Source organism: Heptranchias perlo, chromosome 22 (genome assembly GCF_035084215.1).
Source record: "Heptranchias perlo isolate sHepPer1 chromosome 22, sHepPer1.hap1, whole genome shotgun sequence".
Lineage (NCBI taxonomy): Eukaryota > Metazoa > Chordata > Chondrichthyes > Hexanchiformes > Hexanchidae > Heptranchias > Heptranchias perlo.
In genome coordinates this window covers 28,889,326-28,961,414 of record NC_090346.1, presented here as the reverse complement: position 1 = coordinate 28,961,414, position 72,089 = coordinate 28,889,326, and the positions used below count along the sequence as shown (strand labels likewise).

Genomic DNA, 72,089 nt, shown 5'->3' with positions numbered 1-72,089 from the left:
AAGCTTTTACGGCATCGGTTTGTGCTTCAATGGAAGCTGCAACATTGGCCATCAGGCGCTGCATCATGGTGGGTTCCACAGGTGTGCTGATGGAGGTCACCACCCGTTCCATGTTGGAAAGGTTGGACTCCAAGCTCTGCGCAAAGCCCTGTGCCAAGTTGGAGCTGGATTCCTCCATGCCCCTTGTCATTGTGCACAGGCTTTCTTCTGTAGCCTGGCCCATCGAAGTCCTCATCTGACTCCTCTGCAGCAGAATTAGAATTACTCCAGCAAGCTGGCACCTGTGATATCTGTTCCCCCCACCCCGGCTCCTGCGCACTGGTGTCCGGTTTCTCACCATGTGCAGCTCTAAACTAGCCTCTAAACGACTCACAGTTTCAGTCTCTGAGCTGGTGGAATTGAGTGTCAGATTGAGTGACTGTGTGGCTTCAGTGTCCCCCTCCTCCTCCTCCTCCTCCTCTTCCTTCTCAGATGGTGCCGCCGTGTGTTCGTGGGTATCTGCAATGTCAAAGGGAAACAGGTTGAGTCATGGAGCGGTGAGAGGACAAGTAAGACGTGCATGCCGACAGCATCTGCAGCACGTGAGTCAGAAAAGATTATTGGAGGAGGGAGATATGGGAAAGGAGAAGGAGCATTAGATATGCAGAGACCCCCTTCATCGAGACCTCCAGCGCGGCATGTGGTCACGGCTGCAGTGACGGCCCGCCCAATGATCCGAAGCAGTGTCTCTTCTAGCGTGGTGAGGGTATGTAAGTGTCCCCGACAACACTTAGGTCTCTCCTGCTGTCAGCTTTTATGTGCCACCTGCTCCTGCAAGACAGAGGACAGTGTGTCAGTGAGTATCCCGCAAGGTGTGTGGGTGATGTGTCTATTGTGGTCGAATAGCTGTCAGTGTGTGTGCCCAGCAAAGTGGAGAATGGAGAGGACTAAACAGAAGACCCTGGGATTATATAAAATGCAAATTGTTCAAAAACATTTGACGTGAGATTCGGACCATCCAAGATATCGTCCATTCACAACAGTGACCATCCATAGTCTTTACCATTTACAGTATTGATCCCCTACTACTGCTCCCCATTAATAAAAAGCAATCCTGATGAAAGCTTGGTTGTTTCATCCTCACATTCTGTCAGTCAATGGCAATGAATGCACCATTATCTTCAATACTGAGCCTAAGAGATAAGCTGACAATGAGGATGGAATAAGAAGGAAGATAAGACTTTTTGTGTGGTTATTTCACTTACTTCCTGGACCCACAAAAATAAGTTGTTTTATTTACCTTGGAGGACCTCCTCTTCGGGTCTGACAGTTTGTACTGAGTGGGGCATCTATGCCCAGTAGACAGTAGAAATGGCTTTGGGGTCTGACTTATATATAACCCTGATTAGTATAAAGTCATGAGGCTCCCACCTGAGTCAGGCAGGTGCCTCAGATGCCCAAATTTTAGATAGTTGTGGGGCAGTAAAGGAATGATAAGTAGACCCTCGTATGACTCCCATACCATCCCGTTTCCACCGGGATGAAGGGAATTAAAATCTCCACTTATCTATTTTTTGCTCCACTTTCCATGATGAATTTGCCGGATGGGTTTAAGATGCAAATACCTGTCTGTTTATTCTTTTCTCCTCTCTCTCTTCCTTCTTTTACCTATTAATGATGAAAGATATTTTCTCCACCATCGCCTCACCATAGAATCATATGGCACAGAAAGAGGCCATTCGGCCCATCGTGCCTGTGCTGGCTCTTTGAAAGAGATTGAAATGGATATGGGGAAAAAGCGGGAACAGGGTACTAAGTTAGACGATCAGCCATGATCATTTTGAATGGCGGAGCAGGCCCAAAGGGCTGAATGGCCTACTCTTGCTCCTATTTTCTGCATTTCTATGTTAGTCCCACCCCCCCGCTCTTTTCCCATAGCCCTGCAAAATGTTTCCTTTTCAAGGATTTATCTAATTTCCTTTTGAAAGTTGCTTTTGAATCTGCTTCCACCATCCTTTCGGGCAGTGCATTTCAGATCAAAACAACTTGTTTCGTAAAAAAAATTCTCATCTCGCCTCTTTTTTTTGTCAATTATCTTAAATCTATGTTCTTTGGTTACCAACCCTTCTGCCAGTAGAAACAGCTTCTCCTAGCAAAACCCCTCATAATTTTGAACACCTCTATTAAATCTCTTCTTATCCTTCTCCGCTCTAACTGAAGTCCCTCATCCCTGATATCATTCTGGTAAACCTTCTCTGCACCCCCTCTATGGCCTTGACATCCTTCCTAAAGTGTGGCGCTCAGAATTTTTAAAAATTCGTTTATGGGATGTGGGTGTCGCTGGCGAGGCCGGCATTTATTGCCCATCCTTAATTGCCCTTGAGAAGGTGGTGGTGAGCTGCCTTCTTGAACCGCTGCAGTCCGTGTGGTGACGGTTCTCCCACAGTGCTGTTAGGAAGGGAGTTCCAGGATTTTGACCCAGCGACGATGAAGGAACAGCGATATAGTTCCAAGTCGGGATGGTGTGTGACTTGGAGGGGAACGTGCAGGTGGTGTTGTTCCCATGTGCCTGCTGCCCTTGTCCTTCTAGGTGGTTGAAGCCGCGGGTTTGGGAGGTGCTGTCGAAGAAGCCTTGGCGAGTTGCTGCAGTGCATCCTGTGCATGGTACACACTGCAGCCACAGTGCGCCGGTGGTGAAAGGAGTGAATGTTTAGGGTGGTGGATGGGGTGCCAATCAAATGGGCTGCTTTGTCCTGGATGGTGTCGAGCTTCTTGAGTGTTGTTGGAGCTGCACTCATCCAAGCAAGTGGAGAGTATTCCATCACACTCCTGACTTGTGCCTTGTAGATGGTGGAAAGGCCACTGGAAACGGTTTCTCCTTATTTACTCTGTCAAATACTGCCTTGATGTCAAGGGCAGTCACTCTCACTTCACCTCTGGAATTCAGCTCTTTTGTCCATGTTTGGACCAAGGCTGTAATGAGTTCTGGAGCCGAGTGGTCCTGGCAGAACCCAAACTGAGCATCGGTGAGCAGGTTTTTGGTAAGTGCCGCTTGGTAGCACTGTCAAGAACACCCTCCATCACTTTGCTGTACACAATACTTCAGCTGAGGCCTAACGAGCTATCATAGTATCAAAGTAGGTACAGCACGGGAGGAGGCCATTCGGCCGATCGTGCCTGTGCCGGCTCTTTGAAAAAGCTATTCAATTAGTCCCATTCCCTTGCTCTTTCCCCATAGCCCTGTAAATTGTTTTCCTTCAACTATTTATCCAATTCCGTTCTGAAAGTTACGGAAGTAATTGAAACTGCTTCCACCGCCCTTTCAGGCAGTGCATTCCAGATCATTATAACTCGCTGTGTAAAATAATGTTTCCTTATGTTGCCTCTGGGTCTTTTGCCGACTCTTCTGCCACTGGAAAAAGTTTCTCCTTATTTACTCTGTCAAAACCATTCATGATTTTGAACACCTCTATCAAATCTCCCCTTAACCTTCTCTGTTCTAAGGAGAACAACCCCAGCTTCTCCAGTCTCTCCACATAACTGAAGTCCCTCATCCCTGGTACCATTCTAGCAAATCTCTTCTGCACCCTCTCTAAGGCCTTGACATCCTTCCTAAAGCGTGGTGCCCAGAATTGAACACAATACTCCAGCTGAGGCCTAACCAGTGTTTTATAAATGTTTAGCATAACTGCATTGCTTTTGTACTCTATGCCTTTATTAATAAAGCCCAGGATCCCATATGCGTTTTTAACAGCCTTCTCAACTTGTCCAGCCACATTCAAAGATGTGTGTACGTACAGTCCCAGGTCTCTCTTTTCCTGCACCCCTTTTAAAATTATACCATTTAGTTTATATTGCCTTTCCACATTCTTCCTACCAAAATGTGTCACTTCACACTTCTTTACGTTAAAATTTTATCTGCCATGTGTTTGCGCATTTCACCAGTTTGTCTATGTCCTCCTGATGTCTGTTACTATCCTCTACATTGTTTACTACATTTCTGAGTTTCATGTCATCTGCAAACTTTGAAATTGTATCCTCTGTACCCAAGTCCAGGTCATTAATATATATCAAAAAGAGCAGTGGTCCGTCCTAGTACGGACCCCTGGGGGACACCACTGTATACTTCCTCCACACTGAAAAACAACACTACTCTCTGCTTTCTTTCCCATAGCCCATTTTGTACCCATGCTGCCACTGTCCCTTTAATCCCATGTCCTGCAATTCTGCTAACAAATCTATAATGTGGTACTTTATCAAATGCCTTTTGAAAGTCCATATACACAACATCAACTGCACTTTCCTCATCAACCCTTACCATACTTTATCGAAGAACTCAATCAAGTTAGTCAAACACGATATAAAAACAGAAAATTCTGGAAAAGCTCAGCAAGTGAGGCAGCACCTGTGGAGAAAGAAACAGAGTTAACGTTTCAGGTTGAAGACCTTTCGTCAGAACTGGAAGATGTTAAAGAGTTAACATTTTTTAAGCAAGTACACAGCCAGGAAAAGGGGGAGAAGGGGAGGGGGGGAAAGAACAAAAGGGAAGGTCTCTGATACGGTAGAGGGCACGAGTGATTAAATGACAAAAGGGATGATGGTGCAAGGCAAGGAGGTTAAGAAACAAAAGATAGGTCTAGAGTAGCTGTAAATGGCAACAGCGGAACCATAACTAGCAGCCGCAGTCCAACAAATAAAAAATTAAAAAAATATATTTTTTAAAATGTGAAACGTTAACTCTGTTTCTTTCTCCACAGATGCTGCCTCACTTACTGAGCTTTTCCATCATTTTCTATTTTTATTTCAGATTTCCAGCATCTGCAGTATTTTGCTCCTGATTTAGTCAAACACGATTTTCCTTTACCAAATCCGTGCTGACTTTTATAGAAACATAGAAACATAGAAAATAGGAGCAAGAGTAAGCCATTCGGCCCTTCGAGCCTGCTCCGCCAATCAAAATGATCATGGCTGATCGTCTAACTCAGTACCCTGTTCCCGCTTTTTCCCCATATCCCTTGATCCCTTTAGCATTAAGAAATATATCTATCTCCTTCTAGAATACATCAAATGACTTGGCCTCCACTGCCTTCTGTGGTAGAGAATTCCACAGGTTCACCACCCTCATTTATTAGACCATAGCTTTCCAAGTGCCAATTAATTTTGTCCCGGATTATTATTTTTAAAAGTTTCCCCACCACTGACCTAGGCTGACTGGCCTATAATTGCCAGGTTTACCCCTCTACTCTTTTTTGAACAGGGGTGCAACATTTGCAATCCTCCAGTCCTCCGGCACCATCCCCATATCTAAGAAGGATTGGAAGATTGTGGCCAGAGCCTCCTCAACTTCCACCCTTACTTCCCCCAGTAACCTTGGGTATATCCAGGTTAATTTTTCTACTTTTGAGTACTGCCAAACTGTTAAGTACCTCCTCCTTATCTATCTTTATCCTATCCAATATCACTACTACCTTCTCCTTTACTGATACAATGGCAGCATCCTCTTCTCTAGTGAAGGCAGATGTGAAGTATTCATTTAGTGCCTCAGCCATGCCCTCTGCCTCGACAAGAAGATCTCCTTTTTTGTCCCTAATCAATCCCACTCTTCCTTTGACTAACCTTTTACTATTTATATATTTATAAAAGACTTTTGGGTTCCCTTTTATGTTGGGCACTAATCTATTTTCATATTCTATCTTTGCCCCTCTTATTGCCTTTTTTAGATCCTCTCTGTACATTCTGTGTTCAGCCTGATTCTCTACTGTATTATGAACCTTACATTCGTCATAAGCCTCCTTTTTCTGTTTCATTTTAATTTCTATATCTTAAGTCATCCAGGGAGTTCTAGCTTTGGATATCCTGCATTTCCCCCTCATGAGGATGTATCTACTCTGCAGCCGAACCAACTCCTCCTTGAAGGCCTCCCATTGTTCAATTTTTGCCGACCAATTTTGGATTCCAATCCACCTGGGCAAGATCCCTTTTTAACTCACTGAAATTTGCCCTTCTCCAGTTAAGCATTTTCACTTTTGATTGTTCCTTGTCCTTTTCCATAACTATTCTAAACCTAGTGATATTATGATCACTGTTCCCCAAATGCTCCCCCACTGAAACATGCTCCACTTGCCCCACTTCATTCCCCAGAATTAAATCTAGCACTGTTTCCTTCCTGGTTGGGCTGGAAACATATTGTTCCAGAAAGTTCTCTTGAATACATTTCAAGAGTTCCTCCCCCTCTTTGCCCTTTACTCTGTTACTGTCCCAGTCTATATTGGGATAATTGAAGTCCCCCCATTATCACTATTCTATAGTTCTTGTATGTTTCTGTAATTTGCCTGTAAATTTTTTTCCTTTATTTGCTTCCCACTATTTGGTGGCCTATAGTATACACCCAGTAGTGTCATTGCTCCTCTGTTGTTCTTTAATTCTAACCAAGTAGATTCTGTCTTTGACCCCTCAACTCCATCATCCCTTTCCAGTGCTCTAATGGTTTATATGATCAATACTGCCATCCCCACCCCCCTTTCTTTCCTTCCCTCTTTCCTGACTACCTTGTAGCCAAAAATATTAAGTACCCAATCCTCCCCTTCTTTGAGCCAGGTCGCTGTTATTGCCACTATATCATAGTCCCATGTGACAACTTGTGTCTGCAGCTCACCAGCCTTATTTACCACATTACGTGCATTTACAGACACGCACTCCAATCTCATCTTAGATTGCCTCGCATTTGCCCCCTGTCTGATCCCTCCTATTTCTGTAGTTTTCTTTACTCTAGTGCTACTTGTCCCTCCCAGTCCTCTGTGCACCTTGTTTCTCCTCTCTAATGTTTCATCCTGTCAAATTATCTTAAACCCTCTCCCACGGCACTACTTAACCTCCCCGTGAGGATATCAGTCCCATCTCTGTTGAGATGCTACTTGTCCATCTTGAACAGATCCCTCCTGCCCCAGAACTGGTCCCAATGCCCCAGAAATCTGAAGCCGTCCCTCCTGCACCATTGCTTTAGCCATGCATCAACCTGTCTTATCCTGATATTTCTACACTCACTAGCGCGCAGCACTGGGAGTAATCTAGAGATTACTACCTGTGAGGTCCTGCTTTTTAATTTTCTCCCTAGATCCTGAAACTCTGACTGCAGGATCTCGACCCTTTTCCTTCCTGTGTCATTGGTTCCCACAGGGACCATGACTTCTGTCTGTTCCCCTTCCCCCCTCAAAATATTCTGCACCCTCTCAGTGATGTCCTTTACCCTGGCACCAGGGAGGCCACACATCCATGCGGAACTCAAGTCAGCAGTTGCCTGTCTACCCCCTGACTATCGAATCCCCTGTAACAACTGCATTTCTTTTGCACGCCTGTCTCCCGAGTCTCCCACGGTGCCATGGATTTCCTCCTGACTGCACTCCCTGTCTGCACCCTCACTGGCAATGAATACTGATTCGGAGTACCACACTCCCAGGGTACTCCTGCCCTGCATGCCTGTTCCTCCTAGTCTGTCTGGTGGTCACCCACTCCCTCTCCGCCTGAACTCTCTGTAGCTGAGGGGTGACCACCTCCTGCAATGTGCTATCCACAAAACTCTCAGCTTCCCCTATGCACTGTAGTGACGCCAGCCCCCCCTCAAGCTCAGGAACTCTGAGTTCGAGCTCCAGCAGTTGGCGGCACTTCCTGCACATGTGATTTTCCAGGACACACAAAGTGTTCTGGATTCCCATATGGCACAGGATGTGCATGTGACAGGTCCCAGCTATCCTGCCATGTTAGCTACAGTTATTTAAATTGTTTGTTTAGCTTTAGGCACTTCATTGTTTATCTGACTAAAACACTAACCACTAAAAAACACTAACTGACCATTAAAAAACACTAACCACTAAGAACAATAACCACTAAAGACACCAACCAATGAACTAAATACTTAATGACTTACTCTCGACGTTCCTTCTTGTCTTGTGATGTCTCATTTAGAATTTTTCTTGATTTTTGATTCCTTGTGTGGCTCCCTTTATGCTCCGATCAGTCTTAGTCTACAGTTCTTTGGTTTAAATCACTTAGCACCTCCTTCCCCCTCTGCGCCAAATTCCCACACTCCCAGTTGAAAGTCCTCACTCTGTTAGCACTTCACTCCATTAGAGGTTAACTCTCTGTCTTTGCCAATTGCTGTGCTTAAGCTGAAGCTGTTTATATTGTTTGTAAACTGTCACAATTTTGCTATAAATAGTGAACAGTGGAATTCTTGTTACTTGTAGTTTGCTGTTTTCCTCCTGCTCTTGGTGATAAAAATTATATTGCCCACTTTTTCAGGCAAACAGAAAGTGTTGTCAGTCAGCCGCTCTATAATCCCAGTCACCAAAGTCCAAACATTATAGGAAATCCCCTAAAAACAAAGTCAAAACAAATCACTGCGTACACATATTACATCAAATGCTTTTTTCTCCATTTGATTTTGTCATTTGGTGAATGTACTGGAACACCTGCATTAAATTTTGACAGCAGAAGCAATAATATGAGCGATGAAAAATGTGTAAATATTTAAAGGACCTACCCTTCCTCGATCGAGTTATTAGCTGTAGAGTCAATTTGGCTGCAATCAATATCTAAAACCAAAGTATGAGCAGAAGAAAATCTCCTGCCAAGTCCACTGTTTTTGGTTCTTTTCCAACTCTGGAATGCTGCACTGCATGGTGCTAATATTGCTGCCCCTTTCGGGTAAACTCATTTCCATGACAGTGTGTGGTACAAGGTCCAATGTGATATACTCATTATACCATCTGTTCTTATTCATAATTCCTATTGACCTCCAGGTGGACTACTTTGAGAATATTAAAATATCCACAAATATTTTAACTGTCTGAGAGCCATAGTTTAATTTATCAGATTGCAGTCAAGCTCTGAGCAGTATATTGAGCAGCAGTGCCTTTTCAGGTTTTGACATGGAAAAGATGAATTGCACCTCTAATGGAGACAGATTAATCTTTGAAAAATATCCTTTAAAGCTAATTTTTAGCCAATGAAAACCCAATTTTTCTAAACTTCCCCAAAATGGATGATGGAAGCCAAGAAGAGAAAAAACAAAGACAAGTATAATAGTTTAAACGTTATGACCCTGAATTTCCATGCTGCATTTGCGCCAATGTGAGAGGAGTTGCCCTGCTGATGGTCTGCAGAGCTATTTACATCAGAATTTGTGGGTCAGCTCATTTCCATATCCATTAGAGGATTCATTGGGGCAAATCCCATGTGAAACAGAAGAAATGTTCTGGGATGCTTGGGCGTGGAGTGCAGCCTTTAAAAAGCCAATTTTGGCTAAGGATTGCTGAAGCAGGCTGGGAGGCAGCAGGTTAGCAAAGTTAGTTAACTGTAAGGTAACTTGATTGGATGTCTCATGAATGCCTTTGTGAGACTTCTCATCAATGTTGATCACAAGAGCAGGTGGCAGAGGCAGCAAAAGAAGAGACAGGGGCACGGCTCAGAGGCTTAAAGAGCCCACAATTTCAATGGGTTGGACCTACAAACTCTTCTCAATGAAATAGTGCGGAGGATAAACAGACTGCTGGGTGCTCGTGAGAGGAAGCCTCCAAAAGATGTCTCCCGTGCCATGTAGAGGGAGGTGGCATTGGCACTGAGTGCCAATTTTCTCACCCCTAGGACTACAGAGCAAAGCCTCAAAAAGTTCTATGATCTGACCAGGACAGGCAAGGTAACACACCAACCACTCTGCCTTTTTGTATTTGGGAATCCTGGGCACCAGTACACTATTCACCTTCTAAAATTAACAGCTGCAGAAATTCTGGTTAAGGGGTGGGAAGGGCACTAACTCAGAATCTTACAGTATGTCTTCCCTAACAGCAATTACTTGCATGTACAGCCTTAAAACCGCTTCTTCCAATTTAAAAGGATGATACCATCTCTTACCACCTGGCAGACATTCCTCAGTTAGTAGCCTTTACCTAATCTTGTTGCAGGAATAACTGGTAGACAATGTCAGGAGAAGCAGGGTACTGGAGGGTGCATCCTCACCCCCTACGAGGACCAGGCCATGAGGAGGCATCCTGCCTTTGCCATGGGAGATAGCAAGGTTGGAGGCATAGTCCTGGCATCAGGTTAGTAATTGCTAATCTACACAGTTGCCACAGCATCCCTATGAAGCACTACATAGCTACAAGCTTCCACCCATCTCTTCTCCTTAATCCCAAGGGGGTAATGTTTACTCATTATTAGCTCCTACCCTCTTTTTCTGCAGATCGACCAAAGCAACAAGGGGCAGAGGAGGCAAAGGAGGGAGATAATGATGATGAGAAGGAGGAGGAATTGGAACTTCTTCCTCATCAACTATGAGGATAGCGAAAGTTAAAAGGATGAATGATAGAATCATAGAATCAAACGGTACAGAAGGAGACCTTTCGGCCTATCGTGCCTGTGCAGGCCTTTTGAAAGAGCTATCCAATTAGTCCCACTCCCCTGCTCTTTCCCCATAGCCCTGCAAATTTTTCCTTATCGAGCATTTATCCATGATGATAAAGAGGGAGAGAAGTCAATCTCACAGCCACCCATAAGCCCCAGGACCACCATCCTGCTCTTTGTTCCTTTGCCACAACCCTTTCAATTTCACCTCCTATGTCATTTGCTTTTCACTCTCACAAACTAGCTCAGATACTTTCACATGAAAGAATTAGATAGTATTAGTGAGGATGTAGTACCAAGTCATTTTCAGAAAATAAGGGAGCTGGAGAAGTGGGGAATGGGTGAGGATGTGCCATTTAATTTGCCAATGCTGAGGAAAAGGTGTCCCATGGTTTTGGAGTTATGAGACCCAGATCTCATGGCTCTTTGCCTGAAAAGAAAGATGATCTAGGAACAACGTACCTATGTGCAGGCTCTGAGGTCAGCACAGCTGGTGAAAGGCTGCTGTTGCTCACCGGAGGACCCTTGAGTTACTTGTGGTTGGCGATCTCTGGGAGTTTAGGCCTGAGAGGGCCCAGATGCAGATTGCAACACCTTGGCTGCTGCCAGGACAGTCTGGCCCATCTGGCTTTCTGGCACCACGGCAGGTATTGATTGAGGGGGTGGCGAGGGAGCAGACATGCTGACATCCTGAGAAAGGGCAACATGTGCCACTCCCATGGGGCTGTGCCTCATCAATCCTGCTGATCTGTGGGAGATCTCTATCCCACATGGTCCACCAGTGGACCAGATGTTGGAGCCAAGCATCTGAATGGCAGCAGTTTGAGCATCCAAAAGCTGGTAACACAAACTCCTGATGTGACATCCCAGCTGCAATGTCCATGGAGGTTGCCACGTGCTCCTTGGAAGACTGCAGAGCACTGATGCCCTGTGACAGGACACTACACAAACTGGAAGTGGATTCCTCCAACCTTCAGATATTGAATTGCAACTCCTTGGCAGGCTTTCCAATACATTGTATGTGTGCCAAAAGGAGTTTTCTTTTGAAGGTTGGGCCCTTGAAGTCAGCATCAGCAGAGCTTAGAGCCGAGCATGCCCTCTGGTGAGCTGTCTCCTGGGCTGTCTTTTCCAGTCCCTGCTCCTGCTCACTTGTGCTGGGTGCTTCATCAAGTAAAGACCCCTCTAAGTCACAGTGTAACCAACAGGGGTGCTAATCGCTGTGCTGGTGGTTGGGAGGGATGGAACTTGTGGCGATGCATCTTTCAGAGGATAGTCCTCCTCCGAATCCTCCTTGAGAGGATCCAGGTGATGAGAATGATCTAGGGAAATGAGAAAGGCATAAGAGTTAACATGGTACTGACTGGCTAGACCGTAGCAGACTTCGCTATACAGCATGATATTGCTTGAGTTAAAGGAAAAGGTACAAGTAATAGACAGACACCATACTCAATTAAACCCCCAGCCTCGCCATCTCCAGAACTTTGTGCCCTTGTTGAGCCAATAACGTCCAGGGTTGCTTGCTCCAATTTGCTTGGTGCTTGGATGTTGCGCGGTCCTCCCCCAGTCTTGCTCCTCTCCTTAATGTTGTGAGCCATTTTTTCCTGCAGAAAGAATGGGAGAGAGTCTTTGAGTCGCTATTGAAAAGGAAAGTGCACATGGCTTCTTCATGTAGCACCTATGCTGAGAGGGAGAAGAAGCAAGTTGCAAGTAGAGTAGCAAGGCATTTCATGGGAATAAAGTGGCTAGAGTGTGAAGTGAGGAAGGAGTCATCAGAGGAGTTACTTGTTCTGCAGTTCCTACAAGTGAGAACTGAATGTTGTTAGTGGCTGTTGTGAAGAAGGCAAGCAAGAGGTGAGTGTCTGTTTAGAATAAGAAAGAGAGGTGTTACAGTGTCCCTTTGTGATTAGTGAAGGTTTATGATACAGGGGAGGAAAGTATTCAGAGTGCTGGAGAATGGGTGGATCGGGCTGTTGCAAGGTATTATACAGAGAGACGGAGAAATGAAGACCTATACTCACCCTTGCTACTCTGGTCAGATCATTGAATTCTGCTTTGAATCCAGGTCCTGGGGGTAATGCTTTTTGAACTGACAAGTTCAGCCGCCTCTTTTCCTAATCTGTTAGACATCGGCCTTCCGAATCGCCTTCCCAGTCATTGGAAAGAGAACATCCCTCCTTGCCATCACCTCCTACTAGGACCTCCAGGGAGGCATCAGAGAACTTGGGGGCTTCTCACAATCACCATTTTGCAACTGCATAGCACAGCAATCTCCTAGAAGTGAATGCAAACCCCTCCTTTAAGAGGTGTATTCGCACTTTAAATATGCTTCTGGACGCCTGTCCGAAATCCCGACCTGCAAGTGGGTGGGCTGCCCGTTCCTGACACGATTGGGAGGGCAGCCCAACAACCAGGTGTAAATGAGGCCCAGCAGTTAAAATCATTCTGGCCTCACACTGAAGACATCAGGTGAGCTTGCTGCCCGCCCACCTGAAACTCATAGCCAATTAAAATTTCCCCTATTCTTTCTGAGACTTTTTAGCCTGTCTAGGACTTCCATCATTAATTTTTCTTGGTGTATCTTTGTTTGGGGAGGGCCTGCTGCTCAGGTCTTTTTTTGTGACTATCTGGAGGAAGTATTCATGCAGAATGTTTAATATCTTGTGGTCATTCTCTGTTTTGAGCCTGTTTATGGTTCTCATCTCGTCTCTGATTATCGTCTTACTGTTGCAGTGCTGAAAGAACTTCTCACTCTAGGTCTCTCTTTGCCTCTCTGAATATCTTTTTAACTTGCTTCTGTCCCCTTCGGTATCCCTTCTAAGGTTTCTTCAATATGCTCTAGTTCCAGATAGATAATGCAACATTCTGTGGGTATTATCTTTATAACAAACATGGCTATCCACTTTCCTGAGCAAGGAGTCCTTTAATGGCTGAGTATTTTTTTAAAGATTAATACTTTAGTCAAACACTTCGAATGAAACCGTGAGCATAAATTATTTGTAGTGGAAACAAACATCAAGGGCTCAATTTTCCCGGGAAAATGCGGTGTGGTGGGGGTGGGGGGGCTCCAAAAATCGCGGAAATCCCGCTCGGCTCCAATCCATTGACATCCGAGTTCCCCACAGATGCACCTATGTGCGCACGGGCATCCAGAATCTGGAAGTCCCGCCGGCAATTAAAGCTGGCGGGATGATAGTTAAAGAGCCAAATGTACCTCATTGAGGTACTTAAGGCACTTTACGTGTGACAGATTATGCACTTAGAACGATTTTTAACTTACCTGGGCAGCTTTTCCACGGCTTCTGATTCATGCCTGGTAAAACCAGGCGCGAAGGCCCGGATCAGGCAAAAAGAAACAAAATAAATTACCTAAAAAAACATTGCATGAAGTTAAAACACAAGATTAACCTACCTTTCCACCCTGCTCCGATGTCCGATGTCTCCTTCTCCGATCTTCCCCTCTACACCTCCCGATGTCCCCCGATCTCCCCTTTTTCACCCTCCCTCCCCCCGATCTCCCCTTCTTTATCCCCTCTCCCCCCCGATCTTCCCCTCTCCCCCTCTGATCTTCCCCTCTCCCCCCCCAATCTTCCCCTCTCCCCCCGATCTTCCCTTCACCCCCCCCCCCCCGAACTTCCACTCTCCCCGATCTACCATTCCAGTGCTGGATGAGGTCTGGCTCTCTCTCCTTCTCGCTCTCCCCTCGCGTTGCAGCTCTTGTCGAAACCCCTGTCAATTACGATGCGATTGCGTTGGAAACGGTAAGGTTTGTTTATTCGGGTTGCCACATACACCTTCACCCCCCACTCCCTGCTCCCAACCTGCCACCATTTCAAAATTGAGCCCCAAGTTTCAGCTTTGATGCTCAGTTTGATGCTGCAGATTCCAATGTCTTCTCATTTTGCATTCTGAAAGATCAGCAAAAGTGAACAATGTCAAATGTATCCTTTTTTCCACCATAGGTGATTGTACACTAATATTTCAGCCAAGTGTGCCCTTGAGACAATTGAGAGCTCCTCAAAGAAAGCATGCAGAAAAAGCTTTTAGGTAAAAGGGCTGTTAGGTTTTTCATGAAACAATGTCATATTTACAGGAAGTTTTTGAAGGCTAGAAACTGACAAAACCCATTACATCCACAAATAAGCTGGTCGAATGTAGCTCACTGCTTAAACTTGAGCGCACTGCTATTATATTGTATCGATACAATATTGTATTTAATAGATACAAACAGCCTTTACTTTTCCACAGAAGGAAATAAATCAGCAATGAGAAGACAATACAAGATATGGTAGCACAGAGAAAAGGATGATCAGCTCACCAAGCTCAATAAACAAGACCCACAGACCACTTTAATATTCTTCCTGGCTTATCATCTCTCTTGTAATTATTGCCTTACTACTGAGTCAGGTGCAGGTATGTTTCTTTTTTGAATACTTCACCCAATTCATTGCAATTGCCAGCAGTCAATTCCATTATTTAACACTGAGAGTGGGAAATAATGACTTAAGTAATGTTTACCTCCAGGTTGTCTTAACTTAAAGCTATTCATTCTTCTCCCCAGGTTCAACATGTATTAAAAGAAAATCTTTATCTCCATCCTTCCCATTCTCTTCATGATTTTAAAGGTGTGGATCGTGGCTGTTCAATGAAACCAGTTTTAGCTTCCTTAGAATAACTTCAAAGCTTATTGATACAAGATTCAACATTGCCCATATCAGGCTTCTTTTAACCATTTTTTGCAAATGGTGAGTAAAATTTGACACAATGGCCTCGAACTTTCTCGATGGTCATTGCACAGTCGGTGTGCCATTGCTGTGCTGGAAATTTACACCGTTCAGCACCAGGGGGAGTTGCACGTAAATTTACTGGATAACTTAGCTTGCATATGAAGTGTCATTAAGTTCCAGTGTAATTGCGTTGAAAAGGTGCAGTGAGCTGTCTAGACTCCAGGAAACGTCAATGCAGAAGCAGTGCAGCTTCTGTAAGGACTGCAGTTTTCATCGGAGCACTTGGGAACAGCAGGAAAGGTTGCAGAGATTCTTTTCTCAACTCCTTTGCATTTTATCCACTCGGGACATCTCCCACCTGCATCTGAAGTGCCTCTTGCCACAACCTTGACCAGATCCAAGCAATCTGTGCCCACAGGGCACCATGACAGAATGACAAGTTGCTAAAAAGCTGTGAAAATTTCTCAAGAACACCTGCAAGTCTCCTGGAAGAAGTGGACGACAGGAGGGATAGACTCCTAATTGTGCCAGGCAGCAAGCCATCTAGGAATGTCAGCCTTGTTGCCTGGAGGGAGTTGGCCCATGCACTCAATGCCGACTCTCACACACTGAGGACTGCACAGATATTGTGGAAGAAGTTCAACGGTTTGACCAGGGCAGGCAAGGTAAGGCCCAAAGCCAGCTGTCTCTTTCTTCATTGTCCAGGTTGGGCACCACCACACTCTCAACCAATCACTCTGAAGTAATACACACCACCGCACTCTCAACCAATCACTCTAAAGTAATACACACCACCACACTCTCAACCAATCACTGTAAAGTAATACACACCACCACACTCTCAACCAATCACTCTGAAGCAATACACACATTACTGAGGTTCCACAATCCACTCTGCTTAAGGGCACATACAGCTCCCTATCCCACACTGTGGCCAATACATTCCCTAACACACAGCAACTGCCTTCCACAAACCAAAATCACTTTCCTCCGCTCAAACATATTTAAACCCACTCCTTTCTCACCTCACCTCCTCCATTACTCAACACACACTTCTTAGCTGCAAGCCTAACCCTCATTTACTTGTCTCGTTGCAGGAGAAGTTGATGCATAATGGCCGGAAGAGGCTGAGCACCGGGGCGGGGGAGGGGGGGGGCATTCCCAGCTGCAGACTCTTGACCCCCGTGATCAAAAGGCCATGGACATCCTAGGCAGACATGACCCCATTGCTACAGGTGATGTTGAAGCAGCTGGAAGATTGCCAGTGACAGGTGAGTACCTCAACACCTAGAATCTCACCCTAGCAGCCCCTAGCATAATCACACACACTTAAACTTTCACCCACTTTACTCCTTCATTCGCAGGGGATTATTCAACATTTATATTCAAGTGATGAATATTGACACAGTCCTGTTGGGGCATTGAGGGCTGCTCCTCAGTCATGTGCTAAGGTTGGTGGTGGTTTCAAGGAAGATCACTTTCTTGGCAACTGATACAGAAGGAGGTGAGGGTGCGGTATGTCGCTGTAGCCAATCAGGTCGAACACCTCCTGCGCAATCGATTTTGGATGGTCCTTGTAGCAGCCAAGGATGATCCCTCTGAATGTTCGTCCTCCCGAATTGCTGGGGCCTGGAGCTCCCTTTCATCGGGCAGCACTGGCTCCTCTTCATTGAAGCTGAATTGATGGCCTACCAGCAATGCAAAATTGTGCAGAACGCAGCATGCTTTGATGATCTTCATGACCCTTTGTTTACTGCAGGACTCCACTGACCTGTACAGGCACTGAAATCTGCTCTTCAACAGTTTATGGTCCTCCCCACCACAACTCTTGCAGTGCATGGCCTGGTTGTATGTGTTTTCTGCCTGCATTTTTTGGTTGCCTTAGTGGAGCCATGAGCCCTGGCTATAGGGAGTATGTCTGTCTCTGAAGAGACGTCCTAGGACATTGTTGTCCTCATGAAAGAGGTCAGGAAGTGCTGAGTGATTCAGAATAAAAGTATCGTGGCAGCTGTTTGCATGCTTGACATTCACATACAGGGTCTTCTGGCTGGCGTTACAGAAAATCTGAACATTTAGTGAATGGAACCTTTTCCTGTTCACAAATGTCAGAGGATCTTCTTTTGGCGCCTTCCGTACCAAGTGCGTGCCACCCTACACTCTGGGGAATCAGCAATGTGATAGAAACCCAGGTTCAATCCCTCGACTGCCTGGATTTGACTCCAAAGTGGATGAACTCTGGAGATCTACTGAAGAGCATGTCTGTGACCTGTTGAATGGCTGTCATTATCACTCCCTGGCTGATGTTGTGCAGATCCCCCATGGCAACTTGAAAAGGTCCGATACCAAAAAATTCAGGGCAGCGGACACTTTCATTGTGACAGACAGAGCTGTCCTGACAGTGGAGCGAGGCTGAAGATCTTTACAAAGAAGATCGAAGAGATGTGCAATCACAGCCTTAGACAATCGCACTCTTTGAACACAGAGCTCTTCTGAGAGGTCTTCAAAGACCTGTGCTGCCTATAGACAGACTGTTGAGGATAGTCCCAAGTGCGCTGGTGTCTTCAGCCATGCTACCTCATTCTCCTCATCTCCAAGTACTCCTGTTCCTCCTCTTCCTCTATAAGGATGGTATAGAGAGGTATGCCCATGGGGAATCTCAACCCTGCTCCAAAATCATCCCAAATATATGAGAAGCCAGAGAGGGGTTACGGGGGTTAAAAATGTCGGGGTGGAGTGAGACTGCAGTACCATGCGGGTGTCAAGTGCAAGTCTTAGTGAGCAAAACTGTGGATAAAAAATGTTGAAAAACATTTCAGAAGCCAAAAATCAGCAAAGAGAGTTTGTGTACTCTTGAAAGCTCTCAAACTCCTCACTTCTGCTTGTATCAGGTGACCAAGGGAGTAGCTGCACCTGTTTTATATGGGCCTAGCTTACCCAGACTGCAATCGTGACAAAAAAACAGGGAATTCCCAAGTGCAGCGCTACAACATGTGTGGCACTTTTTTGTGAATGAATCCTAAGGGGTTTGGGATGGGCGGATCATTAAAGCTGTGAAAAAGATCGAGGAGTTTCATGTTTAGTGAACTAACAGTGCGTAAGTGGCGTAATGTGCTCAACGCTATTTTCCTCCATCTTTTTCAGCACAACAGAGACGCTACAACAACGTAACTGCTGAAGATTGTAAGGAATTTCATCCCAATATGTCGATAATTGGTCTCATGAATGCTTGATAAAGTGTCAGTATTGTTTCCTTAGATATATGCTTTCTAGACTTACTTGTGCACCCCAATGTTTCATTTGTTTTGCCAACCACAGTCATACAACATGTCGACATTTCCAACAATTGAGCAACTATCACAGCTAAATCTCTTTCTGGCAACACTATTTCAGATGCTGCACCAATAAATGTTTAATTAAATTTGCTATTTTTAACACACCATCTTACATTTCTGCATATGAGATGTTATTTGCCATCCATGTACCTGGTCTTTATGTGATCCATACATGTCTGAAGAACATCCACCTCCTCAGAAACATTAACGGGGTAGAGTTTGAACTTGCTGCTCGGGCATAAAATTGGCGTTGCTGATCAGACGTCTTCAACGGAAGTGAAAACTGGGTTGTTTCTATAATAGGCAGCCGATCCACAGTGCTAATTTTACATCAAGGCAGTAAGTTGAAAATCTACCCCATTCTGTTTTATCACACAACATTTTGTCAACTGCAAACCTAGGTATTCTAATTAAAATCTGTTTCTTGAGGCTATTATTATTTATCCCATGAGATGTCTTGAAGAATTGGGCCTTGGTAGGGCAATATGGTCCTACAGCTGGACCATTGCTGAAGTCAGGAAGTACTAGACTCTGAATCCAGTACACCCATCTCATCAAACAATATTTATGGGCATCATCTAAAACTGAGTGTGGGATCAGGGCAATGGATCAAAATCTAGCTGCATGGGATGGCTACTGGAGGAGTAAAATGAAATAAATTAGAATGGGAAAGTTTAAAGTTAATCTTAGACTTTAAGATCTGCAATATACAAATTACCTGATACAGATACTACTAACATAATTTTTGTACACAGATTGCAGCGGTTCAAGAAGGCGGCTCACCACCACCTTCTCAAGGGCAATTAGGGATGGGCAATAAATGCTGGTCTTGTCAGCGACGTCCACATCCCATGAATGAATAAAAAAAAGTGAACCTTCCCTAGGATATTCCCTAGGATATTCCTTGACAGTAAGTAAATAAATATCCTTTAGTGTTTTTTCTATCATTTGTATTGTCAAAACTTAAATATTAAATATCATTGATTGGTCCAGTGGCTCAAACTCTTACTGCTGAGGTTTTGGACATTGCAGGATGTAAGTAGCAATATTCTCCAAAACCAATGTACAATCTGGTCATGCCTGTATGTTCTCTGCCCTCTATGAAATGAAGCAGCAAAACGGATATCTATTTGTTAATGTGGAGAGGCTACAGTATCCAAAAGAGCCCTGACTTTTTGAATTCAGCCTTTACAGTACCAGTCTGACAACAGGATATATCATCGGATCAGATTTTTTAACAGAATTTTTGATGTTGGCCAGTGCTTTTTGGGTTATAGAGCAGTAATCGAAAACAAACACGTCACCATTACTAACCTCAAGCATGTTTATTTCTGATAATTGGAAATTAACTGTTCCTGCAGGGTGGGAAAAGTTAAAATTGAACCCATTAGCCAAGTCTAATAAAATTGGTACTCCAGAGGCTCAAAGAAAACCTGCTTGTTAAATAGAAAATATTAACACACAGCATTACAAGCTTGCCTAGGAAACGACTCATCAATCAATGTACATTCCATCGATATGTATTGGTTGAGTGGTGCCATAGTACCCAGTGTGTCCTGCAACACAGCAGTGGACCCATTTGTTTCTTTGTCTTGCCTCTGTCACGTGGGGAAATGCTGAATACAGGTTCGGTGATTTGACAAGGGGAACCAGAGTCACAAAAGTTATCTACAAGCCACTCCTGAAAACTAACAATCTATATGAATATGCTAATAAACAATACAAAGATGTTTTTGCGTCAACTGTAATGTTTTGCTGATTTGATGACACCGAGAGGCTTGTGATGGAAAATATTCCCCATAAACAATAAAAAAATCCTCAAAACGTTCATATTATTAAGCTTCATAGTCTAAAATAGAAGCATTCCTTTACCAAACTATTTTTTTGCTAAAATATTATATTTGAAAGTTGTAGCAAATAAGTGGCATGCAAAAATGACCATTAAATAATAAAATATCAGCGTTAATCCAGCAGCATTTGAGGTGTAATTCTGTTGATTCAATTCCCCCTAAAGATCATTACTAGCGTATTATTCTTTGAATAGGTAAATGTCATTGTGAAAATGGACATTTCCTTCTCCATGAAATAGCACAATCTGGGAGAGAGTATGAAGAAACCATTTATTGTGCTTGTCAAGAGCTTCACATCAGAAAACAAAACTACAGTGTTAATGCTGTAAAACTGACAAAAATACTATCTAGCTATCCATTTAAATTTTAGTACTGTGGTATTCATACTGCTTGTAAGATAATTACATATTCATATCAGTGCATGATATTCATCATGTGAGATTGATTTGTTTACTTATCAATTACTTCAGCTAACCATCTATGAAAAATTATGTAAAAGCATACAGCAATTTACAAGTTCATTACTGCATGCAATTTACAACATATTTTTCAATAAAGGTTTTAATGTCAGAGGAAATTGGATTTTCTTGTAATTTATGTTTCTGTGGACAGCATTGATATGAAATAAAAATGATTTTATCTCATACATTGAATGTAAGTGAAATTAAATAGTGACCAGGACTTTTGTCCGTACAGTCAACGGTAGACAGCTTCAGTGAAAGTTCAGCTGCCCTAACTCCTTGGCACCTTTAAGGGTGACCTGCATTAAGGTAAATCATGAAGAATGCTGGTACAAGAACTGCTGCAAGAACAGTTTCAAAGCATTGCTTTGAAAAACAATCTGCATAAATATGCATTAATAGAAAACTGATCCTATACCTACGTGTAATAAAGAAAAACTGAATCACTCTGACAGAAAATAGAGAAAGAATGCAGATCTAAATATGGACACATGTAACAATCTCTACTTTGTCCTGACACAGACATTACTCATTTCCATCCTCATTAAAGCATATGCACTCATTCGTGGATCACAAAATATATGAGTAATGTAGCTCCCTCAACACTTTAAAAGAACATGGCATAACCTGATTGATGATTGCTGGGCAGAGTAGGAGAAGTGAACACATTTGAATTTTGGTGCTTAAAAGAGAACTGAATCTGAAGTCTTTTTGTTTCACTAAGCCCCAAATCCCCTCCCCAGAAAAAACAAACATGCAAATGAAAATACCTGTGGATTAATAGAGATTTGTGTACACTTAGCTGCACTTTTTATCATATTAAAATAAAATCAAAGCTATCATGAAGGAATCGTTTTGTATTGGTTAAAGCTGATGCCTTGGTTTGCAGGTTTCTATTTGGTTTTCCTGAATGGCTCTGGGTCATTAGAAGCAACGAAAAAAAATGAACACGATCCAGAAAGGTGTAATCTTAATCATCAGGGTTTAGAACGATACCAATTCCTACAAGTCAAATCTGAAGACATAAAAGCTTACCTAGTCTTACTTTGAACCATCATATTAAGCATCTACCCTTTGTCCAATCTACATAGTTATGGCCTAATTAGCCACTTATGTAAAACATCACAAATCTTCCAAGAAAAAAGCATTCAGTGTGACCATCCTTGGGAGCAAAAGCAGTCTTGATCTTACCAGTTTTCTTTAAGTTCAGTGTAAAACAAATTGCCATCATAAAATATTCATAACTTATACTAACTGCCTGCAAACCACACACCTCTTGGTCTCTACAATCCGAACTGCACTCTTTTGAGATTCAACAAAATTCACTATCTGACAGGACACACACAATTAACCTTATATAGTTCTGGAGAAACAATAGATATGAGAAGATTGTCAATTGTTTGTCCACTGTTGGATAACCCCAAAAGCAGAAAAATGTCCACCTATTAGTGTTTAGATACCAGTTAGTCAATATGCCAAGGGACATTAGCATTTCTAAGAAGGTCATGAAGGGATAAGGATTTGATGATCCGTGGCTAATTTTACAGCTGAAGAAAGTGATCCGAGATCATCAAATGGAAGATTTCTTCTGATTTTTATGTGTTAACAACATTGTAATCACAGTGAGAAGAATTCCTTTGCTTTTTTATTTCTAGCAAAGCCATAGAGGTGTTCTAAAAGAGCATGTTTTATGATTTTGCTAGAAATTATGATCAAAGGTGATCTTCACACTGGAAGACCTTTAAAAATTATGTACTACAAGATTTTTGTAATAAAGCAAACACTTACTCTGAATGGGCCAGAAAGTTCTATTACAATATCCACATGATTTAATCAATGGTATATTTATGATTTGAAATTGATTCAAGAGATGCTGCCACAGCTATTATAATGGCCCAGAATTTCCTGCAGACTTGTGCCATTCTAGGAACATAGGAACATAGGAATTGCTAGACGAAAATAAAAGATCCACTGAGTTCGCCTTCTAACATCAGGTAGTCACATGATGCAACAATAATGGAGTTGTTGACTAATCAAGGCAATTAATCTCTATCAATTAGCCTACAACAGACTCAGACTTGAGGCAAAGAAATCCCAGTGGTGGAGAGCTTTGGGAACCATAGGGCCAAAGTCACCTGTGCCTTCCAAGCATGCTACACTTACCACATCATGTCTCAAATTACTTGAATATTGTATCCCAAAATATTATTTCCTGAAAGAAAGGGTGTAAGAATAAACCAAAAAAGGGTGTGAGGATAAACCCGGTAACTACAAGCCAATCAGTTTAACCTCAGTGGTGGGGAAGATTTTAGAAATGATAATCTGGGACAAAATTAATATTCACTTGGACAAGTGTGGATTAATGAAGGAAAGCCAGCACGGATTTGTTAAAATCAAATCATGTTTAACTAACTTGATTGAGTTTTTTGATGAGGCAATGGAGATGGTTGATGAAGGCAATGCGGTAGATGTTGTGTATATGGACTTTCAAAAGGTGTTTGATAAAGTACCACATAATAGTTTTGTCAGCAAAATTGAAGCCCATGGAATAAAAGGGGCAGTCGCAGCATGGATACGAAATTGGCTAAGTGCAGGAAACAGAGACTAATGGTGAATGGTTGTTTATCAGACTAGAGGAAGGTATACAGTGGTGTTCCCCAGGGGTCGGTACTAGGACAACTGCTTTTTTTGATATATATTAATGACTTGGACTTGGGTGTACAGGGCACAATTTCAAAATATGCAGATGTCACAAAACTTGGAAGTATAGTAAACAGTGAGGAGGATAGTAATAGAATTCAAGAGGACATAGACAGGCTGGTGGAATGGGTGGACACATGGCAGATGAAATTTAATGCAGAGAAGTGTGAAGTGATACATTTTGGCAGGAAGAACGAGACGAGGCAATATAAACTAAAGGGCACAATTCTAAAAGGGGTGCAGGAATAGAGAGACCTGGGGTTTATGTGCACAAATCATTGAAGGTGGCAGGACAGGTTGAGAAAGCAGTTAAAAAAGCATATGGGATCCTGGGCTTTATGAATAGAGGCATAGAGTACAAAAGCAAGAAAGTTATGTTGAACCTTTATAAAACACTGGTTCGGCCACAACTGGAGTATTGTGTCCAATTCCGGGCACACACTTTAGGAAGGATATGAAGACATGAGAGAGGGTGCAGAAAAGATTTACTAGAATGGTTCCAGGGATGAGGGACTTCAGTTACATGGATAGACTGGAGAAGCTGGGGTTGTTCTCCATAGAGCAGAGAAGGTTGAGAGGAGATTTGATAGAAGTGTTCAAAATCACGAAGGGTTTAGATATAGTAAATAAAGAGAAACTGTTCCCATTGGCGGAAGGTTTAAGAACCAATGGACACAGATTTAAGGTGATTGGCAAAAGAACCAAAGGCGACATGAGGAAGATCTTTTTTACGCAGCGAGTAGTTATGATCTAGAATGAGCTGCCTGAAAGGGTGATGGAAGCAGATTCAATTGCGGCTTTCAAAAAGGAATTGGATATATACTTGAAGGGAAAAAATTTGCAGGGCTACGGGCAAAGAGCAGGGGATTGGGACTAACTGGATTGCTCTTACAAAGAGCTGGCATGGGCTCGATGAGCCGAGTGGTCTCCTCCTGTGCTGTAACCATTCTATGATTCTATGATCTATCTCTTATTGCTCTTTCAAATAGCTGGCACAGACACAAAGGGCTGAATGGCCTCCTTCTGTACTGGCATCCAATTTGCATTTGAATGAATCAGTACTATCTGCTTCCATTGTCTCCCTAGGGAGCCTGTTCCATAGATTTACCACTCACTCACTGAAATATTGTTTCCGCAGATTAGTTTTGAATTTACCCCCCTTCAAGCGCAGGCCATGTCCTTTGGTTCTACTGTTCCAGACAAGGTGAAACAGCTTGTCATGGTCTACATTATCTAGTCCATTTAGAATCCTAAAAACAGCAATCATATCACCTCTCAACCTTTTCTATTCCAGTGGGAACATGCCCAATTTACATAATCGCTCCTCATAATCCAATCCCTCCACCCCCTCAACCATTCTGGATTTCCTCTTCTGTATCATTTCAATAGCTGCAACATTCTTTGTGTACTATGGTGACCAGAACTGTACATGGTATTCTAAGTGCGGTCGCACCTATGATTTATAAAGTAGCAGAATTACCTCAGTATTTTGGCTCAATATTGACCTTAAAAACACTCCAACATCTGAACATTGCTGCAATAGTTTCAATTTATTGTCAATCAGGTCCCCCTTACATAGCAGGATTATGCCCAATTTTTAGCTGCCCCTATCGCCATTACCCACCCTTCCCACCCACCAAGCACCTCCAGTGAATGCCTTTACGGTGCCCTCCTGTACCTCAAATTACCTCAGTTCACACTGAGCAGAATTCTGACCCCTGATTACCGATACCCATTGATCTTTACATTCCCCCTTCAATGAGCAGTAATTTGCGCCAGCACCGCCCCTCCCCCCCACAGAGAAATTGTACCCCCTCCACAAAGAAAACTGACCTTGGGAATCTGTTCCTGTCCTCTCCATTAATCATCCAAACACCCTGCGCTCCTTCCTCCTCCCTGTCCTTTTTTCTTTCTTTCTCCCCTCCCCCTCTTCCCTCTTTCCCTCTCTTCTTGTCCCCTGTCCATCTCCCCAATACCCCATCTCCATTTTTTCACCCTACCCTCTCTCCCTTCCCTCTCCTATCCACCTCCTTCATCTTCCTTTTCTCCGCCTGCCTGACCCTTTCCTCTTCCTTTCTGCCCTGTCTCCTCCACTAACTCCTCTTCCCCATCTCATCTCCTCCCTTTGTCTCCTCTTTCCACCAACTGTCCTGTCCCCCTCCTCTCCTCTTACTCTCTCCCTTTTCTCCAGCACCTCATCTCTCTGTCCCTTCCTCTCTTCCCTCTCCTCCTCCCTGCCTCTCTCCTTCCCTCTCCACATTCCCCTTCTCTTGCCCACCCCATTCCTTTCCCTTCTACCCCATCTGGCCCAACTTATTCTTCCTCCCACCTCTGCTTGACATGAATTCAGCTACTGGTCTTGACTCCCCATGTTAACTGCCATAGGAGAGGTTGAACTTGTTAAAGATATTGAAGCTTTAGAGAGAGTACAATGCAGATTCACTAGATTGCTGTCTGATACGAGGAAATACAAATATGAAGACAGACAAAACAAAATCGGGGTTTTTTCATTAGAACCATGCAGATCACAGGGCAATATGATGGGAATGCTTACAAATATAAAAGGATGCAACAGGGTAGATAGAAGCAGACTGTTTCCCCGGTTGTAGAATTCACTTCCAGGGTTAGTGGATGAGGCAGAAACTAGGTCAACATTCAAGATTAGATTGGATAGGTGGTAGGAGAGAAAGGGGGTAAAGAGATTTGGGAACAGGGCATGTAGAATTATTTGTTTGCGTGGAGGGTCAACGCTGACATAGACTCGTTGGACCAAATGGCCTGTTTGCATTTTGTAGCTTCGATGTATTTCCTCTTCCTCATCATCCTCCTCCTCCTCATTATCATCATCTTGTTCCTTTTCATCTTCCATTGCCCCTCATCCCTTTATTATAAATTGGATAGCCAAGTGGTGAAGGATAGGATACTAGAGCCTGGTCTTCAGTTGCTTCCAAGCCTTTATTCACAGATATTCCCCCTTACACACACCCCACACCCTAGATAAGCTCTCATATAAAAATGATACGAGAGTCCCCAATTGGCAATAAACCACCTGAATACAATTAACACCAATTGATATAAATCACATGATACAATTAACATCTTTTGCTGCGATGGACCTGGAGGAAAGGGGGACATAAATTAAGAATGGATAAGCATAACACTTTGAGATGAAGGAGGCAATGAAGGGTGAGGAAGTTTCTAGCTGTCTGTTGCTTCACAGGAATGCCATGGCGTTTGTCTGTATAAATTGTCTATATGAATGCAAGTTGTTGTTATTGTCATCATTATTATTATCATCATCTTGGTCTGCCGTGGATAAAGAGGAGCGCCTCCCCACGAGATCTATTGCTTGCTCCTCATAGGGTGTCAGCTCTCTAATATCTGGAATGTCCTCATCTGCCTTTCAAGGGCATTGTGTGAAAATTTCTCATCTAACAACATTATTTTAATTACGGTAAGGTTAACATGTGAAGGATGTCTCCTAGGTGAAATCAGACAGCTGTTGTAATTAACCTGCTGGTAGCACCTTGTTACAGTGGAGGAAGGGTTTGAAGATTCTGCATGCATGTAATTCCTCCTGGGGGAGTTGGCAATACATAGTGTAAAAAACAAAGTTAGTAAACCCCCTAACCACAGGTTGGTGTGAAGGACTTGCGCAGCTATTGAACAGTATGCTGGTATCCATGGTGACTGATAAAGAAAATACAGTGTGGTCAGTGTGTTACCTTGCCTTGCCTAGCAAGGTCGTTGAACTTTTCTCAGAACTGGTCTGTAGTTTGTGGGGGAGAGGAAGCACTCACTGCTACCTTTTGGCACATGAGATGCTTTTCTGAGTTTTCCTCCTGAAGGATCAAAGCTGTCTTTTTCTCCTTTGTTACTTTTCATCCAGGAGTGCCTGGAGGTCAGCCTCATTAAAATTTCTCTTTTCTTCTGCCACTTTCCAATCCTCCTTTCTTTAGGTGCCTCTTCCTGTTTGTTCAGTTAAAAATATTCTTCAAAAGTGCCAGGAAATATCACATGAGCCATCTATTACAGCTGCCTGACGCTCAACTCAGTTTTGCAAAAATACTTGCTGCACCCCCAGCCTGCTGCTGAAATCTTAAACTACTCTAGGCTTTTTAAAGGCTGCGCTTTAAAGGCTCCCCAGCACTCAGACATTATATGGGAGCTGTGCGCAGCCTATTCCAATGGGTATGCAAATGAGGTGACACCAGGATTTATGGCAGGGTCAACGCCAGAAAACCAGGTTCAGCAGTGCAACATCGGACAATTGGTAGCATGGAAGTTTAGTGCCAGAGGGTTTTTGGTTGGTGTTTGTTTGCAACCCTAAGCTTATTTCTTGAACAAATTACAACTTTCTATCCTGCTGGCCTTGGTGAACTGAAATAAAGTAAAATTAAGGGATGGCCTTATTTGAAGTGTCAATCACGTACCAAGCCTGACAATGCTGATAGGGAGTGTCAGTCTTGGCTCAGTAATAGCACTCTTACCTCTGAGTTAAAGGGTTGTGGATTCAAGCCCTATTCAAGACTTTTGAGCACATAATCCTGGGTGTAGCACTAACGGAGTGCTTCAATATTGCAGGTGCTATCCTTTGGATAAGACATTAAACTAAGGCCCCATCTGCTCTCTCAGATGGATATAGAAGATCCCATGGCACTATTTGATGAAAAGCAGGAGAGTTGGCCCGGCTAACCAACACCACTAAAACAGATTTCTGGCATTTATCTCATTGCTGTTTGTGGAACCTTGCTGCCCACAAATTGGCTGCCACATTTCCCAACATTACAACAGTGCATCCAAAGTACTTCATTGGCTGTGAAGCATGTTGGGGCATCCTGAGGATGTTAGAGGTGCTATATAAGGGTTTTTCTCTTGAATTTAAGGGGCCAAAAATTCATGGCCCTTCTGCCGCATTTCCACTTTAACTCTTGCAGTGTTCACAAGGCCTTGTTAGGGGTGCAGCCTCCGCCTGCCCCAAACAAGACCAGTGGCACAGGAGGAGGTAGGGTGCTCCCAGGCTGAGAGTTCTCATGCTCCTGGCTTGTTGGCATACCGACCGAACAAATGGCTTGCTGCATTTTTCCCCCTCACTGGGCAGGCAGGCACCCAAAATGCAGGTGCTTGCTTGATTTATTTAAATCATGTGACCGCCCCTGATTCCGTGAGCTTTGGCAGGGTCAGTGCTGAAGGTCATGGGCAGGTGTTTCGGGGACTTACACCTGGATGTTGGGCCCATGGTTTTTTGGGTCCTTAATGTCAGACACTTGTAAACATTAAATAATCAGCTACATTTACTATATAGCAAATGTAAGAAATATATCAGTATTGTGCAATCTGTGCTAAGTTTAACTTGATTGAATGTTATAACTTTCAGACAGTAAAAGCTTATGAATACATGTAAGGTGGCTGAAAAAGGACAATTTTTCATTAGCCTATAATTAATTTTAGGCTGTAAAGGTATTCCATTACACATGTAAAAATCTCTAAGTCTCCCCAGAATTGATTAATTTTTCTCTCATGATTTGACAATTAAGTATCCCTGAAGGGTCGGTTGCATATGGTCAGAAAATTAAAAAATATTGTGCAACAAATCTGGTGAAATGATTAAAGCTTAATTGTTCAACCAATAATCAAATTTGACATATAACTCCTCCACTAAAAAAAAACTGCATTCCACGAGATCCCTAGTTTGTAATTTGTCTGTGTCAGCACTTGGTAATCAAATCCTTTTTTGATCAGTTAACAGAATATATTGCACAATTGAAAATTGTCGATTTTGAGTTCGAAACCCAAGTCTTTTTTCCTGAACATATGTTATTTCTCCAGGTGCTGGAACACTATGACATTGCAAAATAGGAGTATAACAATGATTGAAATGGAAATTTATAATAATTATTCAACCTAGAAAATTTAAATAAATTAAAGATGTAAATCCAATTAATGTGACAGCTTTACTGTTAAGGCAAGAAAAGTCAGAAAAATCATGCAGATACACTAAGTATACCAGAGACAAATAGATTTGGTAGATGCAGATGAGTCCTCATCTACAGATAATACAACAAGGCACAGCAGGGTTGAAATTCTGCTCTTGGCGCACTGGTGATGCTAGTGGATTTGTCCTGGTGCATTATGTGCTGTTAATGAACTGAGAGGACTTCCCTGGGTTTTCTGCTGTATCCTCCTTTACATAGTGCTATCGTACTCCCAGTATTATTCGCTTCCTGTGCTAGGAATGCAGAGGCTGGGTCAAAGCAGGATTTCCTGGGAAGGATCATAAATGTGTAGGTATAGCTCCTCAATGCGGCACCTGCGAATTGCTGTTATCATAAGGTCAGAAATGGGGATGTTCGCTGATGACTGCACAGTGTTCAGTTCCATTCGCAACCCCTCAGATAATGAAGCAGTCCGTGCCCGCATGCAGCAAGACCTGGACAACATCCAGGCTTGGGCTGATAAGTGACAAGTAACATTCACGCCAGACAAGTGCCAGGCAATGACCATCTCCAACAAGAGAGAGTCTAACCACCTCCCCTTGACATTCAACGGCATTACCATCGCCATATCCCCCACCATCAACATCCTGGGGGTTACCATTGACCAGAAACTTAACTGGACCAGCCACATGGCTACAAGAGCAGGTCAGAGGCTGGGTATTCTGTGGCGAGTGACTCACCTCCTGACTCCCCAAAGCCTTTCCACCATCTACAAGGCACAAGTCAGGAGTGTGATGGAATACTCTCCACTTGCCTGGATGAGTGCAGTTCCAATAACACTCAAGAAGCTCGATATCATCCAGGACAAAGCAGCTCGCTGGATTGGCACCTCATCCACCACCCTAAACATTCACTCCCTTCACCACCAGCGCACTGTGGCTGCAGTGTGTACCATGCACAGGATGCACTGCAGCAACTCGCCAAGGCTTTTTCGACAGCACCTCCCAGACCCGCGACCTCTACCACCTAGAAGGACAAGGGCAGCAGGCACTTGGGAACAACACCACCTGCATATTCTCCTCCAAGTCACAGACCATCCTGACTTGGAAATATATCACCGTTCCTTCATCATCAAAATCCTGGAATTCCCTGCCTAACAGCACTGTGGGAGAACCTTCACCACACGGACTGCAGTGGTTCAAGAAGGCGGCTCACCACCACCTTCTCAAGGGCAATTAGGGATGGGCAATAAATGCTGGCCTTGCCAGCGATGCCCACATCCCATGAACGAATAAAAAAGAAACAGCTTTCTCTTGTCTATATTGCACTGAAAGGAACTAGGAATCTGCCAATTCACAGTGCGAAGGGAGGACAGCTCCCTTTTCTGAATCCTGCCATGATTGGTTGTGAGGGCTGCCCTACTCAGAAAGCTGCAGCCAGGGCTGCTCGGGAAGAGGTGATTGAGGAAGTCAATACAGTGTCTGCAGTTAAGAGGTTACCCTCACAAATGAAGAAGAAATTCAACATCCTGCCAAAGTTTGCCAAGATCAGTGAATCCCGCATTTATCTCTTAACAATGTTCTGCAATGACATGCCAGCAACACACACACACACACAGAATTTGCCTTCAACCACATGGTGTGCTTTCTTATCTTTACAGACCCCTTTGGTTCATTGTTTGGATTAGATCTTTATTTTGTTATCTTATTTTGTTTTGAATTTAGGTTTTGCTCCCCTACCATTGAAGTAGGCAACAGCACCCTGTAGATAACATGGGCATTCCTTTGGGAGATAGCCAAGCAGAGACAGGTGCATCATCTGCATGCTCGTCCCCAATAGGGACTACGGAGGGTTGGGCCATTATGTCTTACGACAGTTGTACAGGGCTTTGGTGAGACCTCACCTGGAGTACTGCGTACAGTTTTGGTCTCCTTATCTAAGGAAGGATATACTTGCCTTAGAGGCAGTGCAACGAAGGTTCACTAGATTCATTCCTAGGATGAGAGGATTGCCCTATGAGGAGAGATTGAGTAGAATGGGCCTATACTCTCTGGAGTTTAGAAGGATGAGAGGTGATCTCATTGAAACATATAAAATTCTGAGGGGGCTTGACAGGGTAGATGCTGAGAGATTACTTCCCCTGTCTGGAGAGTCTAGAACTAGGGGGCATAATCTCAGGAGAATGGGTCAGCCACTTAAGACTCTCTAATGTGAGCACAAGGTAAGACATATTCATGCATGATAAACCTTCCACCCTCACTGGCAATATTTCACTGATGGTGGGTAAGGCCATTAAAGACTCTATCAAAAGGGGGCATTTACAAACTGGAGGGACACAACAGGTCTCAAGCCCTTGACATGCCTGAAAAACTGACCCTGCACATAAGAACATAAGAAATAGGAGCAGGAGTAGGCCATACAGCACCATGAGCCTGCTCCGCCATTCAATAAGATCATGGCTGAACTTCGACCTCAACTCCACTTTTCCGTTCAATCCCCATATCTCTTGATTCCCCCAGGGTCCAAAAATCTATCGATCTCAGCCTTGAATATACTCAATGACTCAGCATCCACTGCCCTCTAGAGTAGAGAATTCCAAAGATTCACAACACTCTGAGTGAAAAAATTCCTCCTTATCTCAGTCTTAAGTGGCTGACCCATTCGCCTGAGATTATGCCCCCTAGTTCTAGACTCTCCAGCCAGGGGAAGCAATCTCTCAGCATCTACCCTGTCAAGCCCCCTCAGAATTTTATATGTTTCAATGAGATCACCTCTCATCCTTCTAAACTCCAGAGAGTATAGGCCCATTCTACTCAATCTCTCCTCATAGGGCAATCCTCTCATCCTAGGAATGAATCTAGTGAACCTTCATTGCACTGCCTCTAAGGCAAGTATATCCTTCCTTAGATAAGGAGACCAAAACTGTACACAGTACTCCAGGTGAGGTCTCACCAAAGCCCTGTACAACTGTCGTAAGACATAATGGCCCAACCCTCCATAGTCCCTATTGGGGACAAGCATGCAGATGATGCACCTGTCTCTGCTTGGCTATCTCCCAAAGGAATGCCCATGTTATCTACAGGGTGCTGTTGCCGACTTCAATGGTAGGGGAGCAAAACCTAAATTCAAAACAAAATAAGATAACAAAATAAAGATCTAATCCAAACAATGAACCAAAACAAGTGCGATGCAAAGAAAGCAAAAATAAAACAAAAATAAGCTCCCATACATCACAGCAAAAAGCCAGCTTTAAGAGTACTTTAAGGAAGCTGTACACCTGCAGGAGTGTGTTTTGCTCCAGCTTTTGAAGGTGCATAGTGTTGGCCGGCACCAAGAACACAATAGATCAGAATTCCTGGGGTGGCATGAGAACCGCCTCTTGTGCTCCCAGCATACGCCTTTTGGAAAACCCAGGGCTAGTGCCAAGACTAGGACAAGGGCTCCACACTGGGTTTTCCATCCCCCTCTGCATCTGCCATGTACCTGGGCAACTGGCATTTGAGAGTAGAATTTCATGCCATAGAAAGAGTACGCCCTCAGGTTAGGTCCCCTAATGTGCTGAGTTTGCTGATTTTGGTTAGAATGACAGTAGAGGCGCTGCAATTATCCTCAATACAAAGGGTTACAAAGAACTAAAATGCTCCTGATTGCTATCAACTGACTCCCTCTGGAAAATGTCTGCTTGGGGACATGAGGGAAAGATCGGGTTGGGCTTCGCTTTGATGCCCCTTATGAAATAAACAGCCTGTGGGTTCTATTATAGTCAGGGCTATATTTTCCTCCAGGATTCCGTTCATTTTCATACAGTCCCAGGGCACAAAATGGAGGATGATGGGACTGGGAAACCTACTGCTAAATTCCCACCTCAGAAAACTGCCTGCACATTTTTTCCATCCCTGCTGACTGGTGGACTGCGATGGTCAGGAAGACGCGTGACTTAGCCCAAAAGCCCATTTTCCTCCCCTGCTACCCAAGATTCTCCTCCCGTGAAGAATAGATTGGAGAAAAGGATATTTGAAGCCTTTTTATGGGAAAACAGAAAAGGCTGGAAACACTCAGCAGGTCGGGCAGCATCTGTTGAGAGAGAAACAGAGTTAATGTTTCAGGTTGATGACCTTTCATCAGAACTGGAAGAAGTTAGAGATTTAACAGTTTTTAAGCTAGTGCAGAGGCAGAGGAAAAGTGTGTGTGGGGGGTGGGAAAGAACTAAAGGGTGATAGGGTGGTGTGATTAATGACAAAAGGGATGATTGCACAAGACAAAAGGGGGTGATAATGAGATAATAAAGAAACAAAAGATGGGTCCAGAGGATGTGTAAATGGTTACAGCAGAAACATTACCAGCATCTGCCATCTGAGAAATTGGAGTGGTGGTTATGGTCTGAAGTTGTTGAACTGAATTTTGAGTCCGGAAGGCTGTAAAGTGCCTAATCAAAAGATGAGGTGCTGTTCCTCGAGCTTGCCTTGAGTTTCATTGGAACACTGTAGGAGGCCGAGGACAGAGAGGTCAGAGTTGGAGTGGGACGGAGAATTAAAATGGCAAGTGACCGGAAGCTCAGGATCACGCTTGTAGACTGAACGGAGGTTCAGCAAAGCGATCACCCAATCTGTGTTTGGTCTCACTAATGCAGTGGAGACCGCATCGTGAGCAGTGAATACAGCATACTAATTTGGAGGAAGTACAAGTAAATCGCTGCTTCATTTGGAAGGGGTACTTGAGACCCTGGACACTGGGAAGGGAGGAGGTGATAAGGCAGGTGTTGCATCTCCTGCACTTGCATGGGAAGGTTTAAGGAGAAGAGAGTGGGTATTGGGGGTGGTGGAAGAGTGGACCAAGGTGTCCTGGAGGGAATGGTCCCTTCAAAATGCTGAAAGGGGAGGGGAGGGGAAGATTTGTTCAGTGGTGGCATGCTGCTGGAGGTGGCGGAAAAGGTGGAGGATGATCCATTGAATGTGGAGGCCGGTGGGGTGGAAAGTGAGGACAAGGGGGATCATATTGTAGTTCTGGGAGGGTGGGGAAGGAGTGAAGGCAGAAGTGCAGGAAATGGGACCGACACATCAAGGGTCCTGTCGAACACATTGGAGGGTGATCCTCGTTTGAAGAAAAAAGAAGACATAGTGGAAGCACTGGAGTGGAAGGTGGCATCGTCAGAACAGATGCGACGGAGACAGAGAAACAGGGAGAATGGAATAGAGTCCTTACAGGAAGCGAGGTGGGAGGAAGTGTAATCAGGTTAGCTGTGGGAGTCGGTGGGCTTATAGTAGATATTGATGGACAGCCTATCCCCAGAATTGCAAATAGAGAAGTTGAGGAAAGGAAGGGAAGAGTCGGAGATGGACCACGTAAAGACGAGAGATGGGTGGAAATTGGAAGCAAAGTTGATGACATTTTCCAGTTCGGGGCGAGAGCAGGAAACAGCACCAACACAATAATCAATGTACTGGAAAAAGAGGTGAGGAAGGGGACCTGAGTAGGACTGGAATAAAGAATGTTCCACATAACCCACGAAAAAGCAGGCATAGATGGGACCCAAATGGGTTCCCAGACCAACACCTTTTATTTGGAGGAAGTGAGTGTCGTTAAAGTAGAAGTTCTTCATTGTAAAAACAAGTTCAGCCAGGCGGAGGAGGGAGTTGGTGAATGAGGACTGGTTGGGCCTCCGTTCAAGGAAGAAGCGGAGGCCATCCTGGTGGGGGTGGAGGTGTAGAGGTGCTGGATGTCCATGGTGAAAAGGAGACGGTTAGGGCCAGGCAACTGGAAATGGTTAAAGTGGTGGAGGGCATCGGAACAGTCGCGGATGTAGGTCAGAAGAGACTGAACAAGAAGAGAAAAAATAGAGTCGAGATAGGAAGAAATAAGTTCTGTGGGGCAAGAACAGGATGAAACGATGGGACTACCGGGGCAGTCCTGTTTGTGGATCTTGGGAAGAAGGTAGAAGCGGGTTGTGCGGGGTTTGGGGACTATGAGGCCATGGAGGGAAGATCTCCAGAGGGGATGAGGTCAGTGACGGTTTGCAAAATGATGGCTTGATGTCCGGGGGGGGGGGGGTAGGAGGAGATGTTGGAGAGTTGGCGTTCAGCCAGAAATCTGTTTGTCAAACAACAGCACCGCCCTTGTAAGCAGGTTTAATTACAATGTCAGGGTTGGACCTGAGAGAACAGAGTGCTACCAGTTCAGAGGGAGGTAGATTAGAGTGAGTGAGGGGAGTAGAGAAATTGAGACAGCCGATGTCACGCTGGCAATTCCCAATGGAAAGATCAAGAGAGGGTAAGAGGCCAGAGGGAGGGATCCAGGTGGAATGAGAATTCTGAAGATGGGAGGGAGGACTCCTGGCCAAAGAAGTGGGCGCGGAGGTAAAGGCAATGGAAGAAGAGCTCAGCATCGTGTCTTGCTCGATATTCATTGAGGTGGGGGCATAAGGGGATGAAGCTGAAGCCTTTGCTGAAGACTGATTGTTCAGGGTCAGAGAGGGGAAGAACAGAGGGGTTAGTGAAAACACGACAAAGCGTGAGATTGGAAGGAAGGATGGGGTCAGAGGAAAGTGAAGAAGGTATCTAAGAGTTCTTGTAGCTTGCGGTCCTTGACAACTGAAAGGAAGAAAACGTTTTTTGTTAAAGTGCCAGATGAGGCAAAGGATGAAAGGGAACTGAGGACCAGGACAGCTCTGAAATAGAGAGCTCATGATGACTGGGACATAGCAGCTGCCAATCATAATCAGAAAAGATAGTAGCTTTCAAAGGGGAATTGGATAAGTACTCGAAAAGAAAAAATTTGCAGGGCTACGGGGATAGGGTGGGAGAGTGGGTCCAGTTGGATTGCTCTTGCTTAGAGCCGGCACGGACTCGACAGGCCGAATGGCCTTCTTCTGTTACTGTAACCTTCCTATGATTCTATGATTCTAGTGTAGAAGACACAAAGGTTAATATCATTTCAATAAATGTCTCCATATCTTTTGTATTGCTTCCAAATAAGCAATGAAATTAAAAATGAAAATTAAAGAACAATTTTGAATTCTATATGAATCATCTAAATCTTTATTTCTTATATTTAAATTAAAATAAAAACAAAAATATCTTAGATGCACTCTACAATAACAGTGTCTTTCATTATAATTTCAATTCTGATTGACTATATCTGCTTAGTACTGAGTTCCAGTATAACCTGTCCTACAATTTGTTGTTTCTTTATTCATGTTTAGATACATCAAAATAGTTTGTAATTATGTGTCACTGCTTAAGACCCAATCCAATAATAAGTTAATTCAAGTGAATGTATAATCTTTAAAATACAATAAGTATTACTGAGATAGAATAAAAATGCATTGTAATAATGGGGGATGAATCAGTCATCAAAAGCTAAGTGGGAGATGCTATCACTGCAATTAATGGACCATAGAATTACCTTGCATGAATATATGGCCAGGTGAGAGCTACCAATACACAGGCTGATGAGGGATCGTGCCAAATGTTCAGTTAGTTCCTGCTCTTGTTTCCTCACACAGGGAGTTCCAAGTCTTCTTTGGGCTGTCAGGAGGAGGTGACAGATAAATAAAAACTGCATCCCCACAAGGAATGATGGGAAATTCAGGACAAAAGTGACTGGAAAATTATGTTTTAATTTGGAAAAGTGCAGTGTTTTTCATGTGGGCAGGTTGAATGCTGAACATACTTATACTCTTCAGGGAAAAGCATTAAAGCTGGTGGAGAAAGAAAGAGATCTGGGCATTTTAGTGCATAAATCTCTAAAGGTTCATGAACAATGTCGTGAAGCGATAGCTAGAGTGAGTAGGGTGTCGGGGTGCATTTATAGGACAACTGACTATAAGGGCATCAGGATGTAGCATTAGAAAGGAGAAATAAGGTGCACAAAGGATTGGGAGAGACAGATAGCACTAGAGTAAGAAACAGTACAGTATTAGGTGGGATCAGAGTAAGAGAGAATGTGAGAAGGTCTAAGATAGGTTTAGAGTGCATCTGTGTAAACGCACGAAGCGTGGTGAATAAGGTTGGTGAGCTGCAGGCGCAGATAGCCACATGGGGATATGATGTAATGGAGATAATGGAGACCTGGCTCAAAAAAGGGAAGGATTGGGTACTAAATATTCCTGGATACAAGATGTTCAGGAAAGATAGGGAAGGAAAAAAAGGATTGGGGGGGGTGCAGGGGTGGCAGTATTGATTAAGGAGAATATTGAATGCTGGAGAGAGAGGATGTCCTGGAGGGGTCAAGGACAGAATCTACTTGGTTAGAGTTAAGAAACAATAGAGGTGCCACCAACTAGTGGGAAGGATATAGAGGAGCAAATTTGCGGGGAAATTACAGAGAGGTGCAAGATCTATAGAGTAGTGCTAATGGGGGACTTCAAATATCCTAATATAGACTGGGATAGTATTAGTGTAAAGGGCAAAGAGGGAAAGGAATTTCTGAAATGTGTTCAGGAGAACTTTCTTGATCAGTAAGTTTCTGGCCCAATGAGGAAGGACGCATTGCTGGAACTAGTTCCGGGGAATGAAATGGGTCAAGTGGAGCAAGTGTCAATGGGGGAACATTTAGGGAACAGTGATCATAGTATCATAAGGTTTAGGTTAATTTGGAAAAGGACAAGGAGCAACCTAGCATAAAAATACTTAATTGGAGGAGGTCCAATTTCAGTGGGTTGATAATGGACTGGCCCAGGTAAATTGGAATCAAAGATCGGCTGGCAAAACTGTAATCGAACAATGGGTAGCCTTTAAAGACTAGATGGTTCGGGTACAGTCTAGGTACATTCCCACGAGGGGGAAAGGTAGGGCAACCAAAGCCAGAACTCCCTGGATTAAGAAAGAGATAGAGAGTAAGATGAAGCAAAAAAAGGGGACAGATTTCAGGTTGATAATACAAGTGAGAACCAGGCTGAATATAGGATGTACAGAGGAGAAGTGAAAAAGGAAATAAGAGGGGCAAAGAGAGAGAATGAGGATAGACTGGCAGCTAACATAAAAGGGAATCCAAAAGTCTTCTGTAGGCATATAAATAGTAAACGGGTAGTAAGAGGAGGGGTGGGGCTGATTAGGGACCAAAAAGGAAATCTACGTGTGGAAGCAGAAGACATGGCTGAGGTACTAAATGAGTACTTTGTATCTGTCTTTACCAAGGAAGAAGATGCTGCCAAAGTCACAATAAAAGAGGAGGTAGTTGAGATACTTGATGGGCTAAAAATTGATAAAGAGGAGGTACTAGAAAGGTTGGCTGTACTAAAGTGGATAAGTTACTCGGTCCGGATGGGATGCATTCTAAGTTGCTGAGGGAAGTAAGGGTGGAAATTGCAGAGGTACTGGCCATAATCTTCCATTCATCCTTAGATATGGGGATGGTGCAAGTGGACTGGAGAATTGCAAATGTTATACCCTTGTTCAAAAAAGGGTGTATGGATAAACCTGGTAACTACAGGCCAGTCAGTTTAATCACAGTGGTGGGGCAGCTTGTCCCAGATGATAATCTGGGACAAAATTAATAGTCACTTGAACAAGTGTGGATTAATAAAGGAAAGTCAGCACAGATTTTTTAAAGGCAAATCGTGTTTAACTAAATTGATTGAGCTTTTTGAGAAGGTAACTGAGAGGGTTGATGGTAGGAATGTGGTAGGTGTTGTGTATATAGACTTTAAAAAGGCACTTAATAAAGTGGCACATAATAGGCTTGTCAGCAAAATTGAAGCCCATGGAATAAAAGGGGCAGTGGCCGCAGGGATACGAAATTGGCTAAGTGACAGGAAACAGACAGTAGTGGTGATCGGTTGTTTTTCGGGCTGGAGGAAGGTGTACAGTGGTGTTCCCCAGATGCTGGTACTAGGACCATTGCTTTTTTTAATATATATTAATGACTTGGACTTGGGTATACAGGGCATAAAAGATTTACTAGAATGGTTCCAGGGATGAGGGACATCAGTTACGTGGGTAGACTGGAGAAGCTGGGGTTGCTGTCTTTAAAGCAGAGAAGGTTGAGAGGAGATTTGATAGAAGGGTTTAGATAAAGTAAATAAAGAGAAACTGTTCCCATTGGCGGAATGGTCGCAAACCAGAGGACACAGATTTAAGGTGATCGGCAAAAGAACCAAAGGCGACATGAGGAAAAACTTTTTTAAGCAGCGAGTGGTTAGGATCTGGAATACACTGCCAGGGAGTGGTGGAGGCAGATTCAATCGTGGCTTTCAAAAGGGAACTGGATAAGTAGTTGAAAGGAAATAAATTGCAGTGCTACGAGCATAGGGCGGGGGAGTGGGACTAGCTGGATTGATCTTGCATAGAGATGGGTCGAATGGCCTCTTTCTGTGCTGTAAGATTTCTATGATTCTATGATTCTTTGACATGAGGAAAAACTTTTTTTCCGCAGCGAGTAGTTATGATCTGGAATGCGCTGCCTGAAAGGGTGGTGGAAGCAGATTCAGTCATGGCTTTCAAAAAGGAATTGGATAAACACTTGAAGGGAGAAAACATGCAGGGCTGTGGGGAAACAGTAGGGGAATGAGACCAACCGGATTGCTCTTACAAAGAGCCGGCATGGTCTCGATGGGCCAAGTGGCCTCCTCCTGTGCTGTAGCCATTCTATAATTCCATGATTCTATAATTCTAAGGCAAAGCATACTATTTTGTCCTTGTACATGACCTTGTTCATGCCTCAGTTAGAATACTGTGTCCAATTTTGGTCTCCTCATAAGGTTGGTGATGGAAGGGCTTTGGAAATGCTGCAGAGGAGGGCCACTATACTAATTCCCAGTTGAAAGCATCAAGATAGGCTAAAAGAGATGGAACTCTACACTTTAGAGAAGCATAGGCCTAGGGGTGATTTGATCGAGGTTTAAAAGGTGATGAAGGGAATAGGTTTTGTTCGAATTGACAGTTTGTTCCAATTAAATAGGTTAGAGAGGACCAGGGGGGTCAGAATTTTAAGTTTTACAAGGCCAGGTCTAGGTTAGGTGTCAGGAGGTGTTTTTTTTCCCAGAGAATAGTGAACCTCTGGAACAGGCTGCCGGCTCATGTGGCGGATGCTGATTTACTGAATTCCTTCAAGTGAAAGATGGAACTGTTTCTGGCTGGGGCGAAGATCATTTGGTACAAAATGTAGGTATTGCATACAATTATCAGGGTCAGGGCGATCTTCTGGACTAGTTTTGATTGCCTGGGGGGGTCGGAGAGGAATTTGCCAGATTTTTACCCCCAAATTGCTCTTGGTTTTTATTTAGTTTTTCACCTCTCCCATGAGATCACAAGATTTTGGGTGGGGTGGAGAGTGTATATATTGTGATGCACAAGGTATCACAATTGTGTGGGACAGGCTGGATGGACCAGAGGGTCTTTTCCTTTCTGTCTTTATTCGTATGTTCCATGTTGATCTTCCATGGATCCTAATGGTTAGTTCAAGAGTAGCATGAGCTGAGATTTGAGAGCAGGTTGTTAATCTCTCCTCTTGGCTACAGAGTAGTGTGTGACAAGGACTCCTAAAAGCTGGAATTATAATTTTGATGTGTCAGGTATTGGCACACTATAATCAAATGATCACTATATCAGATGTGAGGCATTGGGATTTCCACCTTCTGATATAAGGGCTGATTATGTGATTGGGGGCTCCACTAGTACTAGTACTGAAACTGATTAGGCAAGTGGAGGACATATTAATCGGGCAATCAGGCCTTAGGCTGTTTCCTTGCCCAACGTGTACATCATGCATTCGTTTCAGGACACCAATCGTTTGCTGTATGAGAACATTGGTAGTTGCATGATTCTGTCATCACTGCGTGTCTCTGCCTGGGTTCCTGACAGGAGTCATGAACTAATTGGTGAGGGGATACTTCTTGTCCCCCAGCAGCCAGCCTGCCACCTGATGGTCTGGATGGAACAGAAAGACTATTGAAGACTGGTGCAGCATGAAATATTCATGACTACTGCCAGGAAACCAGGTCTGCATGAGTCACTGCCTGTGGTCACAAACAAGTTGTATTGTCAGCAAATGGAACCCCTTCCTGTTGAAAAACTGCACTGGTTTGTGATGGGGAGCACGCAGGGCTATGTGCGTATAGTCTATGATGGCTTGCACTTCTGGATATCCAGCAGTGCAGGCAAATCTATTGCTCTTTCCTCCTGCTTGTCAGCCTCAATGGAGAAGCTAATGAAGTATTAGTGCTTCACAAACAGTGCATCTGTCACCTGCCTGATTACTGTGAATACAGGAAACTGGCTGATGTTACTAATATCATCTGAAGCAGTTTAGAAGGAGCCAGAGACAATAAAGTTTAGAGCCATGGTGACCTTCACTGCCACAGGCAGCGCATGCCCTGGTGCAAAGCTCCTATTCTCCAATCCCTCTGCCCTTGTTCCTGTGCACTGGTGCTGGGTATGTCTCCCTGTGGAGACCCCTCTAGTCTACCCTCTGAATTACACGACGTGCCAGAATCTGATCTGATGTTTGCTGGAGTGCTGCCCTCTTCTTCCTCTGCTCCCTCAGGGCTGTGTGGTGCGTCTGAACCTGAAATGGAAGAAAGGAACAAGGATGTAGCATTTAGTGGCAGGGGTAAGCAGAGACAGAAGAGTGGCAGCAGCAATTTGTCATGCAGAGTATGTGAGGGTGAGATTTAAGTGAGAAGGGAATGAGGCAAAGATGGGAGATAACTTGCCCTTTAGCCGTTCCAGTTACCACACACCTGACATGCCCCTTGCCATGATGTGCATCACTTGCTCTTCCAGTGGGGTGACTGGCGTTCCCTCCTACTGTGGCTGCCTGCTTCCTTTTATTGAGTGCAAGCTTGCCCTGCAAGAAAGCAAGGGAAACTGTTAGTATTAGCGTAGTGAGGTGTCTTGACGATGTGCATGTCGGGGTATAACAGTGTTGTTGGTATGTGAAATATGGCAGAGGTGTGAGGAGATAAAGGAAGTAATAGTGAGGAGAATAACAGGTGCAGAATGCTGCAGTAGGAGCTTAAGGAGGCGGAGTCAAGTGTGCTGTAGTGAATGGAGAAGAGTATCGGCATTGGGGGCAGGAAAGGGTCGAGTGTGCTGGGGCTACAGGTGGTGCAGGGATAAGTAGAGAGTGATGAGAGATATGAGTTAGGAGGCTTACCTTAGCTATCCAAAGTGAGGTCATTGAACTATTATTGACGTTGCAGCCATGTCCTAAGGGCGATGCTTCTGGCACTCATCCGCTCTGCCACATCTGCTCATTCGTGCCACGCAGCTTGCCTGGATATCTTCCTCCCATTTGGTGGAAAGAAGATGTTCTCCTCTTACTGACCTCCTCTACCAAACCTCTAATGCAGCATCAGAAAAATGAGGCCCCTGGCAGCTTCTGCTCTGCCTGCCATTGACAGAAAACTTCAGTCACAGTTGCCTGCAGCCAATGTGCACCTCTCCTTTGAGAGGGGCAAGCTACCTTTAAATGGCATTAGCAACAGATGAAAATGATGCCCCCATCAGGTGACCTGCCAATGAATAGCACGAGTAGCACTAGCAGCCCACCTATTCTATTTAAATGAAGCAAGGATACCAATTTTGGGCATAGTTGCATCCACATGATTGGCAGTGTGCTCTGAACGCAGAGCCCATTCTGCACCCAAAAATATGGTGACTGAATATGTCAAATTCTGTGTTTGTGACGTGGGATTCTTGCTGATGTTTTGGGGCACAAAGTTTGCAATTCCAACTATTTTCAGTAAAAATTGTATATCAGTGCTTTACCAAAAAATTTTGCAAGAACAATTCAAGCATTATATCTAATTGATCATTACAAGCAGTGATCACTAAAAGTGCATTAATACAGGCGCACAATAACTAACAAACACAGCACACAGCCTCAATACCCGAAGCTAAATAATCTTTAGGTGATTATGCTCCTTAATAAAATATCATAGACATCACTCGCCCAGTTTAATAAACGGACTTGAGCATGAGCCCAGCTAACAAAGTAAACAAAAAAATCTGGTGCAAAGCATTTTTTCAGAAGCTAAATCCTGGAGGAATTGCCAGAAGCACTGCATAGAGAAAATGTTCTTTAATAGTGACAACCCTGACTGCCAGTGGAAGTAGTAAGTGGAAGCTGTACTAAGATGATATGAGCAAAGAGCTGAAGGCTCAAATAGCAAAAGACAGGAGATAGTAATATGGAAATGCAGAATTGCTGAAATTCAAATTCAGGTTTGGATGGTTTAAATTCAAACCACTTGATTCAGAACCTGGGACAGCATAATATAAACATGGATTTCCACATTATTATTCATAAAGTACACACTGTACTATTATTGACAGTCACTTCCAATATAAGAGAACCAGCACAAAACATAATGCTTGATTGACTATTTGAGGGGGTTGGAAGTTTTCCAAATGTACAGAATGGGAGCCATAGCTGCAATGCACAAACAGGAGGCACTCTTTTGAATTTGTCTGAATATCACCAGATTTGGGTTCAATTCAGATTCTTATTTCAGTCCACACTGACCCTCAGTATACCAGTAAGGCTGCTCACAACTGGTTAACCAATTATTGGCTCTGTAAGGCATAGGTCTGCACTCCAACCATAATGGAAAATTAAAGCAGATAATGCATGTACCTTGTAATAGTAATGCCACCAGTGAAGGACCCACATCATTATGTACCTAATTATATGTAACACAGGTGACCTTAAATCTCCTACCCTCATGTATAATTCTATTCAATTAAAACATTTGATTTAAACATTTGTGAAATCACAAACAAAAAGTCCTTTCAGCAAGATTTCTTCATTGAAGTTTTACCACTGTTTTCTTAGGATGTGTGACAGTTCTGACATTTTGAGATGTACATGAGCCGATGCTTTAGTGAGTAGCAATGCTTGAATAGCCATCAGTTCAAGTTTCAATCCTGGGAGTGCTGTATTCTGTCTCCTCATTATTTCTAGCCCCGCAGGTAATACTCAGCACTGCTTGGCTCTAAATAATTACATGTCCAATTGGAGACTTGTGCCTCGAGTATTATGGGGAGTGAAACTTTTTAGAACATAAGAACATAAGAAATTGGAGCAGGAGTAGGCCAATCGGCCCCTCGAGCCTGCTCCGCCATTCAATAAGATCATGGCTGATCTGATCCCAACCACAAATCTAAAGAACACAAGAAGTCGGAGCAGGACCCGGCCACATAGCCCCTGGGCCCTCTCCGCCACCCACAGGGCATTGACCGATCCGAACTCAGCTTCATGTCCAATTTCCTGCCCGCTCCCCATAACCCCTAATTCCCTTTACTTCTAGGAAACTGTCTATTTCTGTTTTAAATTTATCTAATGATGTAGCTTCCACAGCTTCCTGGGGCAGCAAATTCCACAGACCGACCACCCTCTGAGTGAAGAAGTTTCTCCTCATCTCAGTTTTGAAAGAGCAGCCCCTTATTCTAAGATTATGCCCCCTAGTTCTAGTTTCACCCATCTTTGGGAACATCCTTACTGCATCCACCCGATCAAGACCCTTCACAATCTTATATGTTTCAATAAGATCGCCTCTCATTCTTCTGAACTCCAATGAGTAGAGTCCCAATCTACTCAACCTCTCCTCATATGTCCGCCCCCTCATCCCCGGGATTAACCGAGCGAACCTTCTTTGTACTGCCTCGAGAGCAAGTATGTCTTTTCTTAAGTATGGAGACCAAAACTGTATGCAGTATTCCAGGTGCGGTCTCACCAATACCTTATATAACTGCAGCAATACCTCCTTGTTTTTATATTCTATCCCCCGAGCAATAAAAGCCAACATTCCGTTGGCTTTCTTGATCACCTGCTGCACCTGCATACCAACTTTTTGATTTTCTTGCACTAGGACCCCCAGATCCCTTTGTACTGCAGTACTTTCCAGTCTCTCGCCATTAAGAAAATAACTTGCTCTCTGATTTTTCCTGCCAAAGTGCATAACCTCACATTTTCCAATATTATATTGCATCTGCCAAATCTCCGCCCACTCACCCAGCCTGTCTATATCCCCTTGCAGGTTTTTTATGTCCTCCTCACTCTCTACTTTCCCTCCCATCTTTGTATCATCTGCAAATTTTGATATGTTGCACTCGGTCCCCTCCTCCAAATCGTTAATATAGATTGTAAAGAGTTGGGGACCCAGCACCGACCCCTGTGGAACACCACTGGTTGCTGGTTGCCAGTCCGAAAATGAACCATTTATCCCAACTCTCTGCTTTCTGTTCGATAACCAATCCTCCACCCATGCCAGAATATTACCCCCAATCCCGTGATTTTTTATCTTAAGTAATAATCTTTTATGTGGCACCTTGTCGAATGCCTTCTGGAAGTCTAAATATGTCCACTGGTTCCCCTTTATCCACCCTATACGTTATATCCTCGAAGAACTCAAGCAAATTTGTCAGACATGACTTCCCCTTCATAAAGCCATGCTGACTTTGTCCTATTAAATTATGCTTATCTAAATGTTCCGTTACTGTCTCCTTAATAATAGACTCCAAAATTTTACCCACCACAGATGTTAAGCTAACTGGTCTATAATTTCCAGCCTTCTGCCTACTACCCTTTTTAAATAACGGTGTTACATTAGCAGTTTTCCAATCTGCCGGGACCTCTCCTGAGTCCAGGGAATTTTGGAAAACTATCACCAAAGCATCCACAATCCCTACTGCCACTTCCCTCAAGACCCTAGGATGGAAGCCATCAGGTCCAGGGGATTTATCCGCCTTGAGTCCCATTATTTTACTGAGTACCATCTCCTGAGTGATTTTAATCGTATTTAGCTCCTCTCCCCCGAGAGTCCCCTGTTTGTCCAGTGTTGGGATATTCTTAGTGTCCTCTACTGTAAAGACTGAAACAAAATATTTGTTCAGCATTTTTGCCATCTCCATGTTTCCCACCATTAATTTCCCGGTCTCATCCTCTAAGGGACCTATGTTTGCCTTAGCCACCCTTTTTCTTTTTATATAACTACAGAAACTCTTGCTATCTGTTTTTATATTTTTTGCTAATTTCTTTTCATAATCTAACTTCCCTTTCTTAATCAATCCTTTAGTTACTTTTTGCTGTCTTTTGAAGAATTCCCAATCTTCTATCCTCCCACTAACTTTGGCTACCGTATATGTCCTTGTTTTTAGTCGGATACTATCCTTGATTTCTTTACTTAGCCACGGATGGCTGTCATTTCTTTTACACCCTTTTTTCCTCAGTGGAATATATTTATTTTGAAAGTTGTAAAATAACTCCCTAAATGAACACCACTGCTCATGTACCGTCTTACCCTTTAATCTATTTTCCCAGTCCACTTTAATCAATTCCGCTCTCATACCATCATAGTCTCCTTTATTCAAGCTCAGTACGCTTGTTTGAGAATCAACCTTCTCACCCTCTAATTGGATATGGAATTCAACCATGTTGTGGTCGCTCGTTCCAAGGGGATCCTTAACTAGGACATTATTAATTAATCCTGACTCATTACACAGGACCAGGTCCAAGGTTGCCTGCCCCCTTGTAGGATCAGTTACATACTGCTCAAGAAATCCATCCCTGATGCACTCAATGAACTCGTCCTCAAGGCTGCTCTGCCCAATTTGATTTGTCCAGTTAATATGATAATTAAAATCCCCCATAATTATGGCTGTTCCCTTATTACATGCCCCGACTATCTCCTGATTAATACTTCTTCCAGCAGAGTTGCAACTATTAGGAGGCCTATATACTACGCCCACTAATGTTTTTTTTCCCTTATTATTCCTTATCTCCACCCAAACTGTTTCATTATCTTGATGCTTTGTCCCAATATCATTTCTCTGTATTACAGTGATTCCTTCCTTTATTAACATGGCCACCCCACCTCCCCTTCCTTCCTGCCTGTCCTTCCTGATTGTTAAATACCCTGGCATATTTAATTCCCAGTCGTTGTCACCCTGCAGCCATATTTCTGTAATGGCCACAAGATCATACCCATACGTAGTTATTTGTGCCGTTAACTCGTCCATTTTATTACGAATGCTACGTGCATTCAGATAAAGAACTTTCAAATCTGTTTTGTGACGCTTAGTTCCTGCTTTTTCCTTTTTTAACACTTTACTTATTACTCCATACCTTCTGTCCCTTCCTGTTACGCTTTCCTCTCTCTCCCTGCTCAGGTTCCCAACCCCCTGCCACTTTAGTTTAAACCCTCCCCAACAGCACTAGCAAACACTCCTCCTAGGACAGCAGTCCCGGCCCTGCCCAGGTGCAGACCATCCGGTTTGTACTGGTCCCACCTCCCCCAGAACCGTTTCCAGTGTCCCAGGAATTTGAATCCCTCCCCCTTGCACCATTCCTCGAGCCACGTATTCATTTGAAATATCCTCCTATTTCTACTCTGACTAGCACGTGGCACTGGCAGCAATCCTGAGATTACTACCTTTGAGGTCCTATTTTTTAATTTACCTCCTAACTCCCTATATTCTGCTTTTAGGACCTCATCCCCTTTTTTACCTATATCGTTGGTGCCTATGTGCACCACGACAGCTGGCTGTTCGCCCTCCCCCTCCAAAATGTTCTGTAGCCGCTCCGAGACATCCTTGATCCTTAGCAAAAAGTCCAAATGTTCTAACTGATGCCAACTTTTTTGTTAAATTCTTTGATAGGAGAAATCTCATTGGTATCTTCATGTGGGGTCCCTTTAGTGCTTTACATCTACAAGTCATCAGCCAAGCAGGTATACAGAACTGGAGGGGCTGTGAGGAGACAATAAAATCCAAAGGTTAAGAAGCTATAAATGGAAAACAGCAATATCCTGGTAGTTCGATGCACTGGTAAATCATTGTGCTGAACTGCAACATGGTAGGATGTCAATTATTTAAATAAAAATGTTCACAGGCATAATAGAGTACATTGCAACCACGGGAAAATCAGAAGCAGTGCAAATCAGGCACGTTTCGGGGATTCACGCTCTTGCCAAGTGAAGTTTTATTATGGGGTAGAACTTTGTACAATTTTCTCTAATGAGAATGAGAGTATGGCTTAAGCACAGGTGAACACTCCAATCAATGTAAATAGTGGATAACTCTCACATGACTTTTCATGGCCTATTATTGAGTGACATTGCCAAAGTTCTTTGCGTAGATTATTTGTCTGAATGGAATAGTGCCTTGCCACATAAGAAGAGGAAAAGTAACCAGCAAGTTGCAGAAAGGGAAGAAACCTTTGAAAGAAACATAGGGGTAGATTTTGTGTGACCTCTTCCATCATGCGGGAGGCAGGTGAGGCCATTTTCATGGTCCGACCACATTTAAATGTAACTGGCGAGTTGCCATTGATAGGCAACTCACTGTTCGACGGGGCAGAGAATCCAATGGCTCCTCTGCGGAGCTGAGCTAGTTGTGATAAGTAAACATAGGAACTTAGAAACAGGAGTAGGCCATTTAGCCCCTCGAGCCTGTTCTGCCATTCAATGAGATCATGGTTGATCTGTGACCTAACTCCATATGCCCGCCTTAGCCCCATATCCCTTGATATCTTTGGTTAACAAAAATCTATTAATCTCAGATTTAACATTAACAATTGAGCTAGCATTAACTGCCGTTTGTGGAAGAGACTTCTAAACTTCTACATTCTTTGCATGTAGAAGTGCTTCCTAACTTCACTCTTGAAAGTCCTGGCTCTAATTTTTAGGCTATGCTCCCTAGTGCTAGACTCCCCAACCGGCGGAAATAGTTTCTCTCTATCTACCCTATTAGTTCCCCTTAATATCTTGAAAACTTCGACCAAATCATCCCTTAACCTTCTAAATTCCAGGGAATACAACCCTAGTTTGTGTCATGTCACCTCGTAACTTAACCCTTGGAGTCCAGGTATCATTCTAGTAAATCTACGCTGCACTCCCTCCAAGGCCAATATATCCTTCCTAAGGTGTGGTGCCCAGAACTGAACACAGTACTCCAGGTGTGGCCTAACCAGGGCTTTGTACAGCTGCAGCATAACTTCTACCCCCTTGTATTCTAGTCCTCTAGATATAAGCGCCAGCATTCCATTAGCCTTTTTGATTATTTTTTGTACCTGTCCATGATATTTTAATGATCTATACAGATGGACCCCTAAGTCTGTTTGGACCTCCACTGTTTTGAGCTTTTCACCGTTTAGAAAGTACTCTGATCTATCCTTTTTAGGTCCAAAGTAGATGACCTCACACTTGCCTACATTGAAATCCATTTGCCACAGTTTTGCCCATTCACTTAATCTATTAATATCTGTCAGTAATTTTATGCTTCCATCTACACTGCTTACAATGCTGCCTATCTTTGTGTCATCGGCAAACTTGGATATGTGGCTTTCTATCCCATCATCTAAGTCGTTAATAAATACAGTAAATAGTTGAGGCTTCAACACAGATCCCTGTGGGACATCACTAATCACATCCTGCCAATTTGAGTACCTGCCCATTATCCCTACTCTCTGTCGCCTGCCGCTCAGCTGATTTCCTAACCAGGTCAATAATTTGCTCTCAATTCCATGAGCTTCAACTTTAGCTAACAGTCTTTTACGAGGTACTTTATCGAAAGGGGGATGCAATCCCAGTGAAAGGTTGTCAAGGGTTGGGATCAGGGTGGAGGGGGTCAAATTTTGTGGGGCCAGAAGGAGCATTAATGCTTCTCCTGGCCCCAGAAAAATCATTTAAAAACTTACCTCTAAGGTTTTTAGAGCAGCCTCCAACTTTTGAGATGCTTGTGGTAGGCGACCTTTAGGAGGTCAAGCCTGTGAGGGACTGCTTGCAGACTGCAGCACCTTGGCTGCTACCAGGGCCAGCTGGCTTCCTGGCACCATGGCACTGGTTGAAGTGATGGCAGGGGAGCAGGCATGTTGTTAATGTGAGAGAGGGCAACATGGCCCACTCCCATTGCGCCAGTGTCACTTTCATGGAGCACGGCTCAGGACTCTCACTGATCTGCTGGAGAGAAGACTGTAGGAGATCTGTGATGCAAATGAGGACCTTATCCATGTGGTTCCACAGCTTTTTGGAAGCGGTAGAGAGGGTAGAGCCCAGAGACGGAATGGCACCAGTTTCAGCTTCAATCAAATATGCTAGTGCTGCTGACACAGCCTCCTGGACAGAGGGCCCAGCTGCAGTGTCCACAGAGGTAGACTGAAGAGTGTTGATGCCTTGTGCCAGAATGCCATACAAGCTGGAAGCGGATTCCTCCAAATGCTCCAACATGGTTCCGCAGCTCTTGGGCAAGCAGTCCAATGCCTCAAGCAATTGCTGATGCGCATGGAAGATCTTTCTTTTAAAGATTGAGTCACTGATGTTTGCATCTTTGTCCATTTCTGCAGAGCTTGGACCGGAGCTTGCCTTCAGTCGAGCCATATCCTGGTCTGCCTTTTTCACTACCACCTGCTCCTGCTCAACAGTGCTGAGTGATGCACCCTGTGCAGACCCATTTAATTCATATTCTATCCCACCTGGGGTGCTGATTGCTATAAGTGATGCTTGGGAAGGATGGAACGAATGACGGTGTATCTTTGTGAGGGTGGTCCACCTCATTCTCAGATTTAGTGTGTGGTTCTTGTAAAGGGTTTTGCAGATGTGTGAGCCAGCTTCAAATGGCGTGCATGTTGAGACAGAGAAGCAGCAAGTTACGAGCAGGATGGTGAGATGATCAAGTACAAGAAAGTGACTCCAGTGTGAATGGAGATATGGGGGGGTTAAATTGGATAACCCCCAAAAAATGCATGGGGATTGTGGTACACGATTAACCCGTGCCCATTCATTGCGCTGGACGCAATACATTAAATTGGTGCTGCCAGCTGTTTTAAATGATTGGTGTCTGGAGCTAGTCCTACCTGCACTGTTCATTGGTTGCACGCATCAGCAGGGGGCCTGACATCGCGAGTAGCTGGCACTACTTAAAGGCAGCCTGCGCCTCTTAAAGGGAAGGTGCATTGTGGCTGTAAGAAGTGGTGGAAATCAATTGTGAACTGAATCTGTGCTGTAATATATTGAAGGTACAGCATGCATCAAGGTTTTCTGATAATGCACTGGAGGCCTTGGTGTAAGAGGTTGAGAGAAGGAGGGACATCCCTAACAATCAGTATTCAACTCATATGCTTTACCTCATGCTCACACACAGCACTGTTGCAAAGCTCACACCCATAACTCATAGCTGACACGCACACTGGCAGCTATTCAACCATGACAGCCACATCAGCCAAACATTTTGCAGGACACTCACTGACACACTTCCCTCTTTCTTGAAGGAGAAGGTGGCGCATAACAGGAGGCATCAACAAAAAACTGGAGGAGGACAAGTATGCCTACATGTCTTAACACCAATGGAGGAGACAGTGCTGACCATCATAGGAAGGAGCATTGCTGAGGCCATAGCCACTGGTGGTGCTGGAGGGATCGATGAGGGTCTCTGCAATTCTAATCCTCCTTCTCTCTTCGCACTTCTCCCTCATCCCACAATCTCTTCTGACTCACAAGCTGCAGATAGTGTCAGCACGCACTTCATACTTTCATCACTCCACTCACCACATCCTAACCTTGTCCCTTTTTCATTTCAGATACCCAAGAACTGGTATTTTCCCTGTCAGAGGAGGCAGTGGAAGAAGACGGTGATGATGAAGAGTTACCGTTACTTGATCTTACGCTTGCAGCCACCTGCTCAGATATTGACACTGTGCGTACTGTAGAGGCTAGGATAAAGGAGGGATCTGCAAGTGGTGAGACACCGGGCATAAGTGCGCAGGAGCCAGAATGGGGAGAAAGGATACCGCAGGCGCCAGCTCGCCGGAGGGCGAGGTTGCACACTAGTTCTGCTGCAGAGGATTCTGATGAGGACTTCAATGGTCCAGGCTACAGAAGAAAGCTGATGGACAGCCTGCGCACTATGTCAAGGAGCATGGAGGAATCCAGCTTCAACTTGGCACAGGGTTTTGCACAGAGCTTGGAGCCCATCTTTTCCAACATGGAACGGTGGTCACCTCCATCAGCACACCTGTGGAACCTATCATAATGCAAAGTCTGATGACCAATGTCACAGCTTCCATCAAAGTTCTGACTGCTGTCTTGGAAGCTCAGACTGCATCCATCGTGGCTATCGGTGCCACTGTTGAAAGAGGCTCCCAGGGCATCACAGCAGTCTAGTCATTTGTTCTCCAACAGATCACCAGGATTGCTGAGGCATCACCCCAGGTAATGGCAGTGGCTCCATGGAAGAAGAACCTGCTGTCCTCTCTCAGGGTGACAGCATTCCTGCTCCCACCCCTGCCACTCCACCAGTGCCCTTGCTGTTGCCTATCAGCTAGCCGGCCCAGACCGAGATGGTGCAGTCTGAAGCCGGGCTCACTAGCTCCAGAGCTGCTTGAGGTCCTCCTCCAAGGCCATCTGCAGTCTCCTCAATTGAAGGTCTGCAGCCTTCCACATCCCATGCTGCAGCCACTGGGGAAACATCTTGTAGGAGCACTAGGAATGGTAAAGGCACGCGAAAGACACACTAAGGGAATGCACAAGGGTGAATAGTTTAATCTTGTCTGCATTATTTAATGAGTCAATTTATAAATGTGGATTTGAATTTGCTTTTGATTGTGGTTTTTATTTCTGCGGTAAGCTGAGGGAGAAACCAATGTGTAATCATGAAGAGGACAATGTGATGGTGAGTAAGAGAGGAAAGATAAGGAGTGTGGGACTGTTGGTGAATGGGGAGGTGTGGTTGAGGTTACTGGTAACACTCATTAATAATCTGATCACATAGAGTCCTAGCAGAAAGGGTCTGTACATTGTAGCCCCCCTTCCTGTTCCTCTACTTCCTCCTCCTCCACTTCCTCCTCCTCCTCCACTTCCTTCTCCTCCTCCACTTCCTTCTCTTGCTCATGCTTCTCAGGTTCTCACCTGATAGGTGGTGGTAAGGGCTGTTCCCTCATAAAGACCAGGTTGTGCATTATTTGATACCCAATCAGCTGAGTACTGCAATGCTCCTCCAGAGCGGTCCAGGCAGTGGAAGCATTGATTGAGGATGCCGATGGTGTGTTCTATAATGTTCCTTGTAGCAGCTTGGTTCTCATTGTAGGCCTGCTGTGCCAGTCTGCATGGGTTCCTGGCCGGAGTCATGAGCTTTGTCATGAGGGGATAACCCTTGTCGCCCAGTAGCCAGCTTTGACTTGCCATGCTTGTTCAAATACAGGTGGTACAGAGGACTCTGCAGAATTAACAATATCATGACTGCTGCCAGTACAGCATGAATTTACCTGCATGGTGCGCTGCCTGTGTTCACAGACCAACTGCATTGAGTGAGTGGAATCCCTTTCTGTTGATGAATATGGCCGAGTTCAGATGAAGAGCACACAAGGCAACGTGTGTGCAGTCAATGGCACCCTGCACCATGGGATAGCCTTCAATCAGTGCAAAACCTCATGCTCGCTCCTCCTGCTTGTCTCTGGCAAGAGGGAATGAGATGCATGTGTTTCACATTGTATAGAGAGCTTCAGTGACCTCCCTTATACAGCAGTGCACTGCAAACTGCGAGATGTTGCTTATACCTCCACCAGCAGCCTGAAAGGACCCAGAGGCATAAAAATTAAGAGCCACAGTCACCTTAACAGCCACAGGCAATGCTGTCCTTACCACTGCTTTGAGGCTGCAGTTGTGGCTGAAGCAGTTGACAAATTTCAGTTACGACTTCTTTTGTGAACCGAAGATATCTGATACATTGGTCATTACTGGAGTTGAGGTAATAGAATTGCTTGCTGAAGACCTTCCACGGATATGGCCTCCTCCTGAGTGTCCTGTTCCCCCTCCTCCTCCTCCCTCTTCCAGCAGCTTGTCCTGCTCTGCGTGGCCTCTCTTCATTCTCGCAGTCATGTTCAATTCCCAGAGGAAGACCTACCAGGCTACGCATGTCTGGAAGCAACTTTTTTCAGCATTATATTTTAAATGCCACTAAAAGTACTGTAAAACCAGCCAGACCACTCTCTGTAGAGTATTGAAACTTTAGGCGAGTATAAGAAACCTCCTAAAGCACTTACACTTGCATCAGCAGCCAGAAGAAATAATCCAGCAACTAACCTGTAAGTACTTCATGATTCCCTTTAAATAGCACTGGTTGGGGGGTCCTCCATGCCGTTTAACATGGTGTTCAGCCATGCGAGGTTAAGGCAGGGCATTGACTGGAGTGTGGAGTTGCAAAATGGCAGCGATGGCTTCAAATCAGCGTTGCACACTGATTCGCATCATATTCTCCCTATTCTGCATGCTCCTGGCAGTCGTTAGGCGAGCGCACACAAATCCCTTTACCAAGCGGGCAAGAGGGTAAGAAAGGAGAGAAACTAAAGAAAGATGCGGGTTCAGGGCTCGGGCAGGAGGAACCTTGAGGAAAACTTGGCTTGATGGGCAAGGGTAAGGGAAGGATATGGTAGAGGCAGCTGAATTGATGGTCTCAATATTAGTGACAAAGAAGTCCATGAACTCCTCGCACTTGTTGTTGGAGGTGAGGATGGAGGGGGCAGAAGAGAGGTTTAAGGAGATGATTGGGAATGGAAAAAAGCTGGGGTTAGCTTTACATTCCAGGATGATCCTGGAGTAATGATCAGCTTTGTCAAAGGAGAGCAGGGACTGATGGTGCTTGATATGGTCCAGCCAGATCTGGCACTGAATGGCTAAGGGAGTTTTGTGCCATATCCATTCAAGTCTGCACTCCTTGGACCTAAGATCATGAAGATGGGGGCTGGACTGGGGAGAATGATCAGGGTAGGAGAGAGTAAGGATTTTACTGGGGACAAGGGCATCAAAGGCGGAGGTGAGGGAGTGGTGGGGCAGGTTGACAGGTAGGCAGCAGGTGAACTCATCTACCAACTGCTCATTTTATGCCACTATTAAAATCAAACCCCAAGCTTTTAAGTTTTGTATTCTGGGATCTCTGCTCTTTGTAATTCATTATGTTCAATGGATCCAAATCATGAACAACAAAAGCCAATAATGCCAGGTACATTGAAGGTTGTGAGCTGCACCATCATCAAATTGTTAAACTCTCTGGGACTCTGAGGCATACCAAAAAGCTCATCCTTCTTAAATGGTTAAATTCAACATAAATGTCTGTCAAAAACAATAGAATTAAGGTTAATATATAACCTCTGGACACTTCTACTAGCTAACAACACTGAAAATACTATAGGGAGAACCACTATGTCAATGAAACAGAGGAAGAGAACAAAACAATTGAATCTTTCATGCTGTTGAATGGACAGGCATTTGACAGCCCTGATAGATATGGTGGTCAGATTGTTGGAGATGAAGAAAGTCACTTTCAATTGCGAAGTGCAGCCTTGAAAAAATTTAATAAATACCAGCAACCTCCCATTTGGTTGCTTACAAGCTGAGGAGGAGGCTAGGCTGTGCATCTAATGGGACAAAATGTGAATTGAGTGGAGGCCAATGCCATGGCAGAGAATGAAGGTAGATGCTCAGTTGAGATTTGTATGTGCAAATGGTAGTTGATTTACCAAAGAAAGAAAATTAAATAAGAAAAAGGAATAAGTTTGGGATCCTAGGAAGGAAGCAGAGTGTGTCCTGAAGTGCAGTATAGGAAGATTATTACATTATTATTGGTAAACTCTCTGTCCCTTCCTGCCACACTCTGCTTATCTTTACTCAAATCACTACACTGCTCTGTTGCCTTGACTTTCCTCATTAGATTTCTAAATTTCCCCTCACCTGACCCCTCCCCCCCCACCTTTTTAGTTTAAAGCCCTATCTACAGCCCGAGTTATTCGATTTGCCAGGATGCTGGTCCCAGCCCAGTTTAAGTGGAGCCAGTACCAATGGAGCAGCTCCCTCTTTCCCCAGTACTGGTGCCAGTGCCCCATGAATCAAAACCCCTTCCTCCAACACCACTCTTTGAGCCACGCATTTAACTCTCTGATCTGTTTGTCCCTATGCCAATTTGCATGTGGCTCAGGTAGTAATCCAGAGATTATTACGTTTGAGGTTCTGCTTATTAATTTTGACCCTAGCTCCTCAAACTGTCTCAGCAAGATGTAACTAATATTAGTAAAGAAAAAGTACGAGAGAAATTAATGTGATTAGAAGCCAACAAATCCCCTTGACCTGATGGCCTACATCCTAGGGTTTTAAAAGATATGGCTACTGAGGTAGTGGATGCATTGGTTGTAATCTTCCAAAATTCCCTAGATTCTAGAGCGGTCCCAATGGCTTGGAAGGTAGCAAATCTAACACCGTTATTCAAGAAAGGAGGGAAAGAGAAAACAGGGAACTACAAGCCAGTTAGCCCGACACGGTCATCGGAAAAATGCTGGAATCCATTATTAAGGTAGTGCTAACAGGGCACTTAGAAAATCACAACATGATTAGGCAGAGTCAGCATGGTTTTATGAAAGGGAAATCGTGTTTGACAAATTTATTAGAGTTTTTTGAGGATGTAACTAACAGGGTAGATAAAGAAGAACCAGTGGATGTGGTATATTTGGGTTATAAAAAGGCATTCGATAAGTTGCAGCATAAAAGGTTGTTACACAAGAAAAGGGCTCATGGGTTTGGGGGTAATATATTAGCATGGATAGAGGACTGGTTAACAGACAGAAAGCAGAGAGTAGGAATAGAGAGTAGGTCATTTTCAGGTTGGCAGGCTGTAACTAGTGGGGTGCCACAAGAATCGGTGCTTGGGCCTCAGCTATTTACAATCTATATTAATGACATAGATGAAGGGGCCAAAAGTTATGTACCCAAGTTTGCTGACGATACAAAGCTAGGTGGAAAAGCAAGCTGTGAGGAGGAAACAAACAGTCTGCAAAGGGAAATTGACAAGTTAAATGAGTGGGCAAGAAGGCGGCAGATGGAGTATAATGTGGGGAAATGTGAGGTTATTCTCTTTGGTAGGAAAAGTAGAAAAACAGAACATTTTTTAAATGGTGAGAAACTATTAAATGTTGGTGTTCAGAGAGATTTAGGTGTCCTTATACACAATACACAGAAAGCTAACATGCAGGTACAGCAAGCAATTAAGAAGGCAATTGGTATGTTGGTCTTTTTGCAAGGGGGTTGGAGTAGAAGAGTAAGGAAGTCTTGCAGCAATCGTACAGGGCTTTGGTGAGACCGCACCTGGAGTACTGTGTGCAGTTTTGGTCTCCTTACCTAAGGAAGGATGTACTTGCCTTAGACGTGATGCAACGAAGGTTCACTAGATTGATTCCTGGGATGAGAATGTTGTCTCATGAGGAAAGTGTGGGTAGATTGGGCCTATACTCTCTGAAGTTTAGAAGAATGCGAGGTGATCTCATTGAAACATATAAGATTTTAAGAGGGCTTGACAGGGTAGATGCTGAGAGGATGTTTCCCCTCTCCAGGCTGGAGAGTCTAGAACTAGGTGTCAAAGTCACAGAATAAGGTGTCGGACATTTAGGACTGAGACTAGAAGGAATTTCTTCATTCAGAGGGTCGTGAATATTTGGAATTTTCTACCCCAGAGGGCTGTGGATGCTCAGTCGTTGAGTATATTCAAGACTGAGATCGATAGATTTTTGAACTCTAAGGGAATCAAGGGATATGGGGAATGGAAGAGAAAGTGGAGCTGAGATCGAAGATCAGCCATGATCTTATTGAATGGCGGAGCAGGCTTGGGGGGCTGTATGGCCTATTCTTGCTCCTATTTCTTATGTTCTTATGTTCTTATGATAATCCATTCACTTCAGAATTCACAACATTTAAAGGACAAAATTCATAAATTGGAAAGGGTGCAGAGCGGGGCCACTAGATTAATTCCCAGCTTAAAGCATCTTAGTTATCAAGATAGGCTAAAAGAGCTGAGATTCTATACTTAAGAGAAGCGTAGACCTAGGGGTGATCTGATTGAAGTTTAAAAGATGATGAAGGGAATAGATTGTGTTCGAATTGACAGTTTGTTCCAATTAAATGTGTAAGGGAGGACCAGGGGTCACAATTTTAAGTTATACAAGATCAGATCTATGTTAGGAGGTGATTATTTTCCCAGAGAATAGTGAACATCTGGAACAGGCTACCGGCTCGTGCGGCAGACGCTGATTCGCTGAATTCCTTCAAGCGAGAGCGGGATCTGTTTCTGGCTGGGGCGGAGATCACCTCTTACAAAACGTAAGTAATGCGCTGCATAGGACTCAGGGCCAGAGTGATTTCCTGGAGCAGCTTCAATCGCCAAAGGGGCTGGCGAGGAATTTCCCAGATTTTCCCCCCAAATTGGCTGGGGTTTGTGTCTGGTTTTTCGCCTCCCCCAGTAGATCACATGGCCTGGGGTGGGGAGTGTATATATTGTGATACACAAGGTATCATGATTGTGTGGGACAGGCTGGATGGACCAGAAGGTCTTCTCCTGTCCGTCATTGTTCGTATGTTCGTATAACATTCAAAGCAACACCGCACTATTATCAAAAGCTTTCTTTTCAGTCTGAGCTGTTATGGGAGGTTGGAGAAAAGTTTTTTTGCTACAATGTGATTAAGGAAAAAATGAAATTGAGAATAAACAGTTTGTATAATATTGTTGGTGAATAAGGAAGGGGGAAAATAAACAGTTAGAATGGAAAAAACAGAGAAATATAACCAATGAAAAAGAAAATTGACACATGGGGGTGATTTTAAACCCCAAGAATGGGTGGGTTGGGGGTCGGGTGGGAGTTGAAAATAGTTGTTTTTTGGGTCGCGACCGCAACCTGGCTTTATTTCCAGGTTTAATGTCGGCGTATAAAAGTACAGGCATCCCCGGGAATGCAAAGTCTGAAAATTTTGCTGGTGCGAGCCAAAAAAACAACTATTTTCAACTCCCTCCCGCCCCCAACCCATCCGTTCTTGAGGTTTAAAATCACCCCCATAGACTCGATGGTCATGATGCAGAAGACAGGCATAAGAAATGTTATTATAAATGTATAATAATATGACCCAGGACTTCTTAAATGCTTGAATATTTCCTAGGAAAACTCATGAACCTCACTATGCATTTTATTTAAGTTACTTCCATCTTAATGTATGATTTAATTTCCCACATTTCAATTTCCCAATGTGAAAGGCTATGTACTGAGATACTAAGATGGCCACAGGAACATAATTAAAATATTATGGTATCCAAGAAGAGAACAAAGGATGTCTGGTAGCATCAGCAGGCATCTTAAAAAAAAATCTTTAAACCAATCTGACTAAATGGAGCTTTTAATGATCAAAGCTTTTTTTCAATTTTAATTTTGTATAAAGTTCTCCTTTGTGATAAATTAAGTTGTGATCAGTTGCAATTTTCAATGGCCCTTACCCTACTAGACATTCATTTATTGGTTGGAACAGACACATTCATTGATGGAACTGAAAAAGCACTTATGTGGAGGAAAGGACTGATGTTGTCAATTTGAGCTTGTGTTTATTGATAGCCATCTGATGTGGAGAATATGGTGCGTGTCTTCATTATAGTGATATAGATTATTTTGATCAGCGCAGCTCAGACATTGCAGAAAGCAAGCTGGAAAGAATACTGTGGAGACCTGCTGATGTGTGAAATGTAAAAGCTTAAATCCAATATCTTTCTGCTAGAGAAGAGAAATGCCTTTTTAGCTTTGCCAAGTTCCACACATCTCATGGGAGATTCACACTTTTGCATTTCTTCAATGCTTTCAAAGCAAATGCTTCAATGTATAAATCTGTGAAAGTACTGACAGGGCAAAAAAATAGTGTTGTGCTAGTCTGAATATTGTGCCTTGGAAAAATATATTTTTGAAAATTATTCAATGCCCAGCAAATACATTTTTATTTGTGTTAAAGTTGCAAAGAAATATTGAAACTAACATTTTTGGAAAATTCCAACATTTATCACCTCAACAGTAACTGAATGGAATTCATTATCAAAATACTGGCGTGTGACAATATTTTGTCTATTATACAGTTAAATAGGAACATCACAGATGAGAATAGGCCATTCACCTCCTGAAATCTTATTCCTCCAGAACCATGATTCTTCTATTATAACACCCAGCCTCATTTTGAATGTGTCTAACATTTTTGCCAGGACTACATTTGGCAGATTGTTCTAAAGTCATCCTTTGAGTAAAGAAATTCTTCTTAATATCTCATTAATTTAATTGTTCGTCTATACACCACTTGTTATTTTACATAACTGAATGATGTTCTTTCTTAATTACCTACATTCTAGGCTGCTCAACAAAACCTTCTCTGATCATACCTCATAGCTCATCTCTTTTTTATTTGGGATCAGTATTATAGCTCTCTCTCACTCTCTCCACTGCACTCTTTTCAGCTTATTTGATTGGAGTGATACCTTACTGAAAATAAAGCCTGTGAAATGTCAGACAGTAGAAGACATGGCCACAACTCACGATAGTTGTGTGGGTCATATAGTTCTAAGGCAAGAAGGGGCCAACTTTCCTGATTTTGTCAAGTTGAGTAAAAAGGCAATGAAGTTTAGGTTAAAAGTTACTAATGGAATTTTGATCATGTTTAGCACTGTTCTGACCAATCCTAGTCCTCAAGATGGATTAACGAACATTAGTGACACCTACCTGGGGAAAAAGATGATTTTTGTTGGTTAAAGCCTTATTAAGGTCACTTATGATAACTTTATGCACAATTACAATAATCAAAACATGGCATACTGAACTTAATAAAGAGGAAGATTTCCATGGATCAGCACAGCAGTAACAGAAGTTAATAGTAAACAGCCGTTTTCTGCCCAAGGGCATTGGTGCAGTGGCCTTTGCTAGTTTTGTTACAGTGGAAGAGGAGAAGGCTGCTCAGGAGCATAGAGAATACTGAAGGCTAATGACTGATACATTGAACAACTCCAAGTGGCAACAGGATCAACTACATGGCATGATGGAGAAGTGCATGAGGAGACTATGATTGAGATGTACCATCTCACACAAGAATACCTGCAGGGACAGTCAACTTTTTTTGCTTTGTGGCCAGTGGATGGTGCCATCTCTGCAAAATCCTAGGACCTTAGCTGAGAATGTCTACAAAAGAGCACAGAGATGAACTAGGACCCTCATTGAGCAAATATGCACTGTGCTAAAGCAACAGTTTAGATTTAGATGCTTGGATTATTCAGGTCCAGCCATACAATACGCTCCAAAAAAGTCCACAACAACAGTGAAGAAAAAAGCAATGATGCAAGTCTATCAGACTTCAACACAGGTACATTTTGGGCCTTCTGCATCCCCTGAGCAACAGACAGGAAGACAGATATGTGAGGGTCTCATCTCTCAATTCTTCCAGTGATTTCTGAAATCGGATGCCAATCATTTTTACTGGACACATTTATAATCACAGAACCACTATTTAGTTTCTCTGCTTAGTTTTGGAGAAGAATTGGGACAACTGACACTTTCTTTTCAGCACAATCTAAGAATGACACAGTGAAAGTGAATGACTTTTGTTAAATTATAATTTGACAGTGGTAGTTATGTACGTGTTTAATGCTGTTGTGCTTCAAGAATTCTTCATGCTTTAAAGACTCATCATGCCAGCTGTGTATGTGTCCTACCACTAAGTGCTTCCCTAGTTGGGGGAGTAACACTGGTAGGCGATTTTATAGTGAACTAGCAAGCTGCAGAAAATATAGAAAGTTATCTGTGCTGTCCAAGGCAATGTTTATTGTCAATTGCGCAGTGTTATTTGATGGTACAAAACTGCTGTTGAGTGCCAATTAGCTGCTGCTACTCCATAAATGCCACTACTGGAGGGCACTTCACCACCCGTGATCTTTGTGACCATAGAATGGTGAACATTTATGTGGCTGCCTATAATTAAGTGAGTTGCAGCTGGCCATGACTGCATCTTGGAATTTGAACCCCTCTAGAGTAGCAGTTGAAGTAATTATGAGAGATGCCCACATTGCAAAAGCCATCGGTCTTGCTACATACTGAATGGCACACTGCAGTGCAGAGAGCAGTGGCTCCAGGACACCACTCATGTTAACTGGAATGGATTGGAAATTCCATGGGAGTTCTCCCGATCTCCTGCCATATCTTCGGTAGAAGATCGGGAGAACCTCCATAGAAATTTTACTCTACATGTTCTGCGCTGTCCTAAAAGCTCTATTGACCTCACATCTACCAAGGTTTTTTCCTAAACAGTTGAACAATAGCTTCCTCAGTGATTTATCGTCTCAGGTTCTGCTACCTGTTAAATCCTGCACCTTCCAATTATGCACCAGTTTTGCCTTTAATGAGGATTGAGACACAACAACAGCTTGCACTTGTATAACACCTTTAATGCACCTCAAAGTGCTTCACAAATAAAAAATGAATGCTAAGCAATAAAGGAAGAGTTAGAGGAGATGCTTAAAAGCATGATCAAAGAGATAGATTTTAAATGAGGCTTTTTGAAAATCGGGAGAGAGGAAGCATGATAAAGGGGCTTTGGTAGGGAGTTTCCAGAGGGTAGGGCTAAGACTGGTGAAGATTCTGCCCCTGACAATGGAGTAGAGGGAGGAGGGTACAAAGCAGGCCAGAGCCTGAAGGCTAGATGGCATAGACTGAGGTGTTGGTCACAGAAGCAGGGTTGGGTGAGGCCATGGAAGGATTTATTAGTGAGGATGAGGATTTTGAATTCAATCAATTGGGGACAGGGAGCCACTGGAGGTTGGTAACAACAAAGGTTATAGGTGAGCATACCTCAATGTGGGACAAGTTGCTAGTGGCAGAGTTTTGGATGAGTCTGAGTTTATGTAGGATAGAGGTCAGAATACGGGTGAGCAAGACACTGGAGAAATTGACTGTGGAGGTAACAAAAGCATGGTTAAGGGTTTCAGGGCAGTGGGGGTGAGGTGAGCGTAGAGGTAGGCAATATCACACAGGCGGATGGTTGCACACATTGGTCCTGGTGATGAATGCTGCGAGTTGGCTCATGGAAATTCTTTCCAGCGCAACATTTGCTCTCCCATCATAACATGCATCTAATGCAACTCATTTAACTCTGCTATTTTCAATTCTAGTACCTCACTTGCCACATTCTTATTAGGTGATTTCGGGAGACTTAGAAAGAGACTTGGGAGTAATAGCAAATTCATCATCTTTGATATCTGGACAATGACATCTGAAAGATTATATTAAGGTTTACAGTGCCATATTAGTAGTACTATGTTCAATCTAGGGTTCCCAACTCTCCTGCTTTTGGTGGGAGTCTGGAATCGGGGTGCTCGGGAATCGGGGGGGGGGGTCAGGAATCAGAGTCTTGTTGGCAATCGGGGAGAGGGGCTCGAGGGTGGGGGGGGCGAAGAGGGAGACTGGGGAATAGGGGCTCAGGGAGATAGATTGAGACTGGGAAATGGGGGGTCTGGGGGAAGAGATAGGGAATGCGGACTTGGGGAGGAGAGATGGAGACTGGGGAATGGGGGCTCAGGGGGGGTGAGATGGAGACTGGGGAATGGGGGCTCAGGGGGCTGAGATGGAGACTGGGGAATGGGGGTTCAGGGGGTGAGATGGAGACTAGGGACTGGGGGATCGGGGGGGGGAGAGATGGAGACTGGGGAATGGGGGTCAGGGAAAGATGGAGACTGGGGAATGGGGGATTGGGAAGAGAGATGGAGACTGGGGAATGGGGGCGCGGGGAGAGAGGGAGACTGGAGAATGGGGGCTCGGAGTGGGGAGATACTGGGGAATGTAGGATTGGGGAGACAGATGGGGATGGGAATGGGGGCTCAGGGAGAGAGGGAGACAGGACGGGGGATCAAGTGATGGGAGGCCGGTGGAGAGAAGGGGACTGGGGGTCGAGTGATTAGGGCTTAAGTAGGGGCGAGCAGAATGGTGTGGGGCTGGGTGTGGGTGTGGGTTCAGCCAGCAGAGCCGGGAGCAGCTGCAACGTGCTGATTGGGAGCGGCACTGAGAAAGGAGCAACCAATAAAAGGGTGAATGAAATCTGGGGACCTTACTGTGGGTAAATGGTGAAAGATTGTTTCCACTGTTGGGTGAATGGTGAACTAGGGAACAGAAACCAAGGCTTCTCACTGGAAGAACCAAGGAGGAAGAGAGGAGGAAGGTTCTCGAACTGAGGGCTTTTAGATCGCGGGGTCCATCACCACATATGACTATTGAGGTAGAGGCTTAAACTGGAAAGGGATAAATATTTGGAAAAGAGGAATGTAAAAGGATCCGGCGGGAATGGGGTTACAGGAGAGAGCGCCAGCACTGGGGGCTGAACGGCCTTCTCCTGTGCTGTAATTTCTATAATTCTATGAAAACTCTCCTTTATTGAGACTGAGTCCAGGAACTCTTTTAGAAATGTTGGTGCTGAGCTGAGTTTAGGACGATGTGCCCTGTGAGAATTGCTCCAAACGCCGTGCCCGCTGCCCTTTGTGCGATCTCTTGGTTTGGTTCAGATTGGTCAGTACTGACCGGTTTTGACGTGTGAAATCCAAGTACAGATCAGCTCTGACTGAAGCTCCCATTTCAGAGTTGTCACCTTCACACGGAACTGTAGTCCAAACCAGAATTCAAGGAGACAGGGAGAGAGGTCGGGCCTATGGCAGCAAATGGGGAGCCTGACCGCGCCTTGTTGCAGTGCCCAGGATTTCTGGCTATGGTTTCAGGGTGAATATCAGAGGTTATAGGATTACTACTAATTACAGGTAGGATATCGGGGCATTACACCTATTATTACCAGTTACATATAGACTATCAGTGAGTTATTGTATTACTGTTGATTATATGGAGAATCTGAGTGTTACCAGTATTACTATTAGTTACCAGTGCAATTTCAGTGAGTTACTATTAGTTACTGGTGGAATCAAAGTTTCTCCTACCTCTAGTTTCCCCCCTGTGAATAGCTTCCCCAGCTTTGGCTTCCCCTCTTCCCCGCCCTTGGCTTCCCTTCGTCACCTGCTCATGGGTAGCGTCCTGATTCTCGGAACTTTTCGCAAAATCACGAGCAAAGACACTCAGCTACTGGGGACCCAACCGTTATAACGTAAATGCAATAACATTTGTAGAAGTCATGTGATCAGGACATCATGTGGTCAGAACATCATGTGGACAAACCTCCAAGAATGTCTCCAACCAGAGTTGGCAAACCTAGTTCAATCCTGCTCACTAAGTTACAAAAAATACATACGCGCATTGGAGGGAACAGGAAATGAATTGATCTACAAAGCAGATAAGCTGTAAGGATAGTTAGAGAAACTCAAGCTTTATAGTCTGGGAAGATGATGGATTAGTAAAGTAAATCCAGAAAATTATTTCAAAGTAGGCCAGGCCCTTAAGACCAGAGGACATAAATTTAAATTAGTGAGAGATAAATTTAAAAGAGATATTAAGTAGAATGCCTTTCTTCAAGGGAGTGGAATAATCAAAAGCAATAGGGATGTACTAAATGCAGTTGGATGTCAGGCAATGACCATCTCCAACAAAAGAGAGTCTAACCACCTCCCCTTGATGGCATTACCATCGCCAAATCCCCCACAATCAACATCCTGGAGGTCATCATTGACCAGAAACTTAACTGGACCAGCCGCGTAAATACTGTGGCTACAAGAGCAAGTTAGAGGCTGGATATTCTGCAGCGAGTAACTCACAGTCTGACTCCCCAAAGCCTTTCCACCATCTACAAGGCATAAGTCGGGAATGTGATGGAATACTCTCCACTTGCTTGGATGAGTGCAGCTCCAACAACACTCAAGAAGCTCGACACCAACCAGGATAAAGCGGCCCACTTGATTGGCACCCCATCCACCACCTTAATCATTCACTCCCTTCACCACTGGCGCACTGTGGCTGCAGTGTGTACTATCTACAAGATGCACTGCAGCAACTCACCGAGGCTTCTTCAACAGCACCTCCCAAACCCGTGACCTCTCCCACCTAGAAGGACAAGGGAAGCAGACGTCTGGGAACACCATTACCTGCACATTCCTTTCCAAGTCACACACCATCCTGACTTGGAAATATATCGCCGATCCTTCATTGTTGCTGGTCAAAATCCCGGAACTCTCTACCTAACAGCACTGCGGGAGAACCGTCACCACACGGACTGCAGTGGCTCACCACCAACTTCTCAAGGGCAATTAGTGGTGGGCAATAAATGCTGGCCTTGCCAGCGATGCCCACACCCCACGAATGAATAAAAAAACTGCTGAAATGGGAGATCTAGAGTACGAGAGGAATGAACTTTTCACATCCTTGGTTTTTCTTACTCTTATGCTCTTAACTTTTTTTCCGTGTCAGTACATTTCTTTTTTGGGTACATGTCTTTTATAACTATAACTTTCAATCCTATGCACCATTTCCTGTGCTGATATTTTATGGTAATGTTCATGAATTACCTTTATGCTCTTCTTTACATTATATGACTTTTTTCATTTCTATCCTGGTGCTCCTAGCTGTTGATACAGTGCTCACCATCTTAATAATATAGTTATATGCTTGCATTCTTCTCTACCAAATTGTTCTCATCATGCTCCATCACAGAGTCCATGAGAGCTGGCAGCACATCATTACTAACATGGGATTTTCTCTGTTGCCATTGAGCCATTCTTTAATGCAATTATACATTTTACAGTCAGATTAATGACCTTTCTGCCTTATATACTGGTTGAGTGGCTCGTTAGCTGCATGAGAAGTGTTAAAGGATCATTTTAACAGGAGCACCTGGGTTGGTTGATATTTTTGTGTACTCTGAAAGAGACTGCAAACTGCGTGTGATGCTCCGTGAACCATTCGCACCTTTGGAAAGTTCACTCTAAAAGCAATCCTTTACACTAATTTCTTCATTTTGATGAAGTTAAGACAGAATGTGTGGCTTTCAAAATCAACCAATAATTTTCCACGACCATAACTTGCCTTAATTTTGGGCTTTACTAAATACGAGGCCACGACAACTATTTACGCAGACTTCTGGAATTACAGAGGGGCATTAGTCACTTAAAAACATCGTTCCACATCATTTGTTTTTGTAACAAATTCATCCATTATCCTCTATTCCTTCTTCCCTCCTCAATCTTCGAGTGTAAAAATCATAAAAGCATCTCCAATCTGTTTGCCATTCCTAGCCTTTCCAAACAAGGATCAGCTCTCATGGCAATAAACAACAGCATCTCCTGAGGATGAAAAGTGGATCATGTTAAGTAATTGGAGATAAGGACAAATGAATGGAGATCAGATTTGTATAAGAAGGCAGCCAAGCAAGACCATGACAATGGGCAGGACTTTCAACTTTGATGGGAGCATAAAACGAATGGTAGCGATCGGCCAGCATTTCCATTCTGAAGAGGAAAACCAGACAGAGTATATAATGGGCGACTGATCCATTACTGCCCGTTTTACACCTCTGCTGAAGTTGAAAGTTCCACCTGATGGGGTTGATTTTAAATGTTGTTCCCAGGCAGGAAACGGTTGGCAGCAGGGCAGCCCGGCGATTTTCATTTGGGAGAGATGTATAATGGGTTGCTGGACTCAATATCGCCAGTTTTACACGATTACCCAAAGTCAAAATTGCCCCCCATATGTGAACCATCCTGATCAATGAAGACAAAAAGAATGACATGTTGAAGTCTAAACATATGGGCTTCCTTCAAGCAATTAGGAAGGCAAATGGTATTTTGCCCTTTATTACAAGATGATTTGAGTACAGGAGTAAAGATGTCTTACTGCAATTATATAGGGCCTTGGTGAGACCGCACCTGGAGTATTGTGTACAATTTTAGTCTCCTTACCGAAGAAAGGATATACCTGCCATAGAGGGAGTGCAACAACGGTTCACCAGACTGATTCCTGGGATGGCAGGATTGTCGTATGAGGAGAGATTGAGTAGGCTAGGCCTGTATTCTCTAGGGTTTAGAAAAATGAGAGGTGATCTCGTTGAAACATATAAAATTCTTACAGGGCTCGACAGGATAGATGCAGGGAGGATATTTCCCCTGGCTGGGGAGTCTAGAACCAGGGGTCACAGTCTCAGAATAAGAGGTAGGCCATTTAGGACTGAGATGAGGAGAAATTTCTTCACTCAGAGGGTGGTGAATCTTTGGAATCCTCTACCCCAGAGGGCTGTCGAGGCTCAGTCATTGAATACATTCAAAACAGAGATCGATAGATTTCTAGATATTAAAGGCATCAAGGGATATGGAGATGGTGCAGGAAAATGGCGTTGTGGTAGAAGATCAGCCATGATCTTGTTGAATGGCGGAGCAGGCTCGAGGGGCCTGATGGCCTACTCCTGCTCCTATTTCTTGTGTTCTTATCATTGCAGCAAGGTTTGCCCTATTACTGCCAGATGCTTGATCCCCCACAAAACTCAATGCATACTTTCATAGAATCATAAAATGATACAGCACAGAAGAAGGCCATTTGAACCATCTTGCCTGTGCCGGCTCTTTGGTAGAGCTACCCAAATAGCCCCACTCCCCTGCTCCTTTCCATAGCCCTGCAATTTTTTTCCCTTCAAGTATGTATCCAATTCCTTTTTGAAAGTTACTATTGAATCTGCTTCCACCACCTCTTCAGGCAGTGCATTCCAAAACACAACTTGCTGTGTGAAACATGTTTTCCTCATGCCACCTCTGGTTCTTTTTCCAATCATCTTAAATCTGTGTCCTTTGGTTATCGACTGTTCTGTCGCTGAAAACAACTTCTCCTTATTTTCTCCATCAAAACCCTTCATGATTTTGAACACCTCTATCAAATCTCCTCCGCACCCCTTCTGCTCTAAGAAAAACAACTCCAGCTTCTCCAGTCTCTCCATATAACTGAAGTCCGGCATCTCTGGTGCCATTCCAGTAAATCTCTTCTGCACCTTCTCTAAATCCTTGATATCCTTCCTGAAGTGTGGTGCCCAGGATTGAGCACAATACTCCAGCTGAGGCCTAACCAATGTTTTATCAAGGTTCAGCATAACTTCATTGCTTTTGTATTTTATAGGCTCAATTTTGAAATGGTGGCAGGTTGGCAGCGGAGGTGGGGGGTGGGGGGGCAGTGAAGATGTGCGTGACAAACCCGAATAAACAAAACTTACCGTTTCCGACCCGATCGCATCGTACTTGATGGCCATTAATGTCCTCTCCTGGTTTCGCACCCAGCAGCCAGCCTGATTGACAGGCTAGCTGCTGTCAGGAGCTGCAACGTGAGGGGGGAGAGCGAGAAAGAGAGAGAGTGAAACGTCATCCAACGCTGAAACAGAAGATCGGCGGGGAGAGGGGAAGATCGGGGGGACATTGGGGGGGTGAAGAGGGGGAGATCGGAAAGGGAGACATCGGACATCGGAGCACCGGTTTCACCAGGCGTGAATCAGGAGCTGTGGGAAAGCTGCCCAGGTGAGTTAAAAATCATTCCAATTACCTAATATGTCACAAGTAAAGTGAGGTACATTTGGTTCTTTAACTATCATCCCACCGGCTTTAATTGCCGGCGGGACTTCTGGATTCGGGATGCCCATGCGCACACAGGTGCGTCCGTGGGGAAGTCGGCGGGTTGGAGCCGGGCTCCGAACCCTAACCGGATTTCCCCGATATTTGGAGCCTCCCTGCCCCCAACGCACCCGCAATTTCCCAGGGAAAACGAGCCCAATGTCTCTATTTATAAAGCCAAGAATCCCATCTGCTTTCTTAACAACCTTCTCAACTTGTCATGCCACCTTCAAAGATTTGTGTACATAACCCCCAGGTCTCTCTGTTCCTGCACCCCATTTAAAATTGTACCATTTAGTTTATATTGCTTCTCCTCATTCTTCCAGTCAATCTATGACCTCCTGAAGTCTGTTACTATCTTCCTCATTGTTTACTACATTCCCGAGTTTCATGTCATCTGCAAATTTTGAAATTATGCCCTGTATACCCAAGTCCAGGTCATTAATATATATCAAAAAGAGCAGTGGTCCTAATACTGACCTCTAGGGAACACAAATGTAAACTTCCCTCCAGTCTGAAAAACAACCATTCACCACTGCTCTCTGCTTTCTGTCCCTTAGCCAATTTCGTATCCATGCTGTCACTGTCCCTTTATTATCCATGGGCTTTAATTTTGCTAACAAGTCTATAATATGGTACTTTATCAAACTTTCTAGACAATAAAGTACTCAGAATAAAAGTGAGCGATAAGCAAATAAGGCATCTTTTCATTTTATCAACAACAGTAAAACATCAAACAGTAACACAAAGGGACTAATTGCCTTTCATCCATTTCTGTCAGTGTGGTTACTGAGGCTGCTGACAAACTCGTCACTCATCTTTTCAGATGAGGACCTAATCATTTTTCACAGAATCATTTACTCAGTCGTATGTTGAAACACATTACATGCCTTCAGGAACCTTCACAACTAATAAACATTACTGTGTCCCAGTTAACAGTACAAACTGTTCTCATTGTAATACAAATCTATTAGAATCATAGAAATTTACTGCTCAGAAGGAAGCCATTCGGCCTATCGTATCTGTGCCGGCTGAAAAAGAGCTCTCCAGCCTAATCCCACTTTCCAGCTCTTGATCCGTAGCCTTGTAGGTTACGGCACTTCAAGTGCACATCCAAGTACTTTTTAAATGTGATGAGGGTTTCTGCCTCTACCACCCTCTCAGGCAGTGAGTTCCAGACCCCCACCACCCTCTGGGTGAAAAAAATTCTCCTCAGCTCCCCTCTAATCCTTCTACCAATTACTTTAAATCTATGCCCCCTGGTTATTGACCTCTCTGCTAAGGGAAATAGGTGCTTCCTATCCACTCTATCTAGGCCCCTCATAATTTTGTACACCTCAATTAAATCTCCCCACAGCCTCCTCTGTTCCAAAGAAAACAACCCCAGCCAATCCACTCTTTCCTTATAGCTAAATTCTCCAGTCCTGGCAACATCCTCGTAAATCTCCTATGTGCCCTCTCTAGTGCAATCACATCTTTCCTGTAATGTGGTGATCAGAATTTACACAGTACTCTAGCTGTAGCCTAACTAGTGTTTCATACAGTTCTAGCATTACCTCCCTGCTCTTATAGTCTATGCCTCGGCTAATAAAGGAAAGTATCCCATATGCCTTTTTAACCACTTTACTTGTCCTGTTACCTTCAGGGATCTGTGGATATGCACTCCAAAGTCCCTCTGTTCCACTACACCTCTCAGTATCATCCCATTTATTATACATTTCTTTGGCTTATTTGCCCTCCCCAAATGCATTACCTCACACTTCTCTGGATTGAATTCCATTTGCCACTTTTCTGCCCACCTGACCAGTTCATTGATATCTTCCTGCAGTCTACAGCTTTCCTCCTCACTATCAACCACACGGCCAATTTTTGCATTATCTGCAATCTTAATCATGTCCCCTTCATTTAAGTCTAAACCATTGATATATATATACCACAAAAAGCAAGGGACTTAGTACTGAGCCCTGCAGAACTCCACTGGAAACAGCCTTCCAGTCACAAAAACACCCGTCGACTATTGCCCTTTGCTTCCTGCCACTGAGCCAATTTTGGATCCAACTTGCCACTTTCCCTTGGATCCCATGTGCTTTTACTTTTCTGACCATTCTGCCATGTGGGACCTTGTCAAAAGCCTTGCTAAAATCCATGTAGATTACATCTAACACGCTACCCTCATCGACCCTCCTTGTTATCTCCTCAAAAAATTCAATCAAGTTCGTCAGACACAACCTTCCCTTAACAAATCCATGCTGATTGTCCTTGATTAATCTATGCCTTTCTAAATGACGATTAATACTGTCCCTCAGAATTGTTTCCAATAATTTGCCCACCACTGAGGTTAGGGTGACTGGCCTGTAATGATTCAGTCTATTGCTTTCTCCCTTTGTAAA

At 43.9% G+C, this 72,089-nt stretch overlaps 1 pseudogene; it reads right to left on the bottom strand.

Moving 5' to 3' along the window:
- Positions 1–16,634: 16,634 nt before the first annotated feature.
- On the bottom strand, positions 16,635–50,693 carry LOC137340534 (putative nuclease HARBI1; annotated as a pseudogene).
- Positions 50,694–72,089: the final 21,396 nt, after the last annotated feature.